The sequence below is a fragment of the Lactuca virosa genome, chromosome 8 (assembly GCF_052849685.1).
Source record: "Lactuca virosa cultivar CGN04683 chromosome 8, Lactuca_virosa_CGN04683_v6, whole genome shotgun sequence".
In the NCBI taxonomy this organism is placed as follows: domain Eukaryota; kingdom Viridiplantae; phylum Streptophyta; class Magnoliopsida; order Asterales; family Asteraceae; genus Lactuca; species Lactuca virosa.
In genome coordinates this window covers 53,859,951-53,932,039 of record NC_136433.1, presented here as the reverse complement: position 1 = coordinate 53,932,039, position 72,089 = coordinate 53,859,951, and the positions used below count along the sequence as shown (strand labels likewise).

Sequence of the window (72,089 nt, the reverse complement as noted above, 5' to 3'; positions counted from 1 at the left end):
GTAATGGTAGTTCTAATCCATTTACAATAGCTTATATCAAAATTTCATGCTTTGTATGTGTTCATATAATTCTTGAAACTTTGATGATCATGTTCATGTTCTTATGAATTTAGAAGATGATAGGAATTATTTGCTGAATTGTTTAGGATTAATTCTTGATCATTTATGTGTTTTAATGGAGTCCATAATTTGTCCTCAAGTTATGGATATCCAAAGGTCACTTCTTTTAAACACACACTTAAAACACATAAGTTACATAAAATGAAGAGTCTTCATTTTTATGAACCTTTAATTCATAAGTTATGAAATGAAAAGTTTTGGATAGTTACAAAACTTGCCCTCAAGTTTTGGAATTTGTAAAGTTTCACACACTTTAATAAACTTTAATTCCAAACCCTTAGAGTTTTAAAAGTTAAAATTCAACCCTTATACTATTTATAACATTAATGGTTAATTATTATATATATGTATAAGATCAAGTCGTTTTACCGTTAGTAGGCCTCATTCACGAAGCCGGTCTATAAGGGGGGTATAAGGTTGTTGCCTATAAAATGGCAACTTAATGGGTGTCCATTCTCACCCACCGCTTCCTTGATCGGTGGAGGGTCGTTAGCCGAACGGGTAGGACAATGACTTTAAATTCTCATTAAAAGTATAATGAATATTATAAAGTAACTAAACCTTTTATAAATTCCCAATCTTAGTTACTTTAGGAAAATGTGAATATGGTGCTAACCTATGAAATTCACACTTTGTACCTTACCAAGTCGTTGGTGGAGCGTGTGTGGTTAACCGGCACACTAACTTGGACTAGTAAGGATCACGAAGGGTGACTTAATGTTTATCATAGATACGTGGAGCGTGTGTGGTTAACCGGCACATCGATTAGGTGATAATATTAAGGGTACCAAGTGAGTTTGCATGGTTATTCACACCTTGTTTTGTGATCCTCGGCATCCCAGTCACAAAACTTGAAGGGCACAATCGAGATTGAAACATGCCATTGAAAAGTTCAATGAATCTCAAAAGATCTAGGAGTTTCAAATCCAATTAAAACCTAATAAATTATTTCGTTTTTCATGGTGGAAATTGTTGAATCGTCATTCACCTACCTTCAAATATTTTATAGCTTGGATTACGGCATCCCTCTTCCAAGTTATAAAATATTGTGTTGGGTCTTAGCCTTAATATTTCATATTGGGTGTTATATTAAGGACTTGAATCAACTAACTTGATTTTCTCCCATTGTAGATATCTGGTTCAGACAATTATGATCTTCCCAAATCGCTTGAAACAAGCTTTCCTCTTGAAGATGATGTCCCTCAACATCATGCTTCACTCCCCCCACCTCCTCCATTTATTCTCCCTGACCCACAAGCCCAAAGACTTGAAAGGTTCAAGATCACTCAAGCTCTACTAGAAATGAAACATAAAGATGGAAGACATGTGTGCACTCATGTCTTAGGAATGAAGTCACACATAGACAGGTTGAGAATGTTGGGTGCTGTTATTTCAAGGAAGTTCGCTGTTGACTGGGTTCTTCAGTCACTTCCTGAGTCGTATGGTGAGTTTATTAAAGACTACCATATGACAGATCCTGATATAACCCTAATAGATCTTTCTTATTTGCTTGTTGCTGCTGAATCAGCAATGATTTGGCGCAATGGTCAAGCAAACATTGATGGAAAATCTATTTCTCAAACTTCCATGGACATGGACAACGGTAACATTGGAAGTCCATAAAAGCTTTCTCGTCCCAATGGAAGGGGATCGGCCTTGGTCAACCCGGTTGACCAAAAGGTAAAGGGAAAGGCTAAGTCTGTGATTGTCTCGTGTACCATTCCCAAAGAGTCTATATGTTTTTATTGTCATGAGAAGGGACATTGGAAGCGAAGCTGCCCTTAATACCTGAAATATTTGAAAGCAAGTAGAGACAAAATGTTTGACTCGGCTTCAGGTAAGTCCACTATCTAACTTTGTTAAAGTTCCTAATTGTTGATTCTTATTACATGATGTGACTAGGTTGCATCTTGATGTTTAGCAGGATCGAGCAAAAGGAAGGTTAAAATAAGAGTGTGATGAATCTGATCACGAAGATGGATTTCTATCGTATGGTTCAAGGATCGGATTTTTGAGCTACTACTTAAAAGTTGTGATAGATTGCTAGGAAATATGTAATAGCATAGTTTTCATATGAAGATGCATTGTAAGGAATATTTTTCCGTATTTTATAAAGAAATAAAAGTTTTGTTTAGTTTATTTTATATAATATCCCCTTACAATGGCATTTATGGAAAATTGATGTTTGTATGTTTCTAGCAATATTGGAAATATGAGTTTGATTCTCTCATTTGTGGTAGTGTCTGAATTTACCAAATGAGGAAAGGTTCTCATCACCCAAGCTTCAGTTAGACAGAAACTTGGAATCGTACAAGTTGTATTGTATGATGAATGAGAATTTTCATCTTTGTAAAATTGAGACTAATTCATTGATCACATGCATATGTGAGTCAATTGAAGGACTAAGGAATTATGCACACTGGGTGTGTGTTGGTCAAGGTCCACCACAAAGATCAATTCGTCATGATTTACTAAAGATTAGTAAATATGGTTATACTTATAAGGTTAAGTATAATTTTGTAACATTGGAAAAGTTTCAATGTATGGCAGAACGGATGAGAAGAATCAAATTTGGCAGAAAGATAAAAGTTTCTCAAATCTGAAAAGATGGGAGAGTACTTTAGTATCATGTTTTTATGATCATCTTAATGATTGTGAAACCATATCACAAATTCATACTCTAAGGACATCTTAGTGCATTGTTATGACTAAGATGAGGGGTCATGAATTGTTGGAATGGTTAAAATCAAAAAGATGGATCATACATGTTTTTATGATCATCTTAATGATTATGAAACCATATCACAAATTCATACTCTAAGGACATCTTAGTGCATTGTTATGACTAAGATGAGGGGTCATGAATTGTTAGAATGGTTAAAATCAAGAAGATGGATCATACTTCGTTCCAAAACAACTCTTAGAGTCATAATCCAAGATGGTAACATTGAGTGACATAAAGTAAGGTTTAAAACACTTATCAAATGTAGTGTAAAATGTTTTCTACTCCTGTACATTTGAAATTGGTAAGTTGTGATGTCTTGGATAAGACAAAGACCAACTAAGACCAATTGTGTGAAGTGTTTATCTTGATAAGAATATGCACTATCCCTTGAATATTTGTTTTGTCAAGGAATGGTTCTTGACTAGGGAAACTTATATGTCAAGAGGACAGTGGGAGTCTTAAAGATCCTGAAAGGATTTCAAGATTTAATCAAGAGTAAAACCTGAGTTTTATCACTAGCACACGACTTAAGGTTTGAAACCAATTAAGTTGACATAATTCTTGTTTCCGTGTCTGTTCCTATTAAGTTGACTATGCATATGAGTTCTGTTAGTTCTAAACTGTGTGCATAACAGCTTGGAAGCATTGGTGGGCCTTGTGCTACCAGATGACAAGAAATTAAGATTGAACAAGTTCAATCCATGTAAGGCTGAATTTGTTACTAACCTTGTCTTGTGATTATGGTTTTGACAAATTTACATGGATAGGAACTCATACACCATAAAATCTAAGTGTCATAAGGTTTCTCTCCGATTCATGAAAATGATGGTGAGGAAATGCTTTCACTAAGAAGATTTTAAGTAGATAGCAATTGTGATGTTTGCATTCTCAAAGTCGTTAGTGGAGCGTGTGTGGTTAACCGACACACTAACATGGACTTGTGAGAAATGGCAAAGGTCTAAACAATTAAGACTATGATTACGGCATCCCTTTTCATAGTTCTGGAAATTGTTTAGACACCATGTGAGCTATCTAAGAAAGGGTGTACGAATCTAAATTTCAGAAGTCCAGCTGATTTCTGGAAATATGTCAGAGCTAGTGGGAGCATAAGTGTTATGCTGATAATCATCATGTTAGTGGGAGCATGATTATTATGTTTAGTGTTGAAAGTTAGCAATGTTAATTATAGAAAAACAAAAGTTTCAATTCGTAAAGTTGTAGGGGTTGAAAAAGTTGTTTTGCTATAATTAAGGGAGAGGAAATTATACTTCATTTCAATTCTAAAAGCTTAGATTGAGTTTTAATCATCTTTAGTCAAGGATATATATATGAATTTTATGTTGGAATGGTTCAACATAAGGAAATTCTATATATATATTGCGTTCTCAAATTCGATTATGATCACGACATCCCTCTTCATAGTCGATTTTTGAAAACATGGAAAATAAAAAAAATATTGTAGCAAAAGACTGATCCAGTATCAGGTCTTTATGTGAGACATCGTGAATCGTGTCCCATATGCTTCGGGTATAGGATCGGTCACATGTGCTATAATATTCATCCTTTCTAAATTTTCCAAATGCTCAGAGCATTAAGAAGGGAAAAGTCTAGAATTGGATAAGACTAAAATGATTAAGCAATTGTCGAGGACAATCTAAGGTTCTCCAAAGATTGGTTGCTCGGGGACAGTTGGAAGTAGGATATAAATTGTTGGAAATGACCATATTGACATATTCTGAAAAGAGGTAACTCTTGTTAGGAAGTGATAGTCAAAATGGGACTATGGAAATTTCTCCATAGGTGGAAGTTATTCAATCTGTGTAAGATTAAAAAACCTTAGTGCAAGAAGGATGTTCAAAGCAATGTATTTTGAATATGAGACTTCGTTTCCATAGAGTTGATCTCCTTTGGAATACTCTGTAATGACTGTTGACAAGTTTTGTGACTTTGTGCATAATCATTACAAGAGGAACATTGCATAAAAGTTTAAAATCTAACAGTTTTTTTGGTAAATGGTAGGAATTAGGAATTTTTACATTTACAATAAGGATTTGGGATTGTGAAATGAGCATCATTGGAATCATGTTCAATTGATCTATTTCACAAAGTAAAGATCATAGACAAACATAGTGTGCATACTTGGAGTATGACATAACTATTGTTTAGAAAAACAAAGTGTACATGCTAGGAGCATGGGACGACTGTTGTTTTTGTTCAAGTATTAAGTTGATTATTTGAAACATTATACAATGAATAATGTGTAATCAATATGGTGATAAATAAAAGGTGGTTTTATTTATATTCAAAAGGGTTCTGAGACCATATTGGATTCGATTATTATTGTGTTTCACTTTGCATGTTTTGACTTCCAGAATAGCTAGGTTATTCTTTCCGAATGACTAAGTTATTTAAACACTCCACAGTCGTTCATATGTTGGAAGTGGGTATGAATTAAGACTGTCATGAATCGAGTTTGTAGATGGCTAAATGTGTTTAGTCATAGCAATGGTTGCTACAACATTCATGAGTGCTCATAAGTTATGAGTATTGGAATTAACCCACGCTCACTTGTATCACTTCATGGAATTTATCTCGAGTGATCGTGAGACGGTAATATCATATAAGTCTTCAAACCTAGAGATATGAGTTGTTACCTATGAGTTGGTTGTGCATTGATTGCACGTAAACGTATCAGTAACTTGATGTTATAAAACGTGTCTTTGTGTATAATTCAACAAGTAGTAGAAACAAGTATATGAGTCGAAGTTTATGTGTTCCTTCTAGTCCTTGGAGGATTAGAAGCGATATCTGGGCCCCTCGATGATTTTGTTTTGACCTATGTACCGGGCCCGGTCAGAACCTAATTGATGTGTTCAATTTAGTTCTTTGTCAAACAAATCGGAAATCGAGAAACAAACTGCTGGACAATAAGTACGACGTTGTTCCATGTATTTGTCCGGCTGATATCATGAGAACAGAGGATTATATGATAACTTATCTAAAATGGCGCTTCATAGTTCAACAGAGTTTTCGAGAGCTACGATTATTGGTTGGTTCCTGAAGTAACATACGCAAATACAGTTATTAGACTTATCCAAGTGGGAGACTGTTGGATAAGGTGTCTAAGTCCATAACTTATTTGGTATATACTTGACCCGACCCGGCATGGTCCATTTGGGTTGCACTTCACCCAAACTGTTTATGGATAATTTTATGAGAATTGTATACTTACGATTTATTAATATATTCTAAGTTATAATATATTAATATAAAGTCATGTTATTTAATTAGTTTTAATCGTGAATTAATTATGAATTGATCTAGTGATTAAAAGGAAGACTAATTAAATCATGGACTATTATATTTATATGGTGTGGGCTAATACTCATTTGTTAATGGGCTAAGCTTATATGGAAGTCCATGGATGATCCATGGAGCTTTTAACCCATGGATCCTTGGAAAGGAAAAGACATGGGTTATTAGGGTTTCACCCTAACCATGCACACTATATAAACAAGCTCATGTTGCATGAAATTACACCCTAAGTGTGTGTGTAATAGTGGTGGCCGAAATCTAAGAGTTAGGATACTCTCTCATACATTTTCCAAGTTTGTGGTGATTTGTGATTTCCATTTGAGGCATTCACATTATTGGTGCTTGGCTCTCAAACTCCAAGGAATCAACAATCAACAAAAGGTATGTAATTCATCTAGTTCTTTTATGTTTAAAAGTACCCCATGCCATGCTAGATAGGTTATAAACCTTGGAAAGTAATATTTTGCATGTACCTTAGACAAACATAGATCCAAGGTTTATTAGGGTTGCATGTACACTTAGGAAGTGTTAGAATGCTCAAAACCCAACAGTGGTGTCAGAGCCTGGTTTGTTTGTTTGATACTTGATGCAAAATAGTGATAAAAAGTCGATTTTTTACTGTCTGACTGATGAACTCGCCGAGCCCATGGGGGGACTCGCCGAGTTCATGTGTAAACTCATCCTACTCGCCGAGTAGGTTCGTGCACTCGGCGAGTAGGAGCCTCAGAATGCAGATTTTCGACTTTTGCTGCTGGAAATGGACTAGAAACATTACCCTCAACTGTTTTGGTGTTTTAAAACTTGTTTTAGTTGGTGTAATGGTAGTTCTAATCCATTTACAATAGCTTATATCAAAATTTCATGCTTTGTATGTGTTCATATAATTCTTGAAACATTGATGATCATGTTCATGTTCTTATGAATTTAGAAGATGATAGGAATTATTTGCTGAATTGTTTAGGATTAATTCTTGATCATTTATGTGTTTTAATGGAGTCCATAATTTGTCCTCAAGTTATGGATATCCAAAGGTCACTTCTTTTAAACACACACTTAAAACACATAAGTTACATAAAATGAAGAGTCTTCATTTTTATGAACCTTTAATTCATAAGTTATGAAATGAAAAGTTTTGGATAGTTACAAAACTTGCCCTCAAGTTTTGGAATTTGTAAAGTTTCACACACTTTAATAAACTTTAATTCCAAACCCTTAGAGTTTTAAAAGTTAAAATTCAACCCTTATACTATTTATAACATTAATGGTTAATTATTATATATATGTATAAGATCAAGTCGTTTTACCGTTAGTAGGCCTCATTCACGAAGCCGGTCTATAAGGGGGGGTATAAGGTTGTTGCCTATAAAATGGCAACTTAATGGGTGTCCATTCTCACCCACCGCTTCCTTGATCGGTGGAGGGTCGTTAGCCGAACGGGTAGGACAATGACTTTAAATTCTCATTAAAAGTATAATGAATATTATAAAGTAACTAAACCTTTTATAAATTCCCAATCTTAGTTACTTTAGGAAAATGTGAATATGGTGCTAACCCATGAAATTCACACTTTGTACCTTACCAAGTCGTTGGTGGAGCGTGTGTGGTTAACCGGCACACTAACTTGGACTAGTAAGGATCACGAAGGGTGACTTAATGTTTATCATAGATCGGTGGAGCGTGTGTGGTTAACCGGTACATCGATTAGGTGATCATATTAAGGGTACCAAGTGAGTTTGCATGGTTATTCACACCTTGTTTTGTGATCCTCGGCATCCCAGTCACAAAACTTGAAGGGCACAATCGAGATTGAAACATGCCATTGAAAAGTTCAATGAATCTCAAGAGATCTAGGAGTTTCAAATCCAATTAAAACCTAATAAATTATTTCGTTTTTCATGGTGGAAATTGTTGAATCGTCATTCACCTACCTTCAAATATTTTATAGCTTGGATTACGGCATCCCTCTTCCAAGTTATAAAATATTGTGTTGGGTCCTAGCCTTAATATTTCATATTGGGTGTTATATTAAGGACTTGAATCAACTAACTTGATTTTCTCCCATTGTAGATATCTGGTTCAGACAATTATGATCTTCCCAAATCGCTTGAAACAAGCTTTCCTCTTGAAGATGATGTCCCTCAACATCATGCTTCACTCCCCCCACCTCCTCCATTTATTCTCCCTGACCCACAAGCCCAAAGACTTGAAAGGTTCAAGATCACTCAAGCTCTACTAGAAATGAAACATAAAGATGGAAGACATGTGTGCACTCATGTCTTAGGAATGAAGTCACACATAGACAGGTTGAGAATGTTGGGTGCTGTTATTTCAAGGAAGTTCGCTGTTGACTGGGTTCTTCAGTCACTTCCTGAGTCGTATGGTGAGTTTATTAAAGACTACCATATGACAGATCCTGATATAACCCTAATAGATCTTTCTTATTTGCTTGTTGCTGCTGAATCAGCAATGATTTGGCGCAATGGTCAAGCAAACATTGATGGAAAATCTATTTCTCAAACTTCCATGGACATGGACAACGGTAACATTGGAAGTCCATAAAAGCTTTCTCGTCCCAATGGAAGGGGATCGGCCTTGGTCAACCCGGTTGACCAAAAGGTAAAGGGAAAGGCTAAGTCTGTGATTGTCTCGTGTACCATTCCCAAAGAGTCTATATGTTTTTATTGTCATGAGAAGGGACATTGGAAGTGAAGCTGCCCTTAATACCTGAAATATTTGAAAGCAAGTAGAGACAAAATGTTTGACTCGGCTTCAGGTAAGTCCACTATCTAACTTTGTTAAAGTTCCTAATTGTTGATTCTTATTACATGATGTGACTAGGTTGCATCTTGATGTTTAGCAGGATCGAGCAAAAGGAAGGTTAAAATAAGAGTGTGATGAATCTGATCACGAAGATGGATTTCTATCGCATGGTTCGAGGATCGGATTTTTGAGCTACTACTTAAAAGTTGTGATAGATTGCTAGGAAATATGTAATAGCATAGTTTTCATTTGAAGATGCATTGTAAGGAATATTTTTCCGTATTTTATAAAGAAATAAAAGTTTTGTTTAGTTTATTTTATATAATATCCCCTTACAATGGCATTTATGGAAAATTGATGTTTGTATGTTTCTAGCAATATTGGAAATATGAGTTTGATTCTCTCATTTGTGGTAGTGGCTGAATTTACCAAATGAGGAAAGGTTCTCATCACCCAAGCTTCAGTTAGACAGAAACTTGGAATCGTACAAGTTGTATTGTATGATGAATGAGAATTTTCATCTTTGTAAAATTGAGACTAATTCATTGATCACATGCATATGTGAGTCAATTGAAGGACTAAGGAATTATGCACACTGGGTGTGTGTTGGTCAAGGTCCACCACAAAGATCAATTCGTCATGATTTACTAAAGATTAGTAAATATGGTTATACTTATAAGGTTAAGTATAATTTTGTAACATTGGAAAAGTTTCAATGTATGGCAGAACGGATGAGAAGAATCAAATTTGGCAGAAAGATAAAAGTTTCTCAAATCTGAAAAGATGGGAGAGTACTTTAGTATCATGTTTTTATGATCATCTTAATGATTGTGAAACCATATCACAAATTCATACTCTAAGGAAGTGTTAGAATGCTCAAAACCCAACATATGGTCCTCATATAATTAGGATTTTGCTTCAGACAGTGGTCACGTCATGACCAGGAGAGTGTCACGACATGAAAATGGAGGATTCCTCGACTAATTTGTATGGATGTGCTCACAACGTGACCACGAAAGGCTTACATCGTGATTTCAGTTGTTGGGTTGTCCGTGAATGAGTTAGGTGAGTTGGAGCGTGGCTGAGTTGGAATCAGACTAACTACATTCTCATGACGCGACCAAGGGTTGGTCACGACGTTAGGGTTAGTTGTTTGCATTGTTGGCTTATGACTTTGGCTTTGACCATGGACTTGTTAACCTGGGTTGACTTTTGGTCAAGATTGTTGGATTTAGTGTGTAGTCTAAGGTTGGACCTTATATGTTTTGATAGGAGTGTTGTAGCATCGTTTGCGGGGCATTGAGTAGTGGGTTAGCTGATTTCGTGAGTCAGGTGAGTCTTCTCACTATACTGTGTAGGGTGCTAGTTGTCTTTGTGAGTCAACTAATGTATAGTGCTAGTTCTCACTATACTGAGTCTTCTCACTATACTGTGGGAGACCCCGGGGGCAACCCGTGGCATTTATTTGAAAGACCATGGGGGTAGCCCATGACATTTTCATGAAAGTCCATAGGGGTACCCCATGGCACTTGGATGTTAGACCATGGGGGCAGCCAATGACATTTCAAGGAAAGAGCATGGGGGCAGCCCATGACATTTCAAGGGAACACCATGGGGGTAGCTCATGACAATGTATGTATGGTATGTGGTATTTTGGAGAACTCACTAAGCTTTGTGCTTACGGTTTGTGGTTTAAACATTTTTCAGGTGCTTCCAGTTCTAGAGGGAAGGGCCCGGCTTGACTGCACGGCATCCCCTGATGGCTTTTTCCGTACTTATTATTAATGTTTTACTCTGATGTTCGAAAAATACAATTTACTCTGATTGGTTTTGGAACAAATGTTTGTATGGATTTAATGATTTAAAAATAAAAAATTTACTACTATTTTTGGGATGTTACATGGATCTTCTAGTGTCTTGCTAGAAACATTTTATTAATAATAATTCGTCGTTTAAAAAGAGTATTTAATTTCATTTCTCTAACATGTTCGGAGATGATCGAAAAACATGCGTTTATCGATTAGGAGAAATTTAAATCCCTTATGATTTTCCAGAATATTCAAATGAATGATGAGTAATTATTTATTATGTAATGATTATATTTTTAAATCTAAATACATATTTTATATTTCTAAGTCAAGCATCTGCATAAAGAAAATCACATAAAACACCATTTTAAATAAACATTAACCCGAAAAACACATTTAAACAAAAAAAAATCATCAACTAAATACCTAAGATGGTTGTATAATCACATGTGTGTGATGTCGAAAATGTGGCAAAGACCAGTCAACTATGGAACTATCTATGATTATAGACCAACAAGAAGTTAACCTTGGTAAAGAATGACGTACAAAAACCCAACAACCCAACAATCCCCCCACATGTTCGACTATTCACTACAAAAATAATGTGCTAAGCGGTGACAACCGTCGCTTCTAATAGTCCTAAACGTTGCCACTATTGCCTCCTCGGTAACGCTCATGAAAATCATTGTTGTCTACAATATTCCTGAAAATCGCTTTTGGTTATATCCTGCATATTAACAGTTAGGGTGATTAGTTAGGGGTTACACAGATCACCGACACAAAATGTGTATATTTGGTGTCGTCGCCAATAGTGGTTGTCATTGCTAATGGCATCGCCACTATTGCTATCATTTCTTATAGTGATTCTTGTACCTCAACAATAAGGACGGGTATGAATCTAAAGCTCTAACAACATATAAGATCCATCCTTTGCTTGGTACAATATTTTATTTCCCATAAGAGGCTGTGAACAAAAAACTAGAGATTGGTAAACTAAGACTGGGACTAAGAAAAATAGCCCATCAAAGTCAGATTGTACGTATATGGTAAGGCTGGAGGGTGTTGTGCCATAGAAACAACACTTTTTTCTCCACCATGTCACAGCAATGTCATTTTACCACAAAAGTATGATTTCATTGCCACACACTAGGTGTAGTGCTACACTTTTTTTTAACAATTTAATTTAAATAAAAGGTTCAATTTTGAAATTAAAACAAAACATTTCATTACTTAAAAATTAAAAAAAACATAACATGAAATTTAAAAAATCCTAAATACTTAGAAAATAAAAATAACTAGAAATTTTAATCCTACAATCATACAAAACACACAACAACCGATTTAAAAATAAATAGAAATTTTAATCCTACTTAGCATAACGTTTTTTAACGTTGACTTTTATCGCCAAAGCAACTTCAAGCTCCTCCCCGGTCATGTTCGATGTGTCCATCATTAATATTTTCATGTTACTATCCCTTTGAGTCTGAAACTCTCTTTCGGAAGCAATTTGCAAAAAACTTTTCCATTCTTTCTTTTATACCTTTCATATCTTCCCCCATTTCTTTCAAGTCATCCGAATCTACCGCTTGCCTCTGTATTTGCGTTTTTCTTTGTACCTTCCCATTGTTCGGGAAGGTGGTGTAACTTGAACATGTTCATCATCGTTGAGGTCGATACCAACACGAGCATCTGTTGTAATGTGGTCGGATTTAGATGTTCTTGAGCACTTTGAACCACTATCGATATGCTTGTCAAATGTTCTGTTAATTTTCCATTTTTTGTCATCTTTCACGACATTCCAAAACTTAATAAACTTGGATGCCTTCCTATTTTCTTGCTGGTAAACTTTTAGAGTTTTCTTCAAAATAATTTCATCACTTTCTCCACTTTCCCATTGGCGTTTCATGTTGTTATACAAATCATTAAACAACATGACTTCCTTGTTTGTCTTCCCCCATTTGGAGTAAATTTAGTGTTTTGAACGATACTTTGGAAGCTTCATTCCTTTGTGGAACATTTCTGTAACTTGCCTCCAAAACTAGTCATGTTTTTGGTTTTTTCCTTCTTTTGAAATATCGATCCATGATTGTGCCAATACTAAAACTTCTTTGGGTTCCCATCCTTTGGTTGTCGCATTCTCTTTTATTTTGCTTGGTGCTTGAGTGGGTTGGGTTTATCGAACGATTTCGGGTTCGAAATCGGAATCAGAAATGGGTGCTTGAGTTTCTTGAACAAATTCCAGTTGAGACAAAAAAATCAAATTGATTTACATATGTTTCTAGTACGGTTTGTTGTTGTGTTTGTTCTTGTGCTTGTGGGAATTGTGTTTGTGTTTTGTGTTGGTCGTTGTGGTTGTAGGAATTGTTGTGGAAATTGTGTTTGTGTTTTATGTTGGTCGTTGTGGTTGTAGGGATTGTTATGGGAATTGTTGCGGATAATACAGTAGCATGATGTCATAGTGATAAAGCGGGGGCGAATAAATCGGTTGATCGTAAGAAGGTTTTGGGGTGTTTCTAGTGGGTGTTAGGTTTTATATGTAAGTAAAATAAATTGTAGGAATTGTTGTGGGAATTGTGTTTGAGAGTTTTTTGAAAAAAAGATAGTGAAATATAGAGGAATTGGATTGAAGTTTGGTAAATTAAGGGATGATAGGTTTTATATGTAAGTAAAATAAAAACTTCAAAAAAAATCGAAATTTAATAAAATCTGACTGTTCAAACGGTTTGGGGAAAGGAGAAAGCAAACAAGAGGTGTGGCCAAAATTAGCCGCGTATGACGAGAATGCAGAGGAAACCACATGGTAGGCGCGGTATTCCCTTGCCACTGTGGCAAAAGGTGTGGCCAAACCACACCCATACCTTTTGGTCTAATATTCCAAGAATGCAAGTCCAACTCACATAGTGGTACTATGGGATACTGATAAGGATCTATTCTTTCATGATTAAAGGAAAAACTCAATATTGTATATTATATTAGTGATAGTATATAGTTATGTAATGTGAATTCATACCTAGTTCGTCAATGCCCCACTGCCACCGGCCCCATAACCATCCATCAACCATCGGTTGAACTTATCACTTATTAAAAACGTTCAATAACGATACCGAGATCATAATGCGACATTAAAAACACACATATTAACAAATGAAATAACCAAATAATGTGTTAGGCATAAAACAAAATCAGGAAAATTAAAAAGCTTACGTTGGAAGGAAACCGCTAAGCTCGTACACCCTAAGATGTATTGTTTGACTTGTATAGCTCGAAATACATATAGAATCCAAGCAAAGGCGGCGTGGGTGTTGAGCGCCTACGCTCTTTATTTGAGTCAATGGGGACTTCATCAATATAGACGGTTGTATATTTTGTAGTAGATGCCATTGCGTAATGGATACGACGTGATTCACCTCGGTGAAGCTATCATCCTTAATTTATTTTAGATAAGTAAATGATAACGTATTAACAATAAATGAATGGTGATTTAAAAAATCTAAATAAAAATTTATATTATCATAATCCAAAAGTTCCTTATCATGAACCTCACTCCAAGACGGTTGTTAACAATAACCCTATCATGTAAGGGTCTCTTTTCCTACATTTATTTTAGGAAAGATAACCTTAATTGATTTGATAAGCCAATAATGAATGATGGTATAAAAACATAAAGGGTAAATAACACAAAAGAAACTAAGTTTACACCAAAATTCTAATTTGACATTGTGTTTTTTTGTCTCAAATTTGACACTGTTTTTTCTAATTTGTTACAATTCTGACCACTTGACAAATCAACCCAGTTACCTGCTGACGTGGCATGACGACTGTAACACCCTTAAAAATCACAAGAAATTTAAACTTTTTAAAACAAACCCAATTTCACAAATTGTTTACAAACATAGTTTTCAAAACATTTTCAACATCAGAGTCTCCCAAAATCATGAGTCATAAACAAGAGGATGTGTACGGTTACGCCTTCCCGCGGTCATCCGAAGTACCTGAAACATAACCCAAAACTGTAAGCAACGCTTAGTCAGATCCCCCAAAGTACCAACATACAAACAAATAACATATACAATAACATCATGTCGGGTCCAATCAACCATCGGGTTGGAATGCCAATATATTATGGGTCCAGTCAACCATCAAGTTGGAATACCCCAGGCCCAATCAACCATCGGGTTGGAATGCCAATCTACAACGGGTCCGGTCATCCTCGGGATGGAATACCCTCGGGCCGAATCAACTGTTGGGTTGAAATGCCTCTGGTATGTTGGCTCACACACATAGCAATAAAGCCTCAACCACCAACAAATATGTGCACATATAACATATAATCATATAAACAGTCTACAGACAGTCAGGCAGATCTACAGATCACTAAGCACAGCATTATCCTATATACCAGAATACTGACCTAACAGATCACTACAACACGATAACATACTATCACATAACCAGATACCAAATCCAAAGGGCCGGCCTTGGTGCCTTCGACCCGCAAGTACAATGAGGAAAACTCACCTCGCAAACTGGAAACAAGTTTATAAGCTCCCGACTCCGAATCTCAACTCTCTAACCAACACCTATTCCAACCAAATGACCAATGTCTATCAAAATCCCAAAATTACCCAAAATACCCTTAAGGTCAAACTTGGTCAAAGTCAAATTCAAATTGGTCAAATCAACTAAGTCAACTGAGTCAACCCAACCGAGTCAACTCAACCGAATCAACTCAGAGTGAGTACGTGTGGCGTACTTCGAAGGTACACTGGGCATACTCGCATCCTTGCATGTTGACCACCATCGGGGTGGTTGGCCTCGTATGCAGGGCGTACTCCAAGTACGCGATGCATACTCCCAAAAGCCCAAAACATCCATTAAGAGCTTAATGGCTTAAGCTCTTACGTCTATATTTCAGATCCATGGCTAAAATACTCTTAGGAGTCATAAAGTCTCCATCTTTATGACTTATCATGTCCAATAAGTGCTTAACTCAAGGACTTAACCCATTAAGACCTTCTAAATGATGCATGGGGTAAAACTAACCATTTGGAACCCATTTTTATGACTCAAGACCCTTCCAAATGTCTGAAAGGATGACTTAATGGGTCAAGAACATGCTTTGTTCAAGAATCGTCATTTTAGGACCAAAAAGAGACTTTAAAGAGCAAAAACCTAGATCTACAAAATGGGGTGGTAAAGATGCAAGCTTTATACCTTTTAGAGGTTTCAAACAAGCTAGAAATCCCAGATCTACAATTCACTCCACTCCAAGGTCTTCACACCACCTTCTTCTTTCTTCAAAAACCACTTCAAACCCTCTTAAAGGCTCACAATTTTCTCTCTCTTTCTCTAGGGTTGCTTGAGGGTCTAAATCTCTAAAAGATACTGGGTAAGAAGAGGGTTTATGTCGATAAAGATGCTTAAATATGAGCCAAAGCCCTAAAATTAGGGTTTGCATGCCACCCTCGTACGACCAACATACGAAGTGTACGCCCAGCGTACTAAGGCGCGCCTTAGTACTCTTAGCGTACACACACGTACACATAGAGTACTCAAAACTCCAATTTTTACCAAATTGCCACTATGGGCCCTTTTTCACACGTTCCTTACACTTAGGGACCAACAATGCAATAAAATTCATTTATATGATAAATTTAGAAGGACCTTAACATCGGGGATGTTACAATGACGTGTCAGTTTTTGACGACGCGGCATGCTGACATGAAATACTGACATGTCAAAATTGATTTTTTTCCCACAAAAGACACTAAGTTTTCTTTTTTACATTCAAACTGTAATGTTATCTATAAATATGTATTAGTTATATAAATGGAAGTCTCTAGAAAAGTCCTAATAATTTACCCTAATTTACGAAAAAGTCCCAAACTAAAATTTGTTTACGAAAAAGCATGAATTACCTGTTTCATTAGTTACTTGGTTCAACTAAAGTCACATTATTTTACCCTAATTTACGAATAAGTCCTAAGCTAAAATTTAGTGATGATTTGACCATTTTTTCCATGTAACATACATTTTACCGATTTCATTGTTGACCTGGACACGTAGTCATTAAATGAGATAATAAGATGGATAAGATGAGTTATATAATTATAGTTACCTTAATTTATAATTTCCATCTCATCGGCTCATTTATGAATATATATATATATATATATATATATATATATATATATATATATATATATATATATAGAGAGAGAGAGAGAGAAAGAGAGCTAGGTTCAAATGTGGATTGACATCTATTGTGCGGACGTGTGGACAATGTTATTATGTGAGAATGACAAAGAAAATATGTTGTTTGATAATATGAATACGTTCAATCTTACATAACTATTATCATTATCACACATTCTCACTAATTAAATCGTCTATAAGGTTATTATAGAATTTTTATTATTATTCTCATTCTGTCAGAATGTTGTCATAATATTTATTGAGTCGTATTTTGTAAGAATGAAAATCAGTGAAAAATAGTGTCTGAGAACAAAAATGAATAAGAATTAGTGAGAATGCATGAAAATGACGATAGTTATATGAGGTTGAACGTATTCGCATTAGTAACAACTTATTCTATTTGTAATTCTCATAGAATAGGACTGTCCACACGTCCGCACAATAAGTGTCCAGCCACATTATAACCTAGCATATATATATATATATATATATATATATATATATATATATATATATACACACATCTACCTCTTCTAATAAATGAAACCTAAAAATGATACATGTCAGTTTTTTAGAATGTCTCTTTAACACGTGGCATTTTTCTATGATTTTTATTATTTCCTTTTTTTTTGGTAACAAATCAAATTCAATCCAAAAATTGAAAATACAAAATCTTATCCTAATAACATTATTATTTTATTTTGCTTAACAAATTAATTCATAATTACTTACAATCGACAATATCTTGGTTTTTTTACATTTATTATTATCTACCTTTTCTAATAAATGAAACCTAAAAATGACACGTGTCAGTTTTTTAGAATGCCTCTTTGACACGTGACATTTTTCTATGATTTTTATTATTTCCTTTTTTTTGGTAACAAATCAAATTCAATCCAAATTTTGAAAATACAAAATCTTATCCTAATAACATTATTATTTTATTTTGCTTAACAAATTAATTCATAATTACTTACAATCGACAATATCTTGGTTTTTTTTACATTTATTATTATTTTTATTTATATAGAAATTTTAAATATACCGACCGTGGTTTCCACGGGTTATAACCTAGTATATATATATATATATATATATATATATATATATATATATATATATATATGTAAGAAATGAAACTGATAAAATGTGTGTTTCCGGGAAAAAGGGTGGGAAATGAGATGATGTCTGATGAGATGGATATACTCGGTTACATAAGATTAGATATACAATTTGAAATTCCTTATAAACTTAAAAAATGACAAAGTTGTTGCTAGTTTATGTAATTAATGCAGTCTTCGTTGGATGCATTTCATATTCCAAAAAAATATACAATAAATCAAAATATCAAGTTTATGGTAAACATAGCATTATATAACCCAACATATCCATCTCATCATCTCATTTAATGACTAGGCGTCCAAGTCAGTTATGAAACCGGTCAAATGTATGTTACACGGAGGAAATGGTCAAATCATCACCAAATATTAGTTTGAGACTTATTCATAAATTAAGGCAAAATAATGGGACTTTAATGGAACTAGGTAAGTAATGAAAACGTTAAACTGGGAAAAAAAGGTTAAATCGTCTTTTTTACTGGTAATTCTTGTTTTTTCGTAAGCAAATCTTAGTTTGGGATTTTTTTCGTAAATTAGGGTAAAATAATAGAATTTTTCTAAAGATTTTCCTTATATAAAAAACGTATTTTCTATTAAATATGCAACTTTAAAATGAGTCTGGAGGATTGGAGACATGTAGTCGATCAAGGTCAAGAGGTCAAGTTTGCAACCCATGAAATTTTTACATCTCATATCATATTCATTATATTAATAGGAAAAATATTGCCATTATTACATCTATTTTAGTATTCTCATTAAATTTTGGTATTTTGTTCTAAGGAAAATGACTTGGGAAGGTAATTAACTTTTCAGTAAGTTTACATCTGGGTAACTATCTTTTTTTTTGTACACATCTAGGTAACAAACTTGTTGGAAGTGTTCACATATGACCATTATGACCGGTTGTAGCAGGTTACATCCTAGATGTGAACACTTTCAACAAGTTCGTTACCTAGATGTGTACAAAAAAATAGTTACCCAAATATGAACAAAACGAAAAGTAAGAGTAAATTTCACGAATGGTCCCTGTGGTATGGGGGAATTTGTGTTTTTTGTCCCTAACTTATTTTTTTTAACTCGGATGACCTCTACTGGTTATTTTTATCTCCTCATCTTTAGTGCTCAATATCATTTGATTTAATAGTTGATCCAGGCCCTTGTTGTTTGAAAAAACCCTCCACTTCAATTGGTATTTTTTCACGAAAAGCAGACATGAGATAACAAATCTTGTGTTTCACTAAGATTTCGAATAGTGGTCCCGAATTCAAGTTGATTCTATTTTGCCTCTTCCTCAGAGAAAGGCGATCAAAAAATTCCCAATCATGGTCCGTGCGAATCGGATCATCCCTATAATATACATTGTCTCTTCATCTTTAGTGGGTGAGGAGATACAAATATGTAAGGTCTATTAATTTTTTTTAATATATAAAAAATAAATACATAGATAAGAAAATTAATTAAAAAATAAATTAATAATGGCACAATAGTCTTTTTAGATAATACAATGACCAAATGCGCAACAAAAATAAGCAGTATAGACCATCCGAGTTAAAAAAAATAAGTTAGGGACCAAAAACACAAATTCCCCCAAACCACAGGGACCATTCGTGTAATTTACCCTTACTTTTCGTTTTGTTCATATTTGGGTAACTATTTTTTTACATATCTAGGTAACGAACTTGTTGAAAGTGTTCACATTTAGGATGAAACCTGCTACAGCCGGTCATAATGGTCATATGTGAACACTTCCAACAAGTTTGTTACCTAGATGTATATAAAAAAAGATAGTTACCCAGATGTGAATTTATTGACAAGTTAATTACATTCCCAAGTCATTTTCCCTTTGTTTTATATTTCTTATCTTTTCTTCAGTGCTTCAAACGAATGTTAGATGTGACATTAATATATACCTAATAAAATTATTTAAATATAAATAAAAATATGTATAAAATCTACAACAAAAAATAAAATAAATAATTGGCATAAGCAACAATTGATAAAATTTTGTTATTCTTATTCGAAGCTTGTGGTTAGTTTGGTTCTCATGATATAACTAATACATATTTATACATAATATTATACTTTGAATGTAAAAAAAAAAACCTTGTATTTATATAAAAATGTGGTTTTTAAATGAAAAAAATGTATTTATATGGTTTAAAATGTAATAAAAAATATTTATATGGTTTGAAATGGAAAATGGTCAATACTAAACAAAATTGAAAAAAAATGATGTTCGATTTGGAAAAAATAGTGTCAAAATTGAAAAAAGAATAATTTAGTGTGAAAATTGAAAAAAGTGAAAACTTAGTCTTTTGTGGGAAAAAATTCAATTTTGACACGTCAGCATGCCATGCTATCAAAACTGACATGTCATCATGCCACGTCAGCAGGTAACTTGGTTGACAAGTCAAGTATTCAGAATTGTAAAAATTTGGAAAACACAGTATCAAATTTGAGACAAAAAAAACACAGTGTCAAATTATAATTTTGATGTAAATTTAGTATATTTTGTGCTATTTTCCAAACATAAAGTAAAATTTTACCTCCTCATTTTGTAGAAATCCTTTACAATGATCTCAACTCTAATCGATTATTCCAAATTAAAAGTTACCTCAAACAAATCTTGGTATAGGAGCAGGGTCGGCTCGTTGATTTTAAGGGCCCTATGCTAAGAAGAAAAATGGGGCCCAAAATACAATTCTTTAATATATTAGAAAGACAAATTTAATACGGTTAATTATCGTTACGGAAAACTTTAAAGTAAATAAATTAATTAAAAAGGATCATATGGAATTTTATGAAAAGTTGAAGGGCTAATTATGTAACTTCTGAAAACTTTTTTGTTAAACATATTGGAAGGAGGGGTTGATTATGAAATATATAATATAAAGTAATAGCCAAAATTGTAATTTGAATTTAAAACATCAAAATGTCATTGGTTTTAAATAAAAGAGACCCTTATGCCAATTGATATTAATTAATTATATATTATTATTATTAACCTTTATGTTTTGAATTTATTATAGAAATTCACATAATTTTAACAATTTAAAACACATATTAGAATAAACCCTTATGCCAATTGCGTTACATAAATTTATGCAAAAATTAGAATAAACTCATATATATTTAGTTATTAAATATATATAATTTAATTAAAACTCATACCCTATTTTTTTTGGAGCCCTGTGCGGCTACACCTCTTGCTCCTTCTTAGAACCAGGTCTGTATAGGAGCAGACCCCCACCTTGGTGTAGAGGATCCAAGCAGTGTGAACCACACCCAGTTCAGGTTTACCGTTCCTTCATCAGCTTCCTTGCCGACATTTATTATTAGTAATTGTAGTTATGTTAGGAATTTAAATTTATATAAAACAGCCTTAAACACTGCCAGTTGTTTATGTCCCTATAAGCAGGATGTACGCTTATCTAAAAACTTTATACAATTATATATAAATTTCAATGAGATATTAAATATCCTCCTACATTTTCTTTCTACTTATCTTCCTACCCATGTAAAATGATGACATGTGTCATATTTGGATAAAATTAATGATATTTTAATACACTTATCATCATTTAAAATGGATAGGAAGATATGTAGGAAGGAAAGTATGAGGATATTTAATTTCTCAATTTCTTTCTTCCCACATCCTCCATGACCACATGTAGTTATGTAAGAAATAAGTAATATATAGCATACATTTTATATTAGTTTTATCATAATACATTCTTTTCACATTTAAATCGTTAGATTAACTTGTTTTGATAAAAATTTCTCGTATAAGTTAAATATGTGCAGATTTAGCCTCAAGATGTATTTCGGGTAGGAATGGCAACGGGGCGGGTTCGGGGCGGGGCATGGTTTCCCAAACCCGCCTCGATATCTTTCGGGTATCTTATCGGGGTGTCCCATTGGGTTTCAGGTTTTCCCGTCAGGTTTCGGGTATCTTATCGGGTTTACAACAATTCATAACGAAATCGTTATTCCGTTTTAGGGTACCCCGATATCTTATAAAAAATACATATTCTAGCATCTCTTTTAAATTAAAAATATGATGCATCACTTTAATAAAATAAATTGGACGTTATATTAAAAATTATTTGATTTAAGTTTAGTGTAATACGTCAAAACATAAAAAAATGATCATTCACACCAGATTGTTAATAACTAAAAAGATTGTCCACAATAAGTATTTTATCTTTGAACGCGTGCAATTAACATCAAAATGTTTCGAACAGTATATATATATATATATATATATATATATATATATATATATATATATATATATATATATATATATATATATAGATCCGGTAAGAAATTTTTTTTGGTAGGAAGGTAAGAAGTTTTTTTTCTACATATTTTCTTGATGAACAAAATGAATGAATCACTAGATGATTCATTTGTAAGATGATTCACAAGAAAAAATTCCCAAAAGAAAATCTTTATGATTCATTTTTAAGTAAATTAAGAAAAAATTCATTTTTATGACAATTTTAGTGAATAACAACAAAATCATTGTATAAATGAATCATCAAGATGTTTTTTTGAGAATTTTTTCTTGTGAATCATCTTAAAAATGAATCATCTAATGATTCATTTTGTTTGTTCGCAAAAAAAATATGTAGAAAAAAAACTTCTTACCTTCCTACCAAAAATTTCCTTCTTATTTGATCTTGACTATATATATATATATATATATATATATATATATATATATATATATATATATATATATATATATATATATATATAGATCCGGTAAGAATTTTTTTTTGGTAGGAATGTAAGAAGTTTTTTTCTACATATTTTCTTGATGAACAAAATGAATAAATCACTATATAACGACCCACTCCCTGCCCCGAACCCGATAAAAAACTCGATAACGACCCGTTACCTGACCTGAAATGATCGGTTTCGGGTTTCCCGTTCGGGCTTTTTTGCCATCCCTAATTTCGGGAGTGTTTCGAGACCATAAATTCAACAGCCCATGAAATATTGTATTCCAGCCCATCATCATATTTCAGCCCAAATTTGTGGTTTATTCCGTTTTGGCAGCCCCGGCTAGCAATTAAAATCAGCCCAAATATCATGTGGTTTACCAGCCCATAACTTGTATTCCAGCAGCCCACTATCGTATTTATAAGCAACAATTAAGGGCCCAACATTTTGTAATAAATAATTGAGTAAATTACACGATTCGTCCCTCGTCCAAGTGTCAAATTGCTCGTTTAGTCCCTATTTTCAAAAATTAACTCGGACCGTCCCTTATATCGTTAAAAATTGCACGTTTCGTCCCTTAAATCACTTACCAGACTTAAAATGTCTATTTTGCCCTTATTCTTTTATTTTTAGATTGTTATTATTATTAATTATAATTTTAAAGAAATCATTAAATAATTGGGCCCCACCTTCTTATATCCTTCTTCTTCTTCTTTTCTTTCATGAACCACCACCCCACCACCCACCTACATCAATGCCGGTGCTCCACCACCACTACATCACCGTCGATGCTTCTCCACCACCACATCCCCGCTGTTCCGCAGCCAATAAAGACACCATCTGGCGATGTTTCCCTCTTTCTCACCCACTCCCGACAAGAATCCAAAACCCTAGCCAACCAACGACGTCGCCGACCTTCCTTTCTTGCCTCAATCACCCCAGAACGTCGACGATACCACCTCCGACCTCCTTCACCTGTATCGTCACTAAACATCGCCTCAGATCTGCAAGTAATCGTCGCCTCCAAGCCTTTATACGCTAGGGTTTCGTCACATTGACGCCACCATCTCCGTCGGCTAGGGTTTGGATCTCACTAGTAACAGATCTGTTGAAACCACATGAAATAGTTGTCCATCTCCACCGGATCTGTTGGGTTATCACCGGATACGTTGGATTGTGCATTAGTGAATATGGATTTAGGTGAAGAGGATGAAGCCACCTCTGACAATCACCACCTGGAGTCTGGATTTGTGAACAGGTGATGATGGCGGGGTGGCGATGGCGGCTCTATCTCCGTCTCTCTTGCTCTCTCTTTATCTGTATTGCATGAGTAAACACAAAAAATGTGTGTTTATGTTCCTCTGTTGCACCTAGTGGTTTCTACAGACCTGGTGTTCGACGATGGTGGCGTAAGGACTAACCGAGAAGAAGAACGAGGGAAGAAAGGGCAGTCGACGGTGTTTCTGAGATAAAAAGAGGCGGTGGTCCGGTGGTGTTGCGTGGTGGTCCGGCAGTGTTGCACTGTGGTCCGATGGTGTTGTGCGGTGGTCCGACGGTAGAAGATGAACTCATGAAGATAAACTGGTGATAAATGGTTGAAGGGTGTGAGTGGGGTTAGTGTAGATGATGAGTGTTTGTAGTGGTGGGTCCTTTTTTGTTTTTCTTTATTTTTTTATTTTTCTTTTAAATTTTTAATAACAAACAAATCAAAAATATATCAAAAAAGAAAGAGAAAGGGTAAAATAGTCATTTTATGTTCGTAAGGGACCGTCCGAGTGAGAAACAAACATTACAAGGACGGTCCGAGTTAATTTTTGAAAATAGGGACTAAACGAGCAATTTGACACTTGGACGAGGGACGAATCGTGTAATTTACTCTAAATAATTAGAAGCGGATAAAGCGATTTAAAGGAGCCGAGCACCCTGGTTCATTGTCAGCCCAATAAGGCTGTTAATTAAGCCCATATTTGAGTTTTTAATAGCCCAGGACATCAGATTTAAAGAAATTGGAGCATATCATATGTTCATGCATACACATAGGCACTGAGTGAGAAAGGGAGTGAGTTGAGGCAAAAGGGAGAATCGATCTTATTTTGTATTTCTCCTTTCTTCTTGGAACATTTTTTTTCATTTGTTATCAAATTAATGTTAGATTATATTAGGTTAGGTTTAAGTATCCTAAGTTGTGCATTACTTGGACTTATTGTACAATCCTAACTTTTAATGCAAGTTTTAGTTGATTTATATAGTTTGGTGTGTACTTCAAAAAGTAAGTAGAGTTAAAAATAATCGAGTCATTTTAGTTTAAGATAATAAAGTTGTGCAAAAACAATAAAGCTATTAAAGCATTATTTTCCGGCCCATATGCATTTAGATGCAAACCGTGCATAATGTGAATATTTTAGCATTTTTACACTCGAAAATGCTATATTTTGTGTCATTTTTTCTCATTTATGTTCTAGTAAGAGAAAGCACACTTCAAGCCGATTTTATATCAACCAAATCCATTTTTTGAAGGTTTAAAATGTAACGTCCGCGTTTTTTGCTAAACATTTGTAACGTCTAAAAAATCACAACAAATTTAAACTTTTCAAAATTTTTTTTTTTCCAAAAAGAAGTGTTTACATAACAATTGTTTTCAAAACATTATTAAAAATCAGAGTCTCCCAAGATCCTATCAACATAAACCAAGGATTTGTATGGTCATGCATTCGTCTTGCCATGGTCCTCATAAGTACCTGAAACAAAAATAAAACTGTAAGCCAACGTTTAGTGAGTTCCCCCAAGGTACAACCACATAAACATAACCAATAACAAGATGCATACAGAGCTTTCAACATGACTAGACCGCCTCATTGGGCCTTCAGCCTATCTAGACCGCACTCTGGGCCTTCGGCCTGACTGGTTCGCCTCGCAGGCCTTCAGTCTATCCGGACCGCCCTGGGTATCTTGGCCTGCAGCACAAAACAAGACACCTCAACCCGATATACCATCACATATCAACATATACCATAACAATCAATAACTAGCATATACAGGTAGTCATACAGATCTACCAGGTCACTACAACATAGCAACATCCTATACACCAGCAAACTAGAGATGCACACAAAAATCGGATTGACCCATAGGATCCGATCCGATCCGGAAACCGGATTTGGTCAAAACTGGTTTCGACCGAACCGTTTCAGATTAAACCAGTGGCTGAATTGAAACCGGTTTCGGACGCAATATCGGATTGACCCCCGGATCGTAAACTGGATTCGACGAAAACCGGATCCAAAACCTGTTTGAAACCGGATTTTTTTTCTAACCGTTAAAAAACGGGCATTTTCGAAAAAAAAACAATTTTTTTCTAACCGTTATTAAGCTCCAAAACACGGCTAGTTTGACTATTTCTTCACTTTTATGACCTTCTAAACACATATAAATAGATGACATTTGCTAGATTTTAATGTTACACAAAATTCTACTACTTTTAGACTTCTAGTTTCATAATACACCACAAAAATGAGCTCAAAAAATTCTACCGCGGGTCAAGATTCGGATGCAACGGTGGTGAAAATCATACCAACCACTCGGAATAAAGAAAATGTGGGAACATTATGATTTGTGTTTGTTGTCGAACGGGGAGGAAAAAGCGAGATGCAATAAGTGCGGGATATTTTTGAGAAAAGATGGCAATAGTACGTCGAGGAGTCATGCAACAAAAACTTGTCCGGTTGTAAAAGGTCAAGGCGATCCTGATCAACCAAATATTACTCCCGACGGGGTGATCTTTATTTACAACAATGGTGACATTCGTGAAAGCTTCTGGAAGTTCGTGATTCAAGAGGGCTTGCCTTTCAATCACTTCGACAACCCACGATTAACAAAGATTTTGCGGGAAAAAATGCAACCACAATACCGGCAAGTAAGTCGCACTTCTCTTAGACATGATACTATAAAGTATTGGGATATAGCCAAAAAAAGATATGCAATTAGGATTTTTAAATATAAAAAGCTATCTTGTCGTCACGACACATTGGATAGACCCCTCTACTTGGGTAATGAACAAACGAGTTATTGCTTTTGAACTTTTTGTGCATCCTCACACGGGGGCACGATTATTTGTAATTTTAGTAAGCGTTATAGAGACTTATAATTTAAGCGACAAAATCTTTTCTATTTCGTTTGACAATGCAAGTAACAATACCGTCGCCACAAAAAGATTAATTGCAAAATATAGACCTATTTTGGATGACTCGTTTTTTCATACTCGATGTGTTTGTCACATTATTAATCTAGCAATACAAGATGGTTTAAAAATGATAGATTCGACGATTGAAAAATTCAAAAATGTGTTAACTAGAGTTTTTGGAAAAAATAAGCTACAATGGAAAAATATCGAAAGTTTGCCATTTCCATTAACGTAACTCCATATAGTCCTCATTGGGATGTTGACACTAGATGGAGTTCGACGTGCATGATGTTTGAAAGTTTGACACGTCAAAGAATCACTTTGCAATTATTTTACGACACAATTTCAAAAGGAAAAAACCCGGTTTCGGATTTTGATTGGGATTTGATGGAAGAGTTTGTGGAAATGTTAATTTTTTTAAACAATCAACCACTTTTTTATCGGGTGTGTATTATCCTACAAGTCCGTTGTTACTAAATGAATTATGGTTGATGTACTCGCAATTGGAGCGTTTTGAACAAAGAAGTGAAATATTTGTTTTGGTTACGAGACCAATGAGAGAAAAATTAGTCAAATATTTCAAAGAAATGCCACCATTTTTTACTTGCGTTGCGACATTAAACTCATGTATAAATGTTATGGGAGTAGAGGCTTTGATTACCAAAATTTCCATCTCTTTAAATTTGCACAAAGATGACTCAAACTACATCCGTAACCAAATACAAAATTTTAATAATATTTTTACTTAGTATGGCAATATGTCAAACACTTTTGCAAGTGTAACCAACTCTACTAGTGGTGCATCAGGTAGTAGTGGGGGTCGAACGGATTTTCATATCGACCTCTATAACTACCTTTTGGAGGAACAAAACAAACGAGCACTCACAATAACCCCTAGTAGAGAACTTGGAATTTAAATGGGGTCAAACTTTTTAAAATTCATGAGTGCACCACAATTTAAAATTTTGGATCTTTTGGCTTGGTGGAGAGAAAATGAAGCACAATTTCCTATTCTCTCTGTCATGACCCGCGATTTACTAACCAACCAAGCTTCCACGGTAGTTTCAGAATCCGCCTTTTCTTTTAGTGGTAGAGTTTTATCAAAGTTGAGAACGAATCTTACCCCAGTTGCGGTAGAGGTTTGCGTTTGATTGAAGGATTACTTGGATTCGGTGGAACGTATATAACATTTGGTATCACTAGAAGGCCCACTAGCACAAAATGTTGAACCGGAGATAATGGATGAAGAATATGCACAAGGCTTATCAACACCTCCGGAAGTAAACGAAGACGAAGACGAAGACGAAGATGAAGAATATGGTATTGATGAGACCCCTAACCATTTGCGTGGCGGTTGAAGAACATTTTAGTGAAGGCGAGACGAACTGGAATACCACAAAAACTCTTTCTATTTGGCAAAATATTATAATGCCACTTTATTATTATTATTATTATTGTTATTATTATTATTATTATTACTATTATTATTATTATTATTATATATATATTAAAATTGTGGAGGAAAAGAACAAACATTTTTTCAAGTTTTGGTCCTTTAAATTACATTTTCGATCACTTCATTTTTGTTTGTGTGTCACTTTGAATAAAATTGGGTTAAAGGGGTTGAAGCTTTTCGCTCCTTCCCGATCCTTCCACTGTCTCATCTTCGAACTTCCCCCACCGATTCTCTCACCCGATATCTTCCCGATTGTTCTATCTATCCATCCACTTTTGAACCATCTCCCTTCTGCACAGCTTCACCTCTCTTCGCTTCTTCAAGAAAATCGGCCTACTCCTCGATTGTCGGCCCCCACACCGGCGATCTGTCACCGATAAGCACCAGTTTTTGGTTCCTCTTACCACTCCGGACCATCATCTGTCCTCCGATTCAACCCCACCATATCCCTCTCGGTCTACCACATCCTTCCTTCTCGGCACCCATAGAGAATTTTGAACATTCAAAACCTTCACGACGAAGAAGACGAAGAACAATCGAAATCATCTGCTCTGTCGGAATTTCAAAAAACCCTACACCACCGGTGCTACGAGAGTACTCATCGGAACCCCATATAGGTAATATTTTACATATTATTTACGCTCAAATCTCGATTATTTCTCCAAATCCTAATGATTTACTATTTTTTTACTTTGATTTGTTGTTTCTTCGCCACCGGCACCACCTGCACCGATTCCCCCGGTGGAAGAGGATGAGGAAGACGACGAATATGAAGCGAAGAAGAGTTATTCCCACCGCCTCTTCGACGTTCCGCTGTCCATTCCGATCCACCGGTTTCCTTAATTGATTTCCCTCAAAAACAGCCGACTACCAGATGACACCCACCGATACATCACCAACACCCTCCGTCGCCAACACATCAACATCACTCACTGTTCCTCGATTTTGCTTTTACCATCGCATGCAATTGATCCAAACAAATATTGAAAAACACGTTGACGCTACAAACCCACACAACCAAAGATTAGGGTTCGATTTTAGGTTGCGTCTGTTTGCTCCATCTCTATTGTTTCGATTGCCTGCGGTGGCAGAACAACGTTAAGTTGTTGTGGTCATATACGCCTCCAACTTCGCATCGCCTTCATCACTACGACTTTAGATTCTGTCTTTGGTTATGGTGTCGTGTTCTTCCCCAAATACTATTGATACCCATTGCACAGCTTCACTGATTGAACTTTTTTTTTGTTGATCGACTTCTGCTTAGCTCTTCTTTTGGACCACAGTTCCTCCAATTTCCGTTGATCTTCGGTGTGTACCCTACATTGAAGCTTCTTATTGAATGCAATCACTTCAGGCGTCGAAATACAGTCGATTGAAAAGGAAATCCCCTTGCCGGCTTCCACTTGCCCTTCCTCTTCAACACCACTAACGTATCATGAACGAACTCAATCATCTTCACCACGTCGATAGTTTAATAGTTCAAATTTGACTGAAGATTTTAGCAAGGTCGATCACCTGTTGCAATTTCCCATTTGCGTTGTGGTATGTTATTCATCTCTTTGCACAAAAAATATCCTAATTTCTCATTTATATTTCAATCGAATTCTTCCATGAGTGACAGACTCCATTCTTTTTTCTGTTTTTATGTGTTGTTGTCCAGTTAATGAGAATGATGTGTTGCTTGGAACCAAAATTATCTTTGTTTCTATTTTGGGATTTGATTCCCTCCGTTGGGGCAGATGGTCAGGTATTTTCAACAACAGAACCAACTGAAAGGGTTTATTAAATGTTTTTGTCTGTTGAAACTTTTTGGGGAAAGTGAATGCATAAAATCGTAACATTTTTTTACTTTATGAGTTTTTGAAGAATTTGTTCTATGTACTCATATGTTAAAAAAAGTAACTTGCTTTCAGTTAATAAAGTATTTTTTTTTCATTTCTGATATCCAGGTAAAGAATTGACGGATATAGACAGAGGATCAGGGGTAGTTTTAGAATCAACATAATTTTTAGATGACAGGGGACGAAAAAAAAGACGAAGAGACTGTATCTATTTGCATTACTTAAAGGTGATTTTTTTTATGATGCCCAGTTGATTACTATTATGTTGAAATGGAAGTCACTGATTGAAAATAGAAAAGAAAAAACTGCTCACATATCCATAGCAACCGACCACTACCCTTTTCTTTCTCTTTTCTGTTGGAGAGCAGTAAATGTTCGATTCTTTCAAAAAAAAAATAGCTGCGATTTTGAAGTCTTGAAGTTGTAGAGTGAAGAGAAGTGTGTTTTCTACTAATGTTTACTGAAGTGAACATATTGGATAACAAAATTGATGTTTTTCATTATAATAGTTTTGGCAAGGATATGGAAACTGGTAGTGAAGATGATGATAAAAAAAGGGTAACCATAGAAGGGTGAATCAAGCGTTAGTTTTATAATCAAAGTCTTACCGTTACCACTTAAGGTAAAGACTACCAAATCTGTTGAAACTCATTAATGAAAAGTGTTTTTCCATTTTCATAGCCTTCAACACATGAATCAAGTTAAGATGCAGAGCATGAATTTCAAGATAATGCTCACAAACATGTTTTTTGTGACAGGTACAACTACATTTTGATATGTTGAAGTTCTAACTTCTTAGCAATATTTGCCAATTCACTACTGCTTTTGGTTGGTATCCTCTTTTTTTGGGCAAAATATGTGTCGCACCTTAATAGGTAAGGTGCGTCAATTTTACTTTTTTTGATGTATTAGAAGTTGAATCAATCTTCAAATAACAATGTTTTTATGTCTTCTTCTGGTCCACTCCACTCCATACCTAACCAAAAAAAACAACAAGATGAACATACAAGTCTTTAAGGACCGGCTGAAGGTAATCCAAGATGCTACGACTGCAAGAGAAGAGAAGTTTGATAAGCTGCAGAAGGAAGAGCGCATCAGGGTAGAGGTATCAACATACTTCCCATTTGTTTCTTTCATTAGGTAGTTAGTTGGTTATATCAAAGTACAAAAAGAAAGAGTATGTTGTATGTAATGTTATAATATAATATCCTCAGAAGAGGTATCAGCATACTACTTGCTATTTTATCCCCATTTTTTTGTTTATCGAGACTAATTTGCTGCTTAATTATGTTAAGCTTTGCTGAAAGTATTTCACCAAAAATTGTAAATTTGATTTTAAAGAAAAATAAATAAAATAAAGCTTCAGATCTTGACAAATAAAGTGTTAACGATTGTTTTCACACACATATTGATAGTATTGTGATTGTTTCAACTTCATTAATGAGTCTAATTGAGTTTGCAGGAACTATAACAAAAAAGACGTTGAAGGCTTCCGAACCCCGCTTTGACACTTCTCTAGTTATTATTATTATTATTATTATTATTATTATTATTAGTTAACTAGTTTCTAAACTCTTTCTATTTCGACGTTTGATGTATGTTTTAATTATTTTAATGAACCTATGTTGCAGTTTGTGTTATATATGAGGTCCTAAAAATGTTGTTTTTTTTTTTAACTTTGTAAATTTTGGATCGGATTCAAACCTGATTGGATTAAACCGATTCGGATTCGGGGAAGGGAAAACCGGTTTGAAACAGGATCGAATCTTTGATGAAACCGGATTCTGATTGACGTCATCGAACCGGATCGGATCGGATTCGGCGTTTGTGCATCTTTACAGGATACAGATCTAACAGATCACTACAACATATCATCATCCTATATACCAGGATACATATTTAACTAGAGCATAACAACATACAGTAAACCAAGGTATCAATCCAATGAGCCTATCAATCCAATGAGCCGGCCTTAGTGCCTTCGACTCGTAAGTCCTAGTGGGAAAAACTCACCACACACTAGTCAAAATCCACAAGTCAACCGAGTCAACACAGCTGAGTCAACTCAGCATAGTCGACTCAGTATTGGCGTACTCTGGAGGTACACGGGCGTACTCGAGGTCCGAGGTATCAGGGCCAAATGTGCGGACGCGCGGCGTACCCTTTGGTACGCCCAACATACGCTACAACCTCTTTCTTAACCGATTTAGAGCTTAATACTCTGACTTAACATGTCTAAATGCAGATCCATGTCCTAAGTAACGTTTTTGACCATAAAGTTTCACTCTTTATGGTCTTGCATGGCTAAAAAGGTCTTAACACCAAAAAACTCAACCACTAAACCCATTAAGACCTCAAAACACATGCATGGAAGGAAAGATACAATTAAGACTATATTTTTATGCTTCTAAACATCTCAAAGTGATTGAAAGGACAACTTAAAGGGGTTAGAGTAGCTCATATTCCAAATACCCAAATAATGGGACCAAAATGACATAAACTCCATGGCTAACTTAGATCTATGCATAAAATCATCAAGTTCATAATTTTATACCTCAAATGGATCTTGAAGGTGAGGTGTTCCTAGATCTAGAAGTCCTTGATCTCCCAAGATGATGCTTCTTTCTTCACCTTGCTTCAAAAGCACCAAACACACACACACACACACACTTTTGAGTTCAAATGATCACACACAAGGGATTAGGGTTTCAAAGGACGCAATGAAGGATGGAGGCTGAAGGGGTAATGAGGAATGAAGAGTTAATGATGTTTATATATGGACCAAACCCTAAAAATTAGGGTTTGAGGTTTCATTATGTACGCCCTGCATACGTGGTGTATGCCCAATGTACACAACGTATGCCCAACGTACTACCCCTAGTCCAAAATTACCAAAATTCCACTATGGGCCTTTTTGCACTCCTTGTACTCAAGGACTAAAATGCAATATTTATTCAAACATAGGGCTACAATTGAAATTACCTCAACATCGAGATGTTACAACATTAATAAGATGATGTAATAGTTAGGATCAACAGTTGTAACTTATTTGATATAATAAAGGGAAATTATTTGAGTATTATGTGATTTATGTGTAATTATTTGTAGTATATGTGCTTACGATAATATAATAAAAAAATTAAAAAAGAATAAAATATGCGTCTAAAATAGAATAATAATTAGGTCGAATACTCTGGACGAAAGTTAAAGTAGTCGTGACAAGGATTCCAGAGATATAAGGAACTCTTAAATCAGACTTATAACAAAGAAGTTATGGTTTGTCGAAGTTTCGCGATTCGATCCGATTCGGCAACACACGTCGTAAATAGTAAATTTTTGTTAGGTTACTTTTTAGTCTTAGTAATCTAAAAAAAAGCCGTAGTGGTTATTAAACCGAGAGCGTACATATAGAGAACGTCCAAATCTGACTTCATTAGAGGAGTTATGATTTTTCTAAAATTCAGTGTAGTAGTAGACAACCAGATATCAAATTTTAGATCGGTTGATTGTTAGCTGAAAGTATCTAAACGAGATTTAAAGATCTTGTGAATAGGATTCCAACGATAAAAATACAGTAAAAAACGGACGTCGGATGACAAAGTTACATAATTTATACGAGCTTTAACAGTCTACACCTATGTAAAATAAATAAAGTCAAAATTAGCCGACGGAGTCTAATGAAAGTTGTAGATCACGTCGATAGCTATGCGTAGATATAACGAACGTCAAATGAGGAGCTCGTATGAAGAAGTTATGCAGTTTTGAAGTTTAAAAATAGTTGCACGCGTGTGCGCCTCGCGCACAGCCTTCTAGAAGGCAGCCATGTAGAAAGCCACCATGTGTCAGTGCACCTGAGGAGCCACGTCGACCCTATGCATGGCGTGCATGGCCCCTGCACAAGTTTAGAAGTCCGAAGAAGCCCGATATCTAGTAGTTATCAGCGCGGAGTTCCGCCAGTGCAAGTTTCAGACTTTTATCCAAAGAATCTCTATAAGTTAAATTACAGTCTATATTATTTTAGTGTAATTTATGTTTAAAGTCCATAGTCATCGTGATGAATTTATAAATAAGATTCGCCAATAGTTCCAATGTCATATTGTTTATTGATCTACTTATTGGGATGATTTCTAGGTTGGATTTAGTGAGGTGTTTAAAGTGGGATTTCCAAATATACCAAATGGACCCTACCTTCGATATGATCCTACCTGGTTGTCTATTATTAGCTATAGATCAGTAGACTTTGGAGTTAATGATGGATCTAGTCTATCTTTATTCATAAAGAATATTAACCTAAGACTTAGTGTTAATTGAACCTAGATCACGTCAAAGAAAAAGCCAAGTGCTAAAGCGAAGCTCTGTCTGAGTTTTGAGTCATCACTTTATCAAGTTGGTGTATAGTTACTTTCATCTTACACATAGATATAAAGTATTTAAGATAATTACATGCTATAGGTGCCTATTATCTGTGTTCTTGATACCCATGCTAGATGAATGATTTATACATGTTTTACTTGATTTAAGTTGTAGAAGTATTTTTATATGTATATATAAATATATTGGGTAAAGATGGGTAGATAAAAGATGATGAGAGATGATGAGAAATGAAAGACGAGATGGATGATGAGAGGCCTTGTCTTTAAAGATGATCTATTCGTCTAGAGGAGTATAGATGACGACCACATACTATTCTAGACAATCTAGTGAAATGCTAGCAGGCTCGTAACCTGTAGGTATTTTTGAACTAAGTGTTCACCAGGTGTACTCCATTCCCTCCCCCCATGGTTGCCTTATTGACATATATTGCTAATGTATCCCCTAAGCATTATTGTTTATCCCGAAGATGATTCCTTAGGATAGGTCCCCTAAATTAGATGCTTTAGGGATAAAAAGTAAGGATAACGGGAATGGGTAATCGGGTTAAATGTTTTGATGAAAATATATAATTAAAAGAATTTAATTATTGTGGGTTGAAAACCCTATGTGCTCACCGGGCCCCAAGCCTAACCCACTCAGACTCTTATATTACAGGTATTGGCACGAGAGCGCAAGTGTGATGTTATGATGAGCGATTTATGGATGCTTATAGGCCAGTAGTTTAGATAAACTAGTGTAAGGGCTGTATTATTTCCATTTATGCTTATGTATTGTATTAATGATGACATCCTAACGATTTTAATATAAATAAAATACATTTCTTCGGAAATGCTTTGATAATATATCTATCATATTTTGGGAACAAATTCGGCAATATTATTCTTCAAAAAGGATACTCTGATTTTAATTAAGAATATATAAATCGGTCTTTTATGGCCGTGAAATTAGGGATGTTATAGGTAGTATGAGAGCATTTGTTTAAGCGAACTAGGAATTTGTAGGATTTCTAGACTTAAACTTAGAATGCTAAGTGATGATTGTGATATGAGTGTGCTATATGTAGGAAGTATTTCCGAATAGACACGAGCATTAGCTTATTTTAGGGAAGATGCATAAATTGTTGTTATGTGCTAAATGATATAAGTTATAGCTATAATATGCCTTATATGCTTTAGGATGCTATTATTTGATCGGATCTATGGTCTATTGCTGACCGGATCTTGGAATTTTATGTGTTCAGGATTCTAAATGTTTAATTACTATATTAGAACTAGCATATAACTTTTTGGAGTGATAATGAAAATTATACGTCTAAACCTTCCTTGTCTTATTTCTCGTCTCTATACACTAAAGCCTTGATTTTTTGTATAGAACGTCATGGTAAGAATGCATAGCGAATTAGGAAATCTAATGGAAATAAGCCGCTCGAGCCTCGTGTAGTCGAGCATGCACCAGGAGCGATGCCTGCAAGAGAGAAACTCATGATGGCAGGAGTACAAGCAATGATCTGGGCTATGACGGCTAAACAAAGGGAAGAAGTGAGGCAACTAATTCTTAATAATGGAAGAGAGCCTACGACACCTTTTGAGCAACCTGAGTTGAACTTAGAACAGTCGAAGGAAGGAAATTATAGTAGGACTGTTAGTCGAGTAGAACACCAAGTGGTTAGAAGAAATAACCACGAGGGTGGGAATGTGTAACATCCCAAAATTCCAGGATAAAAATTTCATTTTTAATATAACTAAAAACACTATTATAACTTTGTTCACACATTGAAAAGCTTTTCAAATAAAACATTTATCAGAGTTCATTCCCAGAAATCACATATTGCGGAAAACACGGGTGTATACGCTGTGATCGTCCCTAGCTCCTTTACTTGAAAACTGGAGGCACCTGAAACAAAAACTGAAAACCGTAAGCATGAAGCTTAGTGAGTTCCCCAAATACCACATACCATAAATATCAACTGATCCATACATGCCATACATAACCGTGAGCCATACATATCATTCATATATCATAATCAATAAAGGTGCTATGTGTCGCACATAGTCTTCCAATTATGCCACGGGCCGCCACGTGGTCTTTCTTGCCAAGCCGAGGGCCACCCCTAGGTCTTACAGACAAGTGCCAAGAGCCACCTCCTGGTCTTCCATGCAAGCATCACAAAGACAACTAGCATATATACTACTCTACTTAGCTATTTAGCATACAGTGTGCTAGGAGCCACCTCTTGGTCTTTCATACATAACGCATAGGGCTAACCCCCGGGTATTCCTACAATACATAAACCAAATGGGCCGACATTGGTGCCTTCGATCCATACAAATAATAAGGAGACTCACCTCACACTGCTGAAGTCCCGCGGATAAAACTATGGCTGCTGACTAACAGATCCCCAAGCTGTCAACATCAAAACAACACCCTATTAATAATTGGGTTCCAATGCATAACCATAACTCCATACTTGGGGTAAAGAGACTATTTTACCCCTAACCTAACTTGGTCCAAAACCAAGGCCCAAACTCAAACTCTGGAGGCCCAAAAGCCAAATAATCAATTAAGGCCCAATATATGGCCCAATTTTCCAAATTGGGCCCAACCCCTTACATGGGCCTTACCCTAAAGCCCATCCACATATCCCATCCATACACATGTTCTCAGATGGCCCAACAATAACCTAAACACGTAAGCCCAAAAAGGAAGGCCCAACTCAAAGCCCAAAAAAAATTAGGGTTTTCACATAAAATGACGATTAGGGTTAAGTGTTCTTACTTAACCCATTAAGGACTTAATCCATTAAGTCCGTCACTCCACTATGCCAAACATACAATATAATCGGGCATAAGTCATAACTTCAATCCACTGGTCTAAACACGGGTCCCAGCAAGTCCAAAACTAGCATTTCCAAAATTAGGGTTTTCTAAACCCTAATTAGGGTTCCCAACCCAAACACATGCCAATTAGGTCCAAGATTAAGTTTTTAGGTTTATTAATGTTAAATAAGTCGGGCACCACCCACTACCACATCAGGCAGTGGTGGCCAACGGCAGCTCACAGCGGCAACATCCACTTCACGGCGGTGGTGGTGGCGATTTTGCCAAGAATTCATGAACTAAACCCTACATGAACAATCCCACGCCAAAACACACACACATATATGCACACAACCACCTAAAGCGTTGGTTGGCGGTGGTAGGATGGCGGCATGTGGTGGTGGTGGTGGTTTTTCCTTTGGTTTCCGGTCAAGCAACACCCAAGAACAACTTTAACTGAATAAATACACACATAAACACGATTTCACACACACACACACAGCCACCTCTCATGGTGGCTGGTGGTGGCAGAATAAGGTAGCATGGTGGCTGCCATGGTGGTTATTCACGTTTCCGACCACCTAAACACACCCACATCTGCGACATGGATTGAAACTAACACCCACACGTCAGAAGTCACACACCAACGGATCAGCAACCTCACCGTCGGAGGAAGGCGGGGGCCGAAGAACCCACGAATGAGAAACAACAAGAAGCGGCGATGGCGGTCTGGTGACAACGCAGCAACAAAAGAACGGGGAAGAAGATGAGGTCGAGAATGACAGCGACGACAACCATGACATCGATATCTGGTCCTCCGATCTTTACTTGGTGCGACGTCCCCGGTTTCCTAGCAGTCTTTGTCATTGCCGACAACAAGAGCCGCCAGTGGACGTTCGGTGGCTCGGAGCTTCGAGTGATCGAAAAGACGAGAAGGAGTCGGGTGGTGGCGGCTGGTGGGTTCAAGCATGACGGCTGCGTAAGGAGTAGGGTTAGGGTTTGGGTGATGCCTCTTCAAACGGGAAAGGAGGGGTATCGGGTTTAATCTCGTCTCCAATTCAAACTTTAAAGCCAAAATTACAACTATGGTCCCTCCTCACTGAATTACTTTCAACATAAGTCCATATGTTACCATTTAGCCCCCAACTTTCAAAAATCTTTTCAATTTAAGCCCAAAAACTATAAAGCAAGCCCAATTGATTATTTTTTAGCCACATGCTCAATTATTCCTTACACCACAAACCCGAGAGGCACTCTTTAGACCTCCAACACAAAATATAATGCCCATCACACAATTTTTAATTAAAACCCTTTTATTTAAATTTTTATATATCGAAATAAAATAATACTTAAAATACATTCTCGGACTTTATGGTTTGTCTTCGAAACGATGTGTTACAACTCCCCCCCCCCCCACTTAAATTAGATTTTGTCCTCGAAATCATTCCTTACCATCCCCGACACGCCAAACAGCCTGAGCAACATGACCATAGTCCCGAGCAAACCACGGCCTTCCTAAGGCAACTGAAACCAACCCTCGCAGACTCTCCAATCCGAAGATAAAAGAATTTATTGCAACATAAACACGTTTACTCAATCTGAAATCTGAAGTCTCGAGATGGTCTGACTTCCTGACAGACCGCCCATACTGAATCATTATAGCTGAATCCCGCTCCCTTATCTCCCAGCTAACTAGTCATCCTCTAATAACTTGAGGTTTTCACTAGAAAATAGAATCACAGACCAGATATCCATGCAGAGCACTTATACTTGACAGAAGGCTCAAATAATCCTTCGAGTAGAAGATTCATCCCTGCCACGATTAGCCTCAAACGAGAGCTGCGCAACATGGTCAAATCAATTACTCTGAGATTATTTAATCCAAGTGCAAGTGACTTAGCATCTTCCTGTCCACAAGCTATGTTGGAAAAGGTGTCTAAGCTCATAACTATAATTGGTATGTAATTGACCCGGTAGTAGCATGGTCCATTTGGGTTGCATTCATCAAAGCAATATGTTAGGAAGGATATTTGAGTAAGAGGTTAATTATGATTTATTAATATATTATAAGTATAACATATTAATTGAGGAATCATATTATTTAATTAAGATTGATCAATAATTAATTTAAGGATTAATTTAGTGATCAAAAGAGACTAATTAAATTGATACATATGAGTTGGGCTAATGATCCATGGTTTGATTTGTGATGGGCTTATGGGTTAATCCATGAAGTATTTATCCAAATCAAATGGGTGGATCATAAGCTTATAGGTATGGATTAGGACTACACATGACCCTTGATATTCTACATATATATATATATATATATATATATATATATATATATATATATATATATATATATATATATATGTATTCATAAGCTAAAATTGGTTACACCTTGCATTCCAAGAAGTAGAATCTGATTTCTAGTCTCCATAACCTCTCTCATATTCATCCTAATTGTTCTTGGTGTTTTGTGATTCCATTTGACGCATCACACTTGGGGTGCTAATCTTTCTTGAGGCCAAGTTATTCAAGCTACTACACAAGGTAATATTCTAACTAGTTTTTATGATTCAAATATCACTTTGCATGCTAGTTTAGGCTTCATGCTTTGGAAAATGTGTATTGCATGTATAATTAGAGAAAACTTAGATCCAAAGATTTAGGGTTGTATGTGCACAATAGGAATGTTAGAGTACATAAAACCCAAATAGTGGTATCAGAGCCATGGGTGTTTTCTATTATATTGATGCAAGTGTGTAATTTTCAAAGCTGAAAAAACTGCATTTCGGGATTCTGCCAGGGCCAACTCGCCGAGTCCATCTTTGAACTCGACGAGTTGGATGAGTTTCCTTGAACTCGACGAGTCCTTAATGGGACTCGACGAGTTGATGCATCTGATGGCAGAATTTTCGAGTTTGTGCCATGTTTTAGATTAGGAACATTACCACAAACTGTTTTGGTTCATAAAATTCGATTTTAATGATATGGTAATGTCTATCCCCATCCAATAACATGATGTTTATCAAACTATAAGATAACTACTTGTTTTTGTGATATACTAGTTATTTGGAAAATTTGAAGTTATCATGTACTATGAATCAAATTAGGTCAAATTGGTAAATGATCATCATATCATAATTGGATTAGTTAATTTGATCTATGTGTGTTCTTGAAAAAGTTCCATAACTTATTCTCAAGTTATGGAATATGAAAAGTTTTTATTTATGAAACCATTAACTAATGTAAGTTATAAAAATTCAAAGACTCTTGAAAGGTTTCATAACTTGTACACAAGTTTGGAATTGGAAAGGTCTCATTCATGGAACATAAAAGTCTATAAGTTATGAATTTCAAAAGTTTTGACAAGTTACAAAACTTGCCCTCAAGTTTTGGAATTTGAAAAGTTTAATTAAAAAGTTTTAATTTGAATATTGAATTGTAAAACATCTAGTAATTGAAAGGTTTCAAAAGATGCAACTCTTGGGTTCATAACTTAAAAATTAATTAAATAGTTTTAATTTTGAATTTTTAATAACCTAGATGCTTTGAATAGTTCAATTACACCTTATGGATTTTATTAAATTGATTAAAGTGTTTAGTTAAAAGAGTATTAATAAATCCATAACTATATGGTTTGAATTTAATTGAATTAAAAATCTAGTTTAATTAAAAGATTAAACCACCTAGTATTTTAAATGTTTAAAATACACCCTTATACTATATAAAATTAAAATTTTAATATATATTATATATGTATAAGTTAAAGGTCAGTCTTACCGTTAGTAGGCCTCACTCACGAAGCTGGTCTATAAGGAGGGTATAAGGCTACTACCTATAAAATGGTGGTTTAATGGGTGTCTACTCTCACCCACCGCTTCCTTGACTGGTGGAGGGTCGTTAGCCGAACGGGTAGGATAGGACACTAATTCTCATTAATAAGTATAATGAAAATTATTAAAGTAACTAAAATTTTATAAATCCCCAATCATAGTTACTTTAGGAAAAATGTGAAAATGGTGCTATTCCATGAAATTGCAGTTTGCACCTTGTTAAGTCATTAGTGGAGCGTGTGTGGTTAACCGGCACACTAATTTGGGACTGACAATGTGTGGCAAAGGGTAGCTTGATGTTAATCATGGATTAATGGAGTGTGTATGGTTAACCGGCACATTGATTAGGTGATATGTAACATCGAGAGTACCATGCTAATTTGCATGGTTATTCACACCTTGTTTGTGATCCTCGGTATCCCAGTCACAAACTTGAGAGGGCATAATCGAGATTAAACATGCCATTGAAAAGTTCAATGAATCTCAAAAGATCTAGGAATTTCAATTCATTTAAAAACTACAATTCATTTTCGTTTTTCATGGTGGAAATTGGTAAATCGTCATTTACCTACATTCAAATAATTTGCAATTGGATTACGACATCCCTCTTCCGAATTGTAAATTATTGTGTTGGGTCCTAGCCTTAATATTTCATTTGGGTGGTATATTAAGGACTTAAATCAACTTACTTGAATTTCTCCCTTGTATATGTCTAGTTCAAACAACTATGGTCTTCCCGAATCTTATGGAAAAAGCTTTCCTCATGAAGATGATATTCCCAGAAATCATACTTCACTTCCTCCACCTCCTCCAGTTATTCTCCCTAACCCACAAGTTCAAAGACTTGAAAAGTTCAAGGTCACTCAAGCCCTATTGGATAGCAAACACCAAGATGGAAGGCCTGTGTGTGCACATGTCTTGGAGATGAAGTCACACATTGACAGGATGGTAATGTTAGGAGTCGTTGTGTCAAGGAAGTTGGTTGTTGACTTGGTTCTTCAATCACTTCCTAAGTCATATGGTGAGTTCATTAGAGATTACTATATGACAGAATGCGACATATCCCTTATCGATCTTACCTATTTGCTAATTGCTGCTGAATCAGCAATGATTTGGCGCACTGGTAATGCAAATTTGATTGGAATATCTACTTTCCAAACTTCCATGGACATTGACAATGGTAACATTGGAAGTCCAGAAAAGATTTCTCTTTCCAAGGGAAAGGGAAAGGCTAAGTCTGAGATTGTCCCGTGTACCATTCCAAAAGAGTCTGTTTGTTTCTATTGCCAAGAGAAGGGGCATTGGTTGCGAAGCTACCCTGACTACCTGAGAGATCTAAGAGATGGTAAAGTCAAAACGTATGACTCTGCTTCAGCTAAGTTCACTATCTAGCTCTATTAAGTTCCTACTTATAGATTCTTAATACATGATGTGATAAGATTGCATTTTGATGTTTTGTAGGATCAAAGAAGAGAAAGGAAGCTTGAAAGAAGAATAAGTTGATTCTGATTGCGAAGAGATGGATTTCGATCGCATAGTTTGATGTTCAGAATTTTGAGCTACTGCTTAAGAGTTATGATAGATTGCTTAGAAAAATGTAGCGACATAGTTTTCATATGTACTTGCATTGTAAGGACAAGATTTTCAGCGTTTTATAAATAAAGAAAGAATTTTGATTTTATCTTATTTATATTTCCTTGCAATGACATTTGTGAAAATTGATGTTTGTATGTTTCTATTTTTAGCGATACAGATTTGATTCTTTCGTTTGTGGTAGTATCTAAATTTACCAAATAAGGAAAGATTCTCATCACCAAGTCTCAATTGGATAGAAACATGGAATCACGCAACTTGTATTGTATGATGAATGAGAATCTTCATCTTTGGGAAATTAGGACTAATTCCTTGTTCACATGTATATATGAGTCAAGTGACGGACTCGGGGATCTAGTACACGTAGTTGTGCACTGGTCAGGTCCACCACAAAGAACAATAAGACTATTCGTCATGATTTACTAAAAGCTTAGTAAATATGGTTATGCTCACAATATTAAGTGTAATTCTGAATCATTGAAAAAAATTTCAACGTATAGCAGACCGAATAAGAAGAATCAAAGTAGGCAGAAATATAAAAATTTCTCCAATCTGAAAGGAAAGGAGAGTACTTTAGTATCGTGTTTTATGATCATCTTAGTGATTATGAAACCATATCACAATTGATCCTCTAAGGACACCTTGGTGCATTTGTATGGCCAAGAAGAGGAATCGTGAATTATTGAAATGGTTAAATCAAAAGGTAAATCATACTTTGTTCCAAAATCGAGTCGTGGGGTCATTCTCCAAGATTGTACATTGAGTGACATGATCTTAAGAAGGTTTATAACACACTCATCAAATGTGGAATAGAAAAGATGTTTTCTTACTCCTGCACATTTGAAATTGGTAAGTTGTTATGTCTTGGATAAAACAGAGACCAACTAAGACCATTTGTGTGAAGTGTTTGTCTTGATAAGCAACCGCACTAACTCTTGAATATTTGTTTGTCAAGTAATGTTTCTTGACAAAGAGAGTCTTATATGTCAAGAGGTCAGTAGGAGTCTTAAGGATCTTGAAAGTTTCAAGAAATAATCAAGAGTAAACCTATTATTAATCATTAGCACATGACTTGAGGTTTGTAACCTATCGTGTTGACATATTCTTATTTTTTGTGCCCATTCCAGTTAAAGTTGACTATGCATGTGAGTTCTATGAGTTCTAATTTGTTTGCATAACAACTTGGAAGCAATGGTAGGCCCTTGAGCTGCCAGGTGGCAAGAAATTAAGATTGAACAAGTTCAGTTCATATGAGTTTGGATTTGTCACTAACCTTGTCCTGTGATTATGGTTATATCAAATTCACATGGATATGAACACATACACCATAAAATCTAAGTGTCATAAGGTTTCTCTCCAATTCATGAAATGATTGTGAGGAAACGCTTTCACTAAGTAGATTTTAAGGAGATAGCATTTGTGATATTTGCATTCTCAAATTCGATTATGATTACGACATCCCTCTTCATAGTTCGAATTGTGAGAAATGGAAAAAGGTCTAAACATTTGAGACTTGTTGCTGTAAGTTCTAAAATTGTTTAGACACACATGTGAGTTATCTAAGGAAAGGTGTATGAGTTTGAGAAGCCTAGATAAAGTCTTATCGAAGCGTCTTGTGTCATAAATCTGAAATTTGGTAAGAAAGTCAATAGGTATTGATTTCTAGAAGTCCAGTTAATTTCTGGGTACATGTCAAAGCTAGTGGGAGCATAAGTGTTATGCTAATAATAATGTTGTTAGAAATATATAACAATCTGATTACCACGAATAAAAGGCTCGGTTACCAGTTACTGGGTGACAGATATATATATTTAATGAGATTAGATGCGGAAAGATAAGAAGTGCGGAATAAATAAATACTGGAAAGCTATAAATGACTGAAAGCTATAAATGAAATAAATGACAGTATTTAAATGACATAAAACGTTAATAAAATATATAAATATATATATATATATATATAGTAGGTGGTGTTAGAACGGGACTTGTGGAACGACTGTTTTGTCAAGTTGTTAGTCAAATAAATGACTAACAGGCTTAGGGTTGGACTGGATCTTAATAGACTGTGTCTCTATTTGTTCAAAGTTCAATCCGGTAAGTAACAATAAGTTCTTTTTATGTAACAATGAATTGTTTACAAAACGATACAAAATACACGGGTAATGTTTTTTGTATGTGGGTATGGGTTTTTTTTTAAGGTGATTTGATGAGGTTGAAGTGGGTATTTGGAGGGTGGTAGAAGGTGGAATAAGGTTGTAGTTTTGGTGGTATAATGTAACAAAAAGGGTGATGTTGAAAGAGCTTTGGGTGGTTATGAATATAGATTTTCGTAGTAAATCTCTCTGGATAGCCAATTCTCTCTCGCGTCTCTCTGGGGTTTGCAGTGGTCAAAAAAATCGCGGAAAATTCCTGGATGTAGGTAAGGTCTTGAATAATCTGCGCTGAAAATCTCTCCTGTAGATTCTTCTTGAGTTGTGCTCGGTGAATTTTTTCTTAACTTGCAAATTCTGATGTCGAAAAACAGCAAGGTGGTGATAGTTGTGGTGATTTGAAAGGGTTTTTGGAGGAGGTTTAAGGAGGGTATTTGGAGGGTGTTTGGAGAGTATTTTGAGGTTGGCTATATGTTTATTCTTCTTGAGATGAGAGAGTAATAGGAGATATATTACAAGGAAACACAAAACACACACAAAAACTCATGTAAACATGCATCTATATATATGCAAATGAATCAAGCAACTCTTGTTTGTTTAAGGAAAAGTAATGAAGTGATTGATTGTAAAGGTTGGAAGCACACATGATGTTTGGTACTTTTGCTTTTGTGAAGATTTCTTTCCAATATATATATATATATGCATGATTCATGTATATATATATATATATATATATATATATATATATATACACAATATATACAATATACATATATATATATATATATATATATATATATATATATATATACACAATATATACAATATACATATATATATATATATATATATATATATATATATATATATACAATATATACAATATACATACATATATATATACAATATAATGTATATACATATATATTTATATAATATATATATATATATATATATATATATATATATATACACACACGAACACTTGTATATATATATATATATATATATATATATATATATATATATATATATATATATATATATATCCAATTGTGAATTGAATTTCCATTTTTGACCCTTGAGGTTTTTAAATTCTTGACGATTTTAGTCTTGATTTGTTTTGTCTTCAAACGACCAAATATTGCGTCTATTTTTCCGTCCTTGCGTATTTCGTCTTTTGCATATTTTTCTATTTCATAATTAAGCACGAATCCACGCAACCTGAAATAACTGATAATATTTGTTAGATAATATAAAACCAATTCGTCTTATTTCAGTGATGATCACATATAAAAATATTTTTCAACAATTTCCCCCTATGTGATCATTGATGAAATAAGGATAGATATAATCACATTAACAGTTTTAATCTTGAAGATTTGGGATAAAAGTTTTGTCAATGAGAAGATATATATAAAACCATTGTAATCGTTTTGAAAGTTTGTGACTTGGTTTAACATATCTTATGTAAAAGATTTTCAGAAATTTGATTCCGAATCAAAGTCTCGGGTTCGGTTATCAAAGGGTAGTCATATATGTATCTAAAGAAATTTCCTTAGATTTTATAGCATTATTAATGACGACAAGTGGTCTAACAGGTCGATTCAGATGAACGCTCATAGGTATAGCTCACACTTCACTTGGGTGTTTGGTTGTTCTGGCAGCAGAACAAGTTAATGATCACTAAAAATGAGTGATATCTCTCTCTGACGACTCACACTCATATTGGAGGTGTTCAGCTATGCTTTTCCTGTAAAGTCACTTAGTCTCATTATTAGATAATCAATCACATAAGACTGGTTTCGACATTACTCAGCGGGTTTCTTCATTCATGCCATTAAAGTTCACTCTCTCTCTCCGTCGGGAAATACATGTAGAGGGGTTTAGCAATTTTCATAGTGCAGTTTGCAACTAAGATTCTTCAGTGATGAAGGCTACAGTATCCCGGGAAATCCATTGTTGTTGCAGCTTCTTCTTTGATAGTATCCTGTTTGTTGATCAATATCGATTTATTGTAAAAAGATATTTTGTTTTAGCATTGAGAATTTGCTACATTTGAGACCTTTTTAAGAGTATTTGACTTGAGTGATTGAGATATCTTCTTTTGTGAAAAATGGTTAAAACAAATCGCGGGATTTTATGATTTTTGTTTTGAAATAACCATTTGGTTGAAAGTTTGTTTGAAAATACCAAATATAGAATATATATTTTTTTGTTTGGTATATCTTTATTGAATCCATTTGTTTTCTTGTTGATTTGTCTTTGAGGATTAGATGTTGATAGATATTTGTTTCTCCTTTGGTTTTCTTGTAAGGATATGTCGTTGTTTGCTTGATGGATCATGGGATCGCAAGTCTTCATTTTTGGTTGGCTTTTATCTAGGTAGGGATAGGTGGCATAAAAGACAGTTTGTCTAGTATGTAAGAAATGAATGTATCGTCCCTGGTCATTTTGATATCTAAGCAAAAATGAGACCGTGACAAGGTATAATTGGGTATACCTTATAAGCAATAGTGACACACCTAAGCTCACAAGAAATGATTTCCACAATGATTTAGATCGACGAGGCACAAATTCTCACATGGGTTTTTGTTTTCATCTGAACCTCCTAACCTTATGTCCCTTGATTGTTTAAAATCGTCAATAATGAAATAAAATCGAAGGAAATAAAGTTATATACATTATGAAAAGTAGGATATTTGAACCTTCACTCCAATTGAGAATCAATATGACTTAAAATCTTCATCGAGCATAAGCATCTGAAAATTAAGTCAAGAGAAGATTAATCACAAGGTTCTATAAAAGCTTATTATGGCAAGTCTTTTATTAATTTTTTTTTAAAGATTTGTTTTTCTGAATGTTTTTGGAAATATTGGTTATTTGAATGTTTTTGGTAATTTTTAAAAGGAAAGCAATTTTCAATTGTTTTTGAATTTTCCTTTTGAATGAAAGTAAACACACTTTTGTACAAACAAAAAGTAAAAGATTAAGGATAGATGTTATCTGGATTTAACATTCCTAGACGGCCTAGGAAGTATTGAAACTTTGTTTCATCGAGAGCCTTAGTGAAGACATCGGCAATTTGATCTTCGGTGTTGATGAAGTGCAATTCGATATGACCCTTTTGAATGTTGTCTTTGATGAAATGATATCGAATGTCGATGTGCTTTGTCATGGAATGGTGAACGGGATTGTGAGAAATGGCAATTGCACTGGTTGAGTCACAAAATATGGGAATTTGTGAAATTTTGAAGCCATAGTCTCGCAATTGAGTTTGCATCCATATGACTTGCGAACAACAGCTGGCGGCAGCGACGTATTCAGCTTCTGCTGTTGATGTGGATACACAAGTCTGTTTCTTTGAAGTCCAACTCACTAGTCTACCTCCTAGGAATTGACAGCTACCAGATGTACTCTTTCTATCTAACTTGCATCCTCCATAGTCTGATTCGGTGAAAGCGTTCAGCTGAAAATCGGATTTAGCTGGATACCAAAGGCCAAGTTTGGGAGTGCCTTTTAGGTATTTGAAGATGCGTTTCACAGCAACTACATGGGATTCCATAGGATTTGCTTGGTATCTGGCACAGACACATGTAGAAAACATGATGTCAGGTCTGCTGGCAGTGAGGTATAAGAGTGATCTGATCATTCCACGATATCTTTTCTGATCAACAGGTTTGCCATTTAAGTCTGCATCGATTTTGTATCCAAAAGCCATTGGGGTTTTTGCGGTATTGGATTTGTCCATTGAAAAGCGAGTGAGTAGGTTTTTGACATAATTCTCTTGGTTGATGAAAATGCCATCAGTTGACTGTTTGATTTGAAGTCCGAGAAAAGTAGTCATCTCCCCAATCATGCTCATTTCAAATTTGCTCTTCATTAGATCTGCAAACTTAATACTCAAAGATTCATCAGTAGAACCGAAAATAATGTCATCAACATATATTTGTACGATTAAAAGATGTTTATTATAGATTTTACGAAAGAGGGTTTGATCGATTGAACCTCTTTTAAAACCTGATTCTTCGAGAAAGGTTGTCAATGTGGCATACCAGGCTCGGGGTGCTTGTTTCAAGCCATAGACAGCTTTCTGCAATTTGAAGCTGTGATCAGGAAATTTGGGATCTTCGAAACCTGGTGGTTGTTGGATGTATACATCGCGATCTAACTCTCCATGTAGGAATGCACATTTAACATCCATTTGGAATACTTTGAAGTTCTTATGTGCAGCATATGCAAGAAAGATGCGAATTGCTTCAATTCTAGCAACTGGAGCATATGTTTCATCGTAGTCGATTCCTTCTTGTTGTGAATATCCTTTGACTACGAGACGTGCCTTGTTTCGACAAACGATTCCTTGATCGTCAGTTTTGTTTCTGAACACCCATCTTGAACCTATAACAGAAACATCGGGTGGGGTAGGGACAAGATTCCATACGTCATTTCTTTCAAATTCTTCTAGCTCTTCTTGCATAGCTTTTACCCAGTCTGGATCTTTGAGAGCAGAATGTATGGTTTTGGGTTCAGTCATGGATAAGAAGGCTCCAAATAAACAATCATTAGAAGTTGCGGCTCTAGTTTGGATGCCTGAGTTTGGATCTCCGATGATTTGGTCAGTTGGGTGGTTTCTGGTCCATTTTATTAAGCGATTCTCTTCCGCTATAATAATTGGAATTTCAGTATCCCATTGTTCTTCTCCGGGAGATTCATCTTGGAATAGGTTTGAAGGTTCCCCCATAAATGATGCATCGGTATTGTTTTGGATATTTGGGGATGGGGTATTTAAAGGAGGATTTGGTGTTTGTTCCAATGAAGAAGTATGTGTAGGTGGTTCCCCCTCGAATTGATCTGCATCATTTTGGTTTGTTTGTGGAGTTCCTTCAGTGGTTGTTCCTGTAGAATCAATAGAAGTAGTTAGAAGTTCAGAATTGTAAGCGGTTTTGGGTTGTTCAAAAAGTAAATCAAGATCGATTTCAATATCTCTGTCAGGAGAAGGTGTTTGTTGAATTGGATTTTGAAAAATATTATCGATCATTTTTGAACCAAAATGTTCACGATCCAATTTCCTGACATAAAATTCATCGAAATGAACATCGGTACTTTCTTCAATTACTCTGGTACGTTTGTTCAGTACTCGATAAGCAGCTGAAGAAAATGGGTAACCAAGGAAAATTCCTTCGTCCGACCTTGATTCAAATTTTGAGAGGTGGTCTTTATTGTTCTTTATGAAGCATCGACAACCAAAAATATGGAAAAATTTGATGTTTGGTTTTCAGTTGTTAATGACTTCATATGGTGTTTTATGAAGATGTTTATGGATTAAGGAACGATTTTGAGTGTAGCAAGCTGTGGCTATTGCTTCTGCCCAGAAGTATTGTGGCAGATCAGCGAAGATAAGCATTGATCTTGCAGCTTCACATAGAGTTCTGTTCCTTCTTTCGACAACGCCGTTCTGTTGTGGAGTGTATGGGGCTGAGAAGTTATGTTCAATTCCTTTGTCTTTGAGAAATGAATCTAGAGTCTTGTTTTTGAACTCTAAACCATTATCACTTCGGATTCTTCGAACAGGTCGTTTGAGCTTCAGTTCGATTTGTTTGATGAAGTTGATCATCTCTTCAGGTGCTTCTGATTTTAGTCTTAAGAAAAAGACCCAAGTAAAGCGCGAGAAACCATCAACGACAACAAGAATATACTTCTTCCCTTGTATGGTTTGGGTTTTGGCAGGGCCACAAAGGTCTATGTGCAACAATTCTAGTGGTTCGGATACACTAGATTCTGAGATGCTTTTGTGAGTTGATTTGGAAAGTTTTCCTTTTTCACATGCGACACACAGAGTTTCATTATCAAGCTTCAGAAGTGGCAGTCCTCTAACAAGATCATCGCCGATCAGTTTGTTGATGTACCCAAAGTTTAGATGGGAAAGGCGGCGGTGCCATAACCAACTGATATCTGCTGGGGCTTTTGATAGCATACATATATCGGGTTTACCATAGATAAGATCCATGTCAAGTGGATACATATTTCCGGCACGGTAAGAATCAACAATGATTTCTTTGGTTTTGGCGTCCATGATCAAGCTTCTTTGTTTGGTGAATAGGACTTCAAGATTGTTATCACACAGTTGAGAAACACTGATGAGGTTGTGTTTCAGGTCATCGACATAGACAACTTTCTTTATGGTGAAGTTACCATTTGTTATGTTTCCATAACCCTTGATTTTTGCCGTCATGTTGTTGCCGAAGGTAACGTCTTGATTGGTTTGGGTGGGTTTGAAGTCACGAAGGTAGTTTTGGTTTCCTGTCATATGCTTGGAGCAGCCACTATCAATATACCATGTATCATCCTTGGGTTCTCCAGCATTAGATACCTGCAATTTAGACAGAAGATTTAGGTACCCAAATCTGAATGGGTCCTGGTTTGTTAGTTGTTTTTATTTTGGTTTTTTTGTTTACCGAACTTCTTGTAGCATTTGACTTCATATTGCTATAAGAGTTTGGTTTATAAGGATGGAATGGTTGAGGTTTGATTTTATTTATCAAAATTTCCCAAAAAGTGATTTGTTTCTGAAAATTCGTTGGTTGATAAAATCTGTGATTTGGTGAATGATATCCTAGATGTGAAATTTTTTTTGAAAAGTTATCTTCATATTTGGGATGTGATTGGCGGTTATGAAAGGCTTTTTGAAGATGATGTTTTGAAACTTTCTGATTTGGTCGTTTTTGAAAGTTCATTGAATTTTTAAAGGTGATCTCTTGAAAGCGGTTTTCAAAAGGTTTTTGAAAAGGTTTTGGTTTTTGTTTGGAAACCTGTTTTTGAGGTATGACGTATGGTTTAACAGGTTTCTTTGGTTTGTTTTCAAAAGCCTTTGGTTTGTTAAGTGGGGTTTTGGTGGTTTCATTGGTATGTTTGATTTGGTGAGTTGAAGAACTAGCAGAGTTTGTTTCAGATTTTACAACTCTTTTGATAGACTTTTTGGAAACAGTGAAAGCAGTGTCATCTGGGCTACAGTTGATAACTGTTTCGTCATCTGAATCTTCCTCATTAGCAGATGTGAAAAGATCTGGTAGAGTGGATTCAGAGTTTTCACAAATTGTCATGTTTTCAATTTGTTCCTTTTCAAATGCTTCTCTACCAATTCCTGGTTTATAACTTGTATTAACTGTGCCAGATCCTAAGGTTTTTGCCTTAGTGAAAATATCATCACTTAATTTTCTAGCAATATTAATAGAATCCAATTTTCCTTGCAGTCTTTTGTTTTCGGATTCAAGAAATATGATTTTGTTTGAAAAATCAGTCAGTTTTTGAGTTAAAACATAATTTTCATCAGTTGAAGATTGAAATTTTTGTTTCAACTTAATGATTTCCATTTCTAAAATATCTTTAATTTCAGAAGAAATAACTGACTGGTTTTTCAATTCCAAATCCCTCTTTTGAATTAGGGCTTGATTTAATTGTTCCAAGACGTGAGCATTATCTTCAGATTTTTGTTCAACGTCTCTTTCCAATTTCAAAATCGTTCTTGTATTTTCTCCGAGTTTGAATTGCATCGTTTGTGATTCAGACTTGACAATGTCCATTTTAACCATGTTGTTATGATATGTATTGAGATCAACTTGCAGGCTATTCTCAATCTTGGTTATATGGGATTCAAAAATTGTTTTAGAATAACCAAGTTCTACAACCATGTTCCATACCTGTTCAATGACGTTTGGAGCCCTTGAAGGTATTTCTTCACCAGCCATGAAGCAGAAATTTGACTGTGCTGGTTCAGAGTCTGCTTCATCATCTGAAGTTGGCCAGTATTCGACGTTGGGTTCGTGGATTGCCATTAAAGCTTTATCTTTCTTTTCTTGTTTCTTCAGTTCTTCAGCTTTTTGAACGTAGTATGCTGAGTCCTTGACTTTGGATTTGCTTTTAGCACGACATTCTCGGGCATAGTGATTTGTTCCTTTACAATTGTGACAAATGATCACATCATCATTATCACTGTCAGCCTTTTGACTTTGAATTGGTGGTCTTTCAGGTGCCTGGGCTTGGTTCTTTTGTTGAGATTGCTGAAATCCAAAATTTTGATTGTTGTTAGAACCTTGATTTGAGTTGTTATTAAAAATTGGATTGGGATTGTTTTGAAATCCCCGGTTTTGGAAACCTTGGTTTGGGTAGTTTTGGAAAGATGGTCTTTGAGAACTTTGTCCAAAAGATGGTCTTTGTTGAAAACCTGGATTGTTTTGTCCAAAGTATGGTCTTGGTTGAAAACCTGAATTGTTTGGTCCAAAAGATGGTCTGTTTTGATAATTTGGTCTGAAATTTGATTGACCAGAATTTAGTAAAAATCTTTGTAGGTTTGTGTTTGCTACCAAGGCGCATAGTTGTTGATAATCCGCTTCATCATTTGAATCAAAAGAATTATAACAATTTCCCAAAAATGCTTGGTTTTGATTTTGATCGAAAAAGGGTGTTTGGTGTTGAGAAGATGTGGACAAAAGAGCTAATGGTCCACCAAAAGTTGTAGTGGTTGGTGATTCAATAGAGGATTCATACGATTGAAGTTCTCCATACAAATTGTATAAAGATTCAGTATGAATTGCTGGATTTCCCTGAATAATGAGTTTTACCATTTTCCAGCTTTCAAAAAGATTATTCAAAAATTTGAGATTTATCTCATGTTGTGACTTTTTGATACCCAAATTGTTCATTTTAATAACAATAAAATTGAACCTGTCGTGAGCATCATGAATGGTTTCTGATGAAAACATTTTGAAATTGTCAAATTCATTCAAAATGGATGTTTTCTTGTTTCCGATTATTCTTTCGTTTCCACAAAAACGATTTTTTAAACTTTCCCAAATTTGATTTGCGGTTAACAGTATAATGTCATCCATTTGACTTAGAATACTGTGTGGGATTCCAGAAACTAGTTCCTTTTTAGCTTGGAGTTCAAGCTTTCTGTTGTTTTCGGCTATTGTGATTTGATTTGTAGCAAGAGTGGCCATATCTTCTGTAGAGATTCCAGTATACGTTCCTTCCACGCATTTCCAGACATTTTCACCTAAAGTATTTAGATGAAGGTTCATACGGCCAACCCACGAATTATACTCTTCAGGTATAAGTATGGGTGCCCGTGAACCTGAACCCAAACTGTTAGCAATAGAAATAGAATTCATGTTTGAGTAATTTGTTGAAGACATAAAATAATTTTTTTTTTTTTTTTTTTTTTTTTTTTTTTTTTTAAATTTTTTGATTAAGGATTTGAACAAGTGATATTAAAATGAAACTTTTAAAGAAAATATTATGGAAGGTTTATATAAACGCTAACCAAAAATTTTCGACAAAAATTTCAGAATGAATCACACGAGCTTTGAATTTTTTTGTTTAAGATTTTTTTTTTTTTTTTTTTTTAATTTTTTTTAATTTTTTAATATATATTTTTTTTAAGGATTTTGAACAAGTGATATTAAAATGAAATTTTTAAAGAAAAGTTTATGGAAGGTTTATAAACGCTAACCAAAAGTTTTCGACAAAAATTTCAAGGTAAATCACACAAGCTCTGATACCAATTGTTAGAAATATATAACAATCTGATTACCACGAATAAAAGGCTCGGTTACCAGTTACTGGGTGACAGATATATATATTTAATGAGATTAGATGCGGAAAGATAAGAAGTGCGAAATAAATAAATACTGGAAAGCTATAAATGACTGAAAGCTATAAACGAAATAAATGACAGTATTTAAATGACATAAAGCGTTAATAAAATATATAAATATATATATATATATATATATATATATATATATATATATATATATATATATATATATATATATATATATATATATATATATATATATATATATATATATATATATATATATATATATAGTAGGTGGTGTTAGAACGGGACTTGTGGAACGACTGTTTTGTCAAGTTGTTAGTCAAATAAATGACTAACAGGCTTAGGGTTGGACTGGATCTTAATAGACTGTGTCTCTATTTGTTCAAAGTTCAATCCGGTAAGTAACAATAAGTTCTTTTTATGTAACAATGAATTGTTTACAAAACGATACAAAATACACGGGTAATGTTTTTTGTATGTGGGTATGGGTTTTTTTTTAAGGTGATTTGATGAGGTTGAAGTGGGTATTTGGAGGGTGGTAGAAGGTGGAATAAGGTTGTAGTTTTGGTGGTATAATGTAACAAAAAGGGTGATGTTGAAAGAGCTTTGGGTGGTTATGAATATAGATTTTCGTAGTAAATCTCTCTGGATAGCCAATTCTCTCTCGCGTCTCTCTGGGGTTTGCAGTGGTCAAAAAAATCGCGGAAAATTCCTGGATGTAGGTAAGGTCTTGAATAATCTGCGCTGAAAATCTCTCCTGTAGATTCTTCTTGAGTTGTGCTCGGTGAATTTTTTCTTAACTTGCAAATTCTGATGTCGAAAAACAGCAAGGTGGTGATAGTTGTGGTGATTTGAAAGGGTTTTTGGAGGAGGTTTAAGGAGGGTATTTGGAGGGTGTTTGGAGAGTATTTTGAGGTTGGCTATGTGTTTATTCTTCTTGAGATGAGAGAGTAATAGGAGATATATTACAAGGAAACACAAAACACACACAAAAACTCATGTAAACATGCATCTATATATATGCAAATGAATCAAGCAACTCTTGTTTGTTTAAGGAAAAGTAATGAAGTGATTGATTGTAAAGGTTGGAAGCACACATGATGTTTGGTACTTTTGCTTTTGTGAAGATTTCTTTCCAATATATATATATATATGCATGATTCATGTATATATATATATATATATATATATATATATATATATATATATACAATATATACAATATACATATATATATATATATATATATATATATACAATATATACAATATACATACATATATATATACAATATAATGTATATACATATATATTTATATAATATATATATATATATATATATATATATATATATATACTTGTATATATATATATATATATATATATATATATATATATATATATATATATCCAATTGTGAATTGAATTTCCATTTTTGACCCTTGAGGTTTTTAAATTCTTGACGATTTTAGTCTTGATTTGTTTTGTCTTCAAACGACCAAATATTGCGTCTATTTTTCCGTCCTTGCGTATTTCGTCTTTTGCATATTTTTCTATTTCATAATTAAGCACGAATCCACGCAACCTGAAATAACTGATAATATTTGTTAGATAATATAAAACCAATTCGTCTTATTTCAGTGATGATCACATATAAAAATATTTTTCAACAAATGTAATTGTTATGCTAGTGGGAGCACAATTATTATGTTAAGTGTTGCAAGTTAGCAATGTTAATTATAGAAAACAGAAGTTTCAATTCGCAAAGTTGCAGAGTTTGAAAAGTTTGTTTTGCTATAATTAAGGGAGAGGAACTTATACTTTATTTCAAATCTAAAAGCTTAGATTAAGATTTTAATCGAATTTAGTCACAGACATATGTAAATTTTATGTTGAAAAGATTTAACATAAGGAAATTCTATATGTGGAAATATTATAGCGAAAGACTGGTAAAGTATCATGTCTTTATGTGAGACATTATGAATCGTATTCCATATGCTTCGGATATTGGATCGATTACATAAGCTATAATATTAATATGTTCTAATTTTCCATATGCCTAGGGCATTAAGAGGGAAAAGGAACTAGAACGAGATATGACTAAAATGGTTAAGCAATTATCGAGGACAATCTGAGGTTTACCAAAGATTGGTTGCTCATGGACAGTTGAAAGTGAAGTGTAAATTTTGGAAGGACCATATTGACATACTCTGAGAAGAGGTAACTCTTGTTCAGAAGTGATAGTCAAAATGGGAATATGGAAATGTTACCATAAGTAGAAGTTAATAATAAAATCTATGTAATATTAGAAAACTTAATGCAAGAAGGATGTTCAAAGGAATGTACTTTGAATATGAGACTTCGTTTCCATGGAATTGCTCTCCATTGGAATACTTTGTAATGTCTGTTGCCAAGTTACTATGACTTTTGTGCATAGTCATTACAAGAGGATCATTGCATATAAGTTTAGAATCTAACAGATTTTAGCAAATGGAAAGAATTTGGTATTCTTACATTTGCGATAAGAATTTGGAATTGTGAAATGAGTTTCATTGGAAATGTCTTCTATTGATCTATTTCACAAAGTAAGGACCATAGATAAACATAGTGTGCAGGCTTGGAGCATGGGATAACTATTGTTTTAATTCAAGTATTAAGTTGATTAATCGAAACATTGTACAATGAATAATGTGTAATCAATATGGTGATTAAATAAAAGGTGTTTTATTTATATTCATAAGTTCTGAGACCATATTGGATTCGATTATTCTTGTGTTTCACTTTGCATGTTTTGACTTCCAGAATAATAAGATTATTAAAACTATCCATAGTCGATCATACTTTGGAAGTAGGTTATGAAAGAAGACTGTCATGAATGGGTTTTTGTATGATTGTCTAAGGTGTTAGACATAGCAAAAGATTGCTACAGACATTCATGAGTGCTCTTGAAATAAGATTTGAGTGTTGGACTAAACCCATGCTCACATATCACTTCATGGAATTTATCACGGGTGATTGTGAGACGATAATATCGTATAATCTTCAAACCAAGATATATGAGTTGGCGATTATTTGTTGATTGTACATTAATAGTGCGAAAACGCATCAGTAACTCGATGTTATAAAACGTGTTATTATGTATGATTCAATGAATAGTTAGCAAAGCATATAAGTCGAAGTTTATCTGTTCCTTTTATCCTAAGAGGATTAAAAGCGATATCTTGGGCCCCTCAATGATTTTGTTTTGACTTATGTGTCGGGCCCGGTCAGAACTCTATTGATGTGTTCAATTAAGTTCTATGTCAAAAAAATCAGAAATCGGGAAACAAAATGTTGGACAATGAGTATGGCTTTAATTACATGTCTTTGTCCACACGATATCTTGTAGAACAGAGGATTATATGATCACTTATATAATGGAAGCGTCAGAGTTCGACAACGGCTTTTTGAGAGCTACGATTGTGTAACATCCCAAAATTCAAGTCCAAAAATTTCATTTTTAAATAAGTTATTATAAAACCAACAGCATAAGAAAACATCCATAATATCATGACATGTCAAACCAAAGTAGAAATAATCAAAACGTGTTATCATGAAACAATATCATAGTGTAATCCCAAGGATCTCATGTGCGGAAAACCATAGTGTGATGCGCTGCGGTCAAGCCGGATCCTTTCCTTTAAAAACGAAGTACCTGAAACCACAACTGAAAACCGTAAGCACAAAGCTTAGTGAGTTCCCCCATCACACCACATACCATACAACCACGTAGCATACGTACTGCCGGGCAATTCTGGGGTGCCCGACCTACCCATGTCAAACCATTCTAGGGTGTCGACTACCCGTGTCAAACCATTCTGGGGTGCTGACTTACCCTCCGGTCTATCTCAACCGGCAACGGGGACTATTTCACCCCTAATACTATCAAATCATAATCATACTGGCATAATCATGTTGTCATAATCATACTGTCGGAATTATACTATCAAGCATTCCTGGGGTACTGGCCTACCCTTCGGTCCTAACGACCGAGGCGATGGACTATTCCCTCCTACTACCGCTATCACATATAGCATATCATACTGGCACATAAAGCACATCTAGTAATAACAACCTAGATAATTATCACATAGACAATCATCTAAAGACAATCCCTACTGGTGGGTCGGCATTGTGGCTGTAGACCCACCTCTACTGGAAGGTAACTCACCTCACACTGCTGAAGTCCCGCAGACTCAATCCCACACTGCTGAAGTCCCGCATACTCAACCCCAGCTGCTGGATGACAGATTCCCGAACTGTCATCATCAAAATAACACCCAATTAATAATTGGGTTCCACTACATAACCATGAGTACATACTTTGGATAATTACTACATTACCCCAAGCTTGGCTTTATGCAAGCCCAAGGCCCAATCCATAGGCCCAAAGTCAACTAGGAAATCAAAGCCCGACACATGGCCCAATTTTCCAAATTGGGCCCAAACCTTTATAAGGTCTTACCATAAGGCCCAACCATTTAGTCTAGTCCAACATTCAACATTCTAATGGCCCAATATCACATAATCATAAAGGCCCAAACTATGGCCCATCTATGGCCCAATTTTCCAAATTGGGCCCAACTCCTCATATGGGCCTTACCTCAAAGCCCATTAATTATTCTCGTCCATTTGCTTGATCTTGGATGGTCCATTAATAATCCAATCATCAAGGCCCAATAGAAAGGCCCAACAATAAACCCAAGTGAAATTAGGGTTTCACATAAAATGACGATTAGGGTTAAGTGTTTCTCACTTAACCTATTAAGGACTTAATCCATTAAGTCCATCACTCTTCTAAATAAATCATATGGTACTCTTCTAAATAAATCATATGGTGTGATTGGGCTTAATACACACACACTTCCATTCTAATGGCCCAAATGTGGGTCCCGATAAGTCCAAGCCCATAAATCTAATATTAGGGTTTTCTAAACCCTAATTAGGGTTTCCAATCCCATCTTAGCCCAATAGGCCCACAACCAAGTCCTTAAGTCCATTAGGGTTTTCCTTAGGTCAATTAGGGTTTATTACACCCATTAGTCACATGTTTGGGCTTTTGGGTCCACTAGGGTTTCATTGGGCCCATTAAGGTTTTAGTCCTTTGTCCAAAACATCCAACAAGCAATCCCAACACAACTAAGCACATCACCACCCGACACGGCGGCCGGTGGCGGCAGCCACCACCTAACGGTGGTGGTGACGGATTTTCTTCACTATTCTGATTAATACAAAATTACAACGAAATAACCAAACCGCACACACACACACACACGCTACGCTACACACACCAACATAGCCATCTAGTGGCAGCAAGCGGCTTTTGATGGTGGCAGCCACCACCTCACGGTGGTGGTGGTGGCTGATCTCGTGGATTTCGGCCAAACCGACACCACTTTCATGAAATAACAAACACCCACATGCTATCCTTCTTGCAACGAGTCCAGCCACCCTCCTGGTGGCGGTTGGCGACGGTAGCAACACCCTAGAGGCAGCAGCGACGTAAAACCCATCTCTGGTCTTCGACTGTTTCTTCCCTCGGCTGTCCGCGACGTCACAGGCAGCGGCTGTGGTGTTTGGGTGGCAAAGTAGCAGCAGAAACGTAACAGTAGAAAAGAAGCGGCGGAAGCGTTGTTGCGGAACAAGGGTGGCGTCGGTGTTTCGGACTGAAACGACGCCATGGACTGGTCCCCGGCCTCGCCCACGGCAAGAATGGCGACAACAACTTATCCCCGGTGGTCTTTCTTGCTCGACATCGATGACGGCAGCTGCTGGAGAGTCACGAACGACGGCCATCACAACGCCACTCCTCCGATCTCCACTGGTGCAACTTCGTTCCCCTCCCAGTCGGTCTTCAACGTCGCTCGATAGCTGCTAGGTGGTCGGAGAGCGTCTGGGTGGCAAGTGGCGGCAACCGATGACTAAAAGGGACAAGGTGGCGGCTGTTGGGAGAGATGACGGCCGATGAATATGTTTAGGGTTAGGGTTTAAACGATGGGAAGGATATATACCCGGATTTGAATAATTTTCCCATATTTACATTATCAGCCCCTCCCACTTAATTCCTTACAAATAAAGCCCATAACTTACCAGTTAAACCCTCCCTCCTAAAAACCTTTACAATTTAAGTCCAAAATTTTACCTTTTTAACCCCAGCCAATCAAAAACACTTCAACTTAAGTCCTCATAATTACCATGCAGCCCCTCCTGTACAATTATTTTCAAATGAGGTCCCATAAATTCCCATTTAGTCCCTACTTTCGAAATCCTTTACATATTACGTCCTAATAATTACCAAACAGACCTTCAAACATCTATATAATTTAATCCGAAAATCACATTTTAACCCCCAACTTCTATAATTATGACTTTTAACTCCTCGAAACTAACGCCTTACTCATTTATTATTGATTTTAGGGCTTCTATTCCTTTATTTATTTATTTTATAAACGGAGTGTTACAGATTGCTAATCGGATTTTAAGTTACATTGGCAATTACAGTTATTAGACTTATCCAAGTGGGAGACTGTTGGAAAAGGTGTCTAAGCCCATAACTATAATTGGTATGTACTTGACCTGATATTAGCATGATCCATTTGGGTTGCATTGATCAAAGCAATATGTTGGGAAGGATATTTGAGTAAGAGGTTAATTATGATTTATTAATATATTATAAGTATAATATATTAATTGAGGAATCATATTATTTAATTAGTATTGATCAAGAATTAATTTAAGGATTAATTTAGTGATCAAAAGAGACTAATTAAATTGATACATATGAGTTGGGCTAATGATCCAGGGTTTGATTTGTGATGGGCTTATGGGTTAATCCATGAAGTATTTATCCAAATCAAATGGGTGGATCATAAGCTTATGGGTATGGATTAGGGTTACACATGACCCTTGATATTCTACATACACATATATATGTATCATAAGCTAAAATCAGTTACACCTTGCATTCCAAGAAGTAGAATCCGATTTCTAGTCTCCATAACCTCTCTCATATTCATCCTAATTGTTCTTGGTGTTTTGTGATTCCATTTGAGGCATCACACTTGGGGTGCTAAGCTTTCTTGAGGCCAAGTTATTCAAGCTACTACACAAGGTAATATTCTAACTAGTTTTTATGATTCAAATATCACCTTGCATGCTAGTTTAGGCGTCATGCTTTGGAAAATGTTTATTGCATGTATAATTAGAGAAAACTTAGATCCAAAGTATTAGGGTTGTATGTGCACTATAGGAATGTTAGAGTACATAAAACCCAACAAGCTACTCTACGCAAATCCCAAATCACTGCCGCTATCCGGAATACCGGATTCCTACCCGGTTGTTGAGCAAAAGAGCAACCTCATAGTTACTTCCCGCGACTTCCGAAAAGAACTTCGGCTATCGAAATATGCCCTAACCATATTTCCACTCATGGCTCCATTATTCCTTCTGATCCTCCTGATCATAACAATCTGACTACCTGTCGCCCCCGAATCTAATACGAAAAGTGATTGCTACCAAAACCACTGTAGTCTTATATCACGCTTGGTCTCCAACGACCTACTATTCCCCAAATCCGATCATACTGTGGTCTACTCACATTCGTACGGGCTGTCCCGCCCTGGTCTAAACCATCTGAAGAAATTCGTGAGTAAATCACAGATCGGTCACATTCTCACTGCCGAATAGGGACCGGTGAATGCTACGGGCCACCCCGCAGTCTTACAACACTCCCATACTAACCTTCCACTAGTGAATGCTACGGGCCACCCTGCAGTCTTACTATACCACTATACTAACGGCTAACTAATAAATGTTGCGGGCCAGCCCGCAGTCTTACAACTTTTCTACTCTATCTGCCAACTAGTGAAGGTTACAGGCCACCCCGCAGTCTTACAACACTTCTATACTACCTGCTAACTAGTGAATGCTACGGGCCACCCCACATTCTTACAACACTTCTACACTATCTGATGACTAATGAATGCTACAGGCCACCCCGCAGTCTCACAACACTTCTACACTATCTGCTGACTAATGAGTGCTACGGACCACCCCGCAGTCTTACAACACTTCTACACTATCTGCTGACTAATGAATGCTACGGGCCACCCCGCAGTCTTACAACACTTCTACACTATCTGCTGACCAATGAATGCTACGGGCCACCCCGCAGTCCTACAAGACTTCTACACTATCTGCTGCTGGTGAATGCTACAGCTATCGCGCAGTCTTACAACACTTTCCACGCTGTCTGGCTGCTGGTGAATGCTACGGCTATCCCGTAGTCTTACAACACTTTCACGCGGTCTCAACCGCTGACCATGGTATTACCGCTGATTGCCAATCCAATCACATCTAAAGTCGAGCACACACATGATCTAACATCCCAAACTGAATTCATGTCCTGCCTGGAATCCCCAACCTGGTTCCCCATAGTATGCTATCACACACCAATCAGATGTGGTTCCAAAGTCGGGAAGTTTTTCTGAACTTTCCACCCACATTATTCCCCATTCAAACAACCACTTGGGCCGCTTTCCTTTCCCCGATGGGGATACGAGCTCATCCCATTTCTCACTTTCTTTTGAATTGGATACCCGAACGGTTCTCCCCCACTTCGATTCTACTAAGTCTCCACGACATACGAGAAATGGAAGGATTTCCGATCCCTCCTACCTTCCAATGATTGATCTGCTGATAGCCGACACTTACTAATGCTAGCGACCCATTACTAGCCAAACTTAAAAGACCATACAACCCTTGAAGACTAGATGAACACTTTCTGAATCCCATCAATACTGATAACTCCAAATGCCTTGAATTTGTACCACACTCAAATCTTGAATTCCAAAAGACATATGCTCTAACCAATGTCTCAGTAACAAGCCCCTTACCTTGGCGCTTCCATAAGCTACTCCAAGAACCATCACTACAACCACCGAATCCCTGACGGTTCTGAATAACCATCCTGCGGACCCTGACCGTAGGCCTTCACATAATGCTCCTGAACTGATCTCGACCCTATCCCAAGATAACACTGAACACTCCAACCCAGCTAAAAGGGAAATGACCTTTCACTAACCACTTAGTAATTCACGATCTGCATTTTGCATATGACACTTCTTGAAAATATAATCCAATCACAAGCAGAGAGATAAACCGATAGATACACTTACCCAAAACCGATGCAAGAAAGCAACCACAAAATACAGATATAACTGAAAAGAGCAAAACATACATACCCACAACGTTGTCTGCTGTAATTCTGATCTCCCCTGCATGTCACTACAAAGTCCGACTCCTCTCTGCTGGGGCTCCTGCCCTACCCTCTCGTCCATCGGTGATCCTCAAAGTAGCCGGAGCAAGCACACTCACTACTCCTCCTGCCAACGTCGGACATTCGGCCTTCTTGTGGCCCACCCGATCGCAGTGAAAACATAATGGGCTTGCACCCTGAGGGCAATCCCTGCTGACGTGACCAACCCTGCCACACTTGTAGCAGCCTGAACCCCTGGAACGACAAACTTCATCGTGCAGTTTCCCGCACGTGCTGCACTGACTTCGGCCCTGCTAGCCTATCAATCGATGATCTGAAGTCTTGGGTTTCTTCTCGGGACCCTCCGATGTATGCAACTGATCTGACCCCCTCTTCCTTATGTGCTCCAGGTCAATCTCCCGCTCACGGGCTCTAAAAATCATATCATTCAGGGTCTCACACCCCGGAATACTCATGAATTTCCTGATATCATCCCACAGCATATCATGATACCTCATTTTCTTCATCTCCTCATCTACTACATACTGCGGTACCAACGAAGCCCTCTCCCGGAACTTGACAGTGATCTCTGCCACAGTCTCCCTAGTTTGGCGGAGATCGAGAAACTCTCGTGCCAACTGTTGTACCTCGATCGTTGGTGCAAACTGCTCGGAACCTGATTGAGAAGTCATCCCATGACATAGCATTGACCGCATCATCACCCAACTCACTACCGATCTCTTCCCACCAATCATGCGCCCGATCCTTCAACAGTCAGGAAGCATATCTGACCTTCGCCTCCTCTGGGCAGAAACTCGTCCTGAACGTGTTAGCCATATTTTCTAACCACCTCCTACTGAAAATGGGGTCCCTCTCCCCATGGAACGTAGGAGCTCCACAAGCACAGAACTCCCAGAAAGAAAGAGTGCAAGCTCCAATGATAGCCATAACCTCCGCACGGAACGCGCCCAAGCTCTCATCAACTATCTCCGAAACACATCGAGAAATCTTTGATGAAATGAACTCCTGCAACTGCTCGCTAATTGGCTCAGCACCCGCACCTGAGCTAGAACCCGAAACTGGACCATCTCCCTGAGAGCTAATCTCCAAACTGAAGTACGGCATACCAAATGTCAAAACGTAACCAAGGGTCCTTCTCTCATAAGCTTCTTAGATTTTCCAAGACTCTCACCGATTCGAGTATGGATCTTGTGCTTTCAGTAGTACGGTCTCAATACTACCTTCCACACCTATCCATACTTTCCTCAGTAATCCTGCCGAATCCTCTAGCCCATTGAAACATATCCTAGGCTTTCCTCGGTTCCCAAACCCACCCAGTCGTCAATTACTGAAGGATTCCCATTAATGTCAACTAGCTACCTCATGAATATAGCCATATGCAACAGATATCAGATAATCCTTCGAGTAAAAGACTCAACCCTAGAACGGTTGGACTCAGACAAGAGCTGCGCAATAGGGTCAAATCCATCACTCTGAGATTATCCAGCCTGTGCCACATGTGACTTAATATATTCACTTAGTGGCTAACTCACACTGTTGAGAGTCCCACAAAGCACAAAGCAAGCAACATTCGAAAAATGGGAAAACTAACCAACATACTCCAATCAAACCATTTTATCCTCTAATCAGGAATTTGTACTAGCATGCAGTTCTAAGGCTCATACAATCAGCCATAACCTAAACAGGCCATCCTACCACTGGCTGATCAGTTCTAGCATGCAAATCTACAAGCTCATATAAGCATACAAAGGCATCTCTCCTAGATCCTTAGCTCTAATCTAGCATGCGAATCACATAATTTATCATATCACATAAGAAACATGTATTGGTATTTTGGGAACCACTTACTTGAACTCAGTCGATTGCACGCATCACACCCCTTTCTTTGCTTAGAAATTCTTTTGTAATTAAATGTTTATTTTATAAAAACTTCATCAAGCCCTCAGTTTGACTTCATTCACACCCGAGAGTATGTCTGAATCCCTCAAACCAAGGCTCTGATACCAACTTATAACATCCAAAAATTTCAGGGTAAAAATTTCATTTTTAATATAACTATAAACACTATTATAACTTTGTTCACACATTGAAAAGCTTTTCAAATAAAAAATTTATCAGAGTTCATTCCCAGAAATCACATATTGCGGAAAACACGGGTGTATGCACTGCGATCGTCCCGAGCTCCTTTACTTGAAAACTGGAGGTACCTGAAACAAAAAACTAAAAACCGTAAGCACGAAGCTTAGTGAGTTCCCCAAATACCAAATACCATACATATCAACTGATCCATACATAACCGTGAGCCATACATATCATTCATGTATCATAATCAATAAAGGTGTTATGTGCCGCACATAGTCTTTCCATTATGTCATGGGCCGCCACGTGGTCTTTCTTGCCAAGCCGGGGGACACCCCCTGGGTCTTACAGACAAGTGCCAAGAGCCACCTCCTGGTCTTCCATGCAAGCATCACAAAGACAACTAACATACATACTACTCTACTTAGCTAATTAGCATACATTGTGCCAAGAGCCACCTCCTGGTCTTTCATACATAATGCCTAGGGCTAACCCCCGGGTCTTCCTACAATACATAAACCACATGAGCCGGCATTGGTGCCTTCGACCCATACAAATAGTGAGGAGACTCACCTCACACTGCTGAAGTCCCACGGATAAAACTATGGCTGCTGGCTGACAGATCCCTAAGCTGTCAACATCAAAACAACACCCTATTAATAATTGGGTTCCAATGCATAACCATAACTCCATACGTGGGGTAAAGAGACTTTTTACCCCTAATCTAACTTGGTCCAAAACCAAGGCCCAAAATCAAACTCTGGAGGCCCAAAAGCCAAATAATCAATCAAGACCGAATATATGGCCAAATTTTCCAAATTGGGCCAAACCCCTTATATGAGCCTTACCCTAAAGCCCATCCACATATCCCATCCATACGCCTGTTCTCAGATGGCCCAACAAGAACCCAAACACCTAAGCCCAAAAAGGAAGGCCCAACTCAAAGCCCAAACTAAATTAGCATGAAGATTAGGGTTAAGTGTTCTTACTTAACCCATTAAGGAATTAATCCATTAAGTCCATCACTCCACTAGGCCAAACATACAATATAATCGGGCATAAGTCATAACTTCAATCCACTGGTCCAAACACGGGTCCCGGCAAGTCCAAAATTAGGGTTTTCTAAACCCTAATTAGGGTTTCCAACCCAAACACATGCCAATTAGGTCCAAGATTAAGTTTTTAGGTTTATTAATGTTAAATAAGTCGGGCACCACCGACTACCTGCTTGGGCAGTGGTGTCAACGACGGATCACGGCGGCAGCCACCACCTCACGGCGGTGGTGGTGGCGATTTTGCCAAGAATTCATGCACTAAACCCTACATGAACAATCCCACACCAAAACACACACACATGTATATGCACACAACCACCTAACGCGGTGGTTGGCGGTGTGAGGACGGTGGCATGTAGTGGCAACCACCACCTCACGGTGGTGGTGGTGGTTTTTCATTTGGTTTCCGGTCAAGCAACACCCAAGAAAAACTTCAAATGAATAAATACACACATAAACAACATTTCACACACACACACAACCACTTCTCACGGAGGCTGATGGCGGCAGAATAAGGTAGCATGGCGGCAGCCACCATGGTTGGCTGCCATGGTGGTTGTTCACGTTTCCGGCCACCTAAACACACCCACACCCGCGACATGGATTGAAACTAACACCCACACGTTGGAAGTCACACACCAACGGAGCAGCAACCTCACCGTCGGAGGAAGGAGGCGGCCGGAGAACCCACAAATGAGAAACAGCAAGAAGTGGCGGTGGCGGTCCGATGACAATGCAACAACAGAAGAACGGGGAAGAAGATGAGGTCGAGAATGACAGCTGCGGCAACCATGACGTCGATATCTGGTCCTCCGATCTTTACTTGGTGTGAGGTCCCTGGTTTCCTGGTAGTCTTCATCATTTCCGGCAACAAGAGCCACCGGTGGACGTTCGATGGCTCGGAGCTTCGAGTGGTCGAAAAGACGAGAGAGAGTCGGGTGGTGGCGGCTGATGGGTTCACGCATGGCGGCTGCATAAGGAGTAGGGTTAGGGTTTGGGTGATGCCTCTTCAAACGGGAAAGGATGGGTATCGAGTTTAATCCCGTCTCCAATTCAAACTTTAAAGCCAAAATTACAACTATGGTCCCTCCTCACTGAATTATTTTCAACATATGTCCATATGTTACCATTCAGCCTCCAGCTTTCAAAAATCTTTTCAATTTAAGCCCAAAAACTATAAAGCAAGCCCAATTGATTATTTTTTAGCCACATGCTCAATTATTCCTTACACCACAAACCCTGGAGGCACTCTTTAAACCTCCAACACAAAATATAATGCCAATCACACACTTTTTCATTAAAAAACCCTTTTATTTAAATTTTTATATATCGAAATAAAATAATACTTAAAATACATTGTCGGACTTTAGGGTTTGTCTTCGAAACGAGGTGTTACAGAATGAAAGAAATAATGGACATGGTTGCAAGTTCAAGGACTTCATGGGTGCAAAGCCACCGAGTCTTGCTAGAAGTCTCACCCATGTGGAAGTCATGGATTGAATCTCTGAGATAGATATGGTGTTCGATAGTTGCAATTGTAGCAACAAGTAGAAGACTATCCTCGCGATCAGACGGTTGAAGACTGGGGTATTAAGCTGGTGGAAGTTACTGGCTGATACCTTGCCCAATGGAGAAGCTAGTAAGATGTCTTGGGAAGAATTTTTAGTGCAGCTAAAAATGCAGTATTTCTCTGAGCGGGATCTCCTAGAAATCAACAACAAGTTCTAGAATCTGAAGAAGGGAAAAATGAGCGTCAAAGAGTATGCTGCAAGATTTACAGAGAAAATTAAGCTTTTTCCATATTTAGTTCCAACAAAATCTCCAAAGTCAACAAGTTTGCTAATGGGTTGCTAGTGGACTTCAGTCTAATGGTAAAACAAACAACTAATTTGAAAGCTTCCATCTAGGCAGCTAAAAATGTTGAGACCCACTTAAGAGAGAAGGGTCTGGAGAGAGTTGAGGTAGGAGAGAAGAGGAAATTTGAGGGGTCTTCAAGATCCAACAAAAAGGGCAGATACTCGAAGTTTGGTTCCAAGAAGTTTGGGGGAGGAGGAGATGAAGCAAAATGGTGCGAGAAGTGCAGGAAGAAACACTCTAGGAAGTGTGGCAAATAGTTGACATGTTTCAAGTGCGGGAGGACTGGTCATTACGCCAACGAGTTTACATCCAACAAGTAGGTATGTTATGAATGTAATGAAGAAGGGAAACTAGCAAGGGACTGCCCGAAGAAGAAGGAGATTGGAAGGCCTAATGTGCCACCAAGGCCGAAGGAAGGAGCATTCCAGATGACCCCTTGGAAACAGAAAAAGGATAAAGTAGATGCCGCTTCAGGTACCTTTCTAGTAAATGATTTTCCTGCCAATATATTGTTTGATTCTGGAGATAATTACTCCTTTATATCACATAAATTTTGTAGAAGACTAGCATTGCTTATAGATAAACTAGATAGTACCATAGTCGTAGAGGTCGCTAGTGGAAAATTTGTACTTGTTAATGATTGCATTAGGAATATCGTCATTAACTTGAATGGGAATAAATTCCACGAGGAATTGTTGCCCATTGAGATGAACGACTTCAACATAGTGATAGGAATGGATTGGATTAGTGTGAACGATGTTGACATCAAGTGTAGAAATAATATTGTATTGATCAAACCGCCTAGAAGAGAACCATTTATGGTGTATGGGGACAAATGTAGAGTAAAATATGGAATCATCTCCCTAATGGAAGACAAAAAGTATTTGTCCAAAGGATTTACATCATACTTGGGGTTTGTGATCAATACAAAGAAGGAGAAGAAGGAGATGCGAAGGATACCCGGGGTGTGTGACTTTCCAGAAGTCTTTCTCGAAGATCTTCCTGTATTTCCCTCTAATAGACAAGTAGAGTTTAGGATAGACTTGTTATCAGGAACCATGCCTATAGAAAAAGCACCTTACCGATTAGCATCGACGGAGATGAAGGAGCTAATGATACAACTTCAGGAGTTGTTGCACAAGGGTTTCATTAGACCTAGTTCATCACCCTGGAGAGCTCCGGTGTTATTCGTGAAGAAGAGCATGAGGATGTGCATATATTATAGAGAGTTGTATAAGGTAATGGTAAAGAACAAGTACCCTTTACTAAGGTTTGACGACATGTTCGATTAGTTGCAGGGTGCGAGCTATTTCTCAAAGATAGATCTTAGGTCGGGATATCATCAGATAAAGGTGAGAGAGTAGGATGTAGAGAATTCTGCTTTCAGAACAAGATATGGACACTACGAGTTTTTGGTTATGTCATTCGGACTAACCAATGCTCCAACAACATTTATGGATTTGATGAATAGGGTCTGTAAACCTTTCCTAGACAAATATGTAATAGTGTTTATCAATGACATTCTCATGTATTCAAAGAGCCAACAGGAGCATGGAAAGAACTTAAGAGAAGTGTTAAAAGTTTTGAAGAATGAGAAGTTGTATGCAAGTTCTCCACGTTGATTTTTGGATTCGGGAAGTCCAATTCTTGGGTCATGTGGTTAACCAAGAAGGAATAATGGCTGACCCAGCAAAGATCGAATCTGTAATGAAGTGGGAACGACCAAAAAGTCCCACTGAGATTCGAAGCATTCTAAGATTAGTTGGATATTACAAAAGTTTTATCTAATGCTTTTCTTTGATAGCTGCTGCATTAACAACTTTGACCCATAGAGGAGCTACATATACATGGAGTGAGAAGCACGAAGAAGCTTTCAAGGAATTAAAGAAGAAGTTGTGTGAAGCACCGATTCTTTCTTTACCTAGCGGAGTTGAAGACTTCAAAATTTATAGTGATGCTTATAGAGTTGGGTTAGGTTGTGTTCTGACTCAGAGAGGTAAAGTAATTGCCTATGCATCTCGTCAACTGAAAGATCACGAGAAGAACTACCCCACTCATGATTTGGAGTTGGCAGTGGTAGTTTTTGCACTAAAGGTATGGAGACATATATTTATGGCATGAAGTGTAAGCTTTTCACTCATCATAAGAGTCTCCAGTATCTCTTTGGTCAAAAGGAATTGAATATGAGACAACCACGCTGGCTAGAATTACTCAAGGATTACAATTGCGAGATACTTTACTACCCTTGTAAATCCAATGTCGTAGCAGATGTTTTGAATAAAAAAATAAACTTGGAATGGATGAAACTAAGGGAGCTGAAAATTGAGATTGTCTCAACAATTGTAGGAAGTATTAAAAAAAAGCTCAAGAAGAAGCTTTGCAAGGAGATAACCGAAAAGAAGATCCTTTAGGAAAAACATTGGAATTCGGTATAAACAATCAAGTATTGAAGGTATTCCAAAACAGGATTTGGGTGCCTAAGATGGAAGGAATAAGAGATCTTCTCATGGAAGAAGCTCACAAGACTATGTACTCGATTCATCCAGGCAACACCAAGATATGTAGGGATTTGAAACCTTATTACTAGTGCAAGAGTGTGTGATATGCGCAAGAGTTAAGGCGCAACATCAGAAACTGTATGGAAGTTTGGAGCCTTTACCGATACCCATGGGTAAATGGGAAGACATCACCATGGATTTTGTGACTAAACTACCCAGGACTAAGAGTGGTCATGACATGATTTGGGTAATCGTGGATCGATTCACAAAGAGTGCACATTTCTTAGCGGCCAATGATAGATGGGCTATGGATAAGTTTGTAGATGTATACATAAAGGAGATAATAAAACTTCACGGAGTTCCCTTAACGATTGTGTAAGATTGTGACAGTCATTTCACTTCAACGTTTTGGAAAAGCCTACAATAAGAAATGGGTACGAAGTTGTGTTTGAGTACAACCTACCATCCACAGACTGATGGTCAGAGTGGAAGGACAATTCAAACACTGGAGGATATGTTGAGAGCATGTACCCTAAAATTCCAAGGTAAATGGGATGATCATCTACCCCTAGTAGAATTTTCCTACAACAATAGTTACCATTCAAAAATTAAGATGGCACATTATAAAGCCTTGTACG

At 36.4% G+C, this 72,089-nt stretch overlaps 1 protein-coding gene and 1 long non-coding RNA gene across 4 annotated transcripts; one reads left to right on the top strand and one right to left on the bottom strand.

The window, feature by feature from the left end:
* Positions 1–28,560: 28,560 nt before the first annotated feature.
* On the top strand, positions 28,561–31,889 carry LOC145129826 (uncharacterized). 3 transcript variants are annotated; one of them, XR_013717675.1, is made up of 7 exons: positions 28,561–29,950; positions 30,069–30,155; positions 30,358–30,476; positions 30,759–30,871; positions 31,008–31,124; positions 31,247–31,354; positions 31,712–31,889. It is a non-coding gene; the product is annotated as an uncharacterized LOC145129826 (long non-coding RNA). The 3 variants fall into 3 exon arrangements; XR_013717676.1 differs by lacking the exon at positions 31,712–31,889 and having other exon boundaries at positions 31,008–31,129; positions 31,247–31,500; XR_013717674.1 differs by lacking the exon at positions 31,712–31,889 and having other exon boundaries at positions 28,564–29,950; positions 31,247–31,500.
* Positions 31,890–47,942: 16,053 nt separating this feature from the next.
* LOC145130352 (uncharacterized) lies at positions 47,943–60,481 on the bottom strand. The gene is made up of 4 exons (XM_079065166.1): positions 59,981–60,481; positions 53,177–53,624; positions 52,432–52,975; positions 47,943–50,141 (listed from the first exon to the last, which is right to left on the bottom strand). The coding sequence occupies exons 1-4, from the start codon at positions 60,479–60,481 to the stop codon at positions 48,014–48,016; spliced, it is 3,621 nt and encodes a 1,206-aa protein (XP_078921292.1). The 3' UTR covers positions 47,943–48,013.
* Between the last annotated feature and the right edge of the window lie 11,608 nt (positions 60,482–72,089).

Excerpts from the sequence above, each read along its gene's own strand:
- LOC145130352 (XM_079065166.1), bottom strand. The coding sequence starts at position 60,481 with ATGGCCGTCGTTCGTGACTCTCCAGCAGCTGCCGTCATCGATGTCGAG. Across the intron at positions 52,976-53,176 it reads CCAAAACTACCCAAACCAAG|GAACAAATCACTATGCCCGA; the intron begins GTTTCCAAAACC and ends ACAATTGTAAAG. Across the intron at positions 50,142-52,431 it reads GATTTGGAATTGAAAAACCA|AGTAATTGAAGAAAGTACCG; the intron begins GTCAGTTATTTC and ends CAAACGTACCAG.